At 48.2% G+C, this 70,811-nt stretch overlaps 2 protein-coding genes across 7 annotated transcripts; both read left to right on the forward strand.

Annotated features, from left to right (window-relative positions):
* The first annotated feature begins 12,815 nt into the window (after positions 1–12,815).
* Positions 12,816–45,174, forward strand: FAIM2 (Fas apoptotic inhibitory molecule 2). 6 transcript variants are annotated; one of them, XM_081130875.1, is made up of 13 exons: positions 13,217–13,321; positions 16,465–16,657; positions 19,341–19,444; positions 19,868–19,932; positions 20,337–20,390; positions 26,128–26,178; positions 26,507–26,546; positions 27,277–27,314; positions 28,577–28,664; positions 28,872–28,967; positions 30,615–30,668; positions 41,768–41,798; positions 41,894–45,167. In XM_081130875.1, exons 1-13 carry the CDS (start codon positions 13,307–13,309, stop codon positions 41,989–41,991), a joined length of 927 nt encoding a protein of 308 aa, XP_080987001.1. In that variant the 5' UTR covers positions 13,217–13,306; the 3' UTR covers positions 41,992–45,167. The 6 variants fall into 6 exon arrangements, with proteins under 6 accessions (XP_080987000.1, XP_080987002.1, XP_080987001.1 ...); XM_081130877.1 differs by having other exon boundaries at positions 19,377–19,444; XM_081130874.1 differs by having other exon boundaries at positions 12,816–13,321; positions 41,768–45,174.
* A 13,349-nt stretch (positions 45,175–58,523) lies between these two features.
* Positions 58,524–63,874, forward strand: BCDIN3D (BCDIN3 domain containing RNA methyltransferase). The gene is made up of 2 exons (XM_081128027.1): positions 58,524–58,787; positions 62,429–63,874. The coding sequence occupies exons 1-2, from the start codon at positions 58,554–58,556 to the stop codon at positions 63,065–63,067; spliced, it is 873 nt and encodes a 290-aa protein (XP_080984153.1). The 5' UTR covers positions 58,524–58,553; the 3' UTR covers positions 63,068–63,874.
* Positions 63,875–70,811: the final 6,937 nt, after the last annotated feature.

Genomic DNA, 70,811 nt, shown 5'->3' on the forward strand with positions numbered 1-70,811 from the left:
TTTCTGTGTATGTGTACCCAACTCCACCCCTTGCACCTCATCTCTGGCTGGGATCCCCAGAGAGCAGGGACAGTCTCATTTACCTTGGGAGTCCCAGCCAGAAGCTCAGAAGGGGTGGTCAACAATATGGATTCCAGGGACAGTTATTCATGGGGGTCCTATTCCCCCCCCCCCCCGGATGCTGTACTCTAAGCCACTGCGTCCCTGGCCACCAGCTCTCTAGCTGCTCTCCTCCCCTTCCCTCCAGGCTACCAAGACCTGGAGGCCCTGGAAGGAGTAAGAAAGGAAAGGCCAATACCTGGGAGGAACAGAGGCCTAAGAGGGGTTGGAGACACTTAAGATTAAGGAGGTAAAATACAAAATGTACACCTATACAAATAACACAATTTTGGCATTAGCAGTTCTGGCATTTACTATGATGGGGGAATCCCTAAAATTAAAGTTTAGTTGAGGAGGGATCAGGGCAAGGATGAGTTCAGGATCAAGGTCCTTAGCAGTGCTGAATATGTGTTAGCCTGTTGGAGCAGCAATCTATGGCTGTCCCCTCCCCCCACCCGACCCCCAACTTTTGCCCACTCAGCTATAGTCACACTGGCCACCTCGCATGCACACTTCTATGTCAGGGCCTTTGTTCCAGCTGGTAACTGTTTGGAACATCCTTCCCCCAGATATCCACTCAGCTGCTCCCCCGCATCCTTCAACTCTCCTTCTCAGTGAGGCTGGCCCTTCTCCACTCTATCGAATGCTTTAATTTCTCCCCACACTGACACTCCTCATCGCCCTTGCCCAATGCTACTTTCCTCTTTCCTAGAAACTTTACTTATTTATCTTGTTTTGTTCAATAGTATATCCCTAACCTGCAGAAGAGCACCTGGCATAGTGGGTTGTCAATGAGCACGTGTCGCAGTGAAATTGTTGAGCTGGATTTGGAAGGAATCTTGATCAGCTAGCTGTTCCTAATCAGGTGTGCTTTCAGAGTTGTCTGCAGAGATTGGTAGAATACCCTTCCTGAGTCAGCTTGAGAGGTTCCCCAAGGATCCTGATATATAAAACCCCCCTCTGGTGCAGCCCTCACTTAGCAGGGTTTCCGAAAGCTCCCAGAAGAGCCTGCCTTGCTCAAGGTCATAGCATGGTTAGGGCACCTGAGCCAGCAATCCTGTAGTTTACCCCCTCTGGGGCCCTTTCTAGCTCATCAGGAAGATCTGGGGCACCTCCTAGTGCAACGTAAGGGACCCTCAGTTCAGAATATTAGTTATCAGAGTGCCTGGTGCTATTGTCTGTCTAGTTTTCTCCTAACCCAGTTAACTTAGCGCATAGCTGGAGTCAATGAATGTTTGTTCATATTACTATTATAGTCTTGGTAAGCAGAGATGCCTGGCCTTTGGCCTAGGTGATCTTTTCCCCTCCATTTACATTTGATATACATTATGTTAATTTCAGGTGTACAACATAGTGACTAGACATTTATATACCCTATGAAGTGATCACCCCATAAGTCTAGTACCCATATGACAGCATACATAGTAGGCCCAGCTGATCTTCATCTCACAGTCTCCGACAAGGCTGAATTGAAGCACGGCTGAAGTGGGACTCTGCCTTCCTCTTTATTTCCTTATGCCCTGAGTTTTGGAACAATGTCCTGTGGTGGCTACAGCACTGGGCTTGGGGCCAGTCATTTATTGCTCTGTGGCCCGAGCATGTCTCATAACTATTCTGAGTCTGTTTGCTAATCTGCAAAATGGGCTGGCTCCCAGGATTGACATGAGGTTTCCACCTAATAATGTATGTCTGGGAACTCCAGGTAAACCACAGATCACTATGCAAACCCAAGTTTAGCACTGTATCAACCCTCTTGCTTAACACTTCCTATGGCCACTCAACCCCCCCAAGGGCATGGTTCCAGCTCCTTGGCCTGGAAGCCAGCGTCCTTCTACCTTGCCCCAACACCTCCTTCCCCCACTCCATCTGCTGCCACTCCTCTACACACCCTTCACTCTGGCCATAGAGTTAGTCACCACCCTGAACAGGACATACCCTTTTACGCCTCCACACCTTTGCACAAAGTGTTCTTTCTGCCGGAAATGCCCCCCTCCCTTTGCCACCTGGAGAATTCCAGCATGGCCTGCCTCCTCAGTACCCTGCTTCCTGGTCTTTCTGTACCCCACGTGGAGTCAGGCTGGGTTAGACTCTTGGCTCTGCCACCTGCTGGCTGAGTGACTTTGGGCAAAGTTGCTTAACCTCCCTCAGCCTCAGTTTGCTCATATGCAAAATGGAGACAATAACAGGACCCAGCTCTTTGGGGTATTGTGAGGATGAACTGAGGTGGCACAAAGCATGGCCCCTGCCTGGCACATGGCCGGTGCTCAGGAAATGAAAGCTAAAATCACTGCTGTTAGTGTTCTTATCCCTACTCCCCCTCCGAGCTGCACCCAGGATCTCAGCACTGAGGATATGAACAGAACAAAGCCTACGTATCTCAGGGAGCTTGCCACCTGCTGGGAGGCAGGCATGAACAGGGAAACATGAGGGCGAGGGAGAAAGGCTGCCCCTCGCTCCCCTCGCCCCAGGCCCCCTGTCAAGCATCCCTCCGCATCGCAGCCTAGCCTGGACGCGTCAAGGCCCCTCTCCGTCTGAATCTCCCCTGTAATATCTGCCCCTGGGTTTTCCTTCAGAAGAGCAGGGAGAAGGGAACTGTTCAGTCTAGATCAGCATGGTTCAATAGAAAGAAATATGTGAGGCACAAGTCAGGTCGTGCATAAGTTGAATTGTTTTAATAGCCACATGGAAAAAAGCAGAAAGAACAAGTAGAAGTAACTTTAATAATATATTTTATTTAATCCATTATACCCAAAATATCATCACTTCAACATGCCATCAATATAAAAAATTATGGCTAGCATATTTTGCACTCACTTTTCATCCTATCTTGGAAATCCAGTGTGTGTCCTACACCCACAGTACATCTCAGTTTGGAATACCCACATATCAAGTGCTCAGCAGCTACACGTAGCTGGTGGCTACCACACTGGACAGCACAGATTTAGATGATCAATCTTGGAATCTGGTCCGCTTTACTTAGTTTTGGAGCTGGAAACTCAACTCCATTACTCAGGAAACAGGCTTCATCTCTTTGAGAGACTTTGCCAGGAAAAAGGGCAGCTGCAACTTCATGTCCCTGCCCGAAACCCAGCCCAGGGTGTCAGGCAGGAAAATGGGCTGAAGCTGGGCCAAGGGTGTGGTCCATTAACCAATTAGAGAGCTGGGGGGCTGGGGTCGAGGGGTATCAAGGGCCCAGCCTACCTGTGGGCTCCGAGGACCCCAATGTGGACACATAAAGAGCCCAGATATGCCACATCCTCACTCTGCCATCTCCCTCTTCCTGCACGCCTTTCCACTCCCCCCAGCTGCATCTGCCAAAAGGCTGTCTTCAAAAAGCTTAAGCTACAAAGTTAAGTGAGAAAAGAAAGCAGTGTAACAAAGAAAAGAGACCAGAAGAAAGCACACCTGTGTTTTAACCATATGGTTTTCTTTGGTTTTTAGAACTAGGTAACTATTTTCTATTTTTCTTTTAAAATTTTCTTATTATGAACATATATTAATTACTTAAATAATTGGTAAAAGCAATCTGTATTAATACATGTTTTAAAAAATCCTGCCTGGTTTTCAAATGCCAGTTAAAATGCCAATTCCCCCTGAGGGTTCTCCAGGCCTTCCTTTGTATCACCTTCCTCTGCTGTGATTCCAACTATAGCCAGGCCTGTACTGAGTTTAACTGTGGGCCTGTTTTCTCTTCTCTCCAGAACCTTGAGCGTGGAGCCTGCATCTCAGCATCACCCTAGGGCCTGCTGCAGTGCCTGTCACCTAGGGGTTCTCTACACATTGTGGAATGGAAGATTGAGGCAATCTAGAGCTGAAAGGCTCCAACTAGACAACTGAGACTACATCAAACTAAAAAGCTTTTGTGCAGCAAACAGAACAATTAACAGAGTGAAACAGCAACCTATAGAATGGGAGGAAAATTTGCAAACCATACATCTCATAAGAGATTAATATCCAAAAAATATAAGGAACTCCTACAGTTCAATAGCAAATAAAACCACCCAAAATGATTTGATTAAAGAACAGATAAAGGGCCCAGCAGTCTGGCTCAGTGGTTGAGCATCGACCTATGATCTAGGAGATCGAAGTTCAATTCCTGGTCAGGGCCCATGCCTGGGTTGTGGGCTCCACCCCCAGTGTGGGGCTTGCAGAAAGCAGCCGATCAATGACGCTCTCATCATTGATGTTCCTATCTCTCTCTCCTTCTCCCTTCCTCTCTCTGAAATCAATGAAATTTTTTAAAAAAAATATATCTTTATTGATATCAGAGAGAGGAAAGGAGAGGGAGAGAGAGAGATAGAAACATCAATGATGAGAGAGTCATTGATCAGCTGCAGCCCGCAACCCGGGCATGTGCCCCGACCGGGAATCAAACCCGGATCGCCTGGATCCTAGGTTGACGCTCAACCACTGAGCCATGCCCGGCCGGGCAATGAAAATATTTTTTAAAAATTAGTTTAAAAATAATAAAAAACAAACATAGGATTTGAACAGACATTTCTCCAAAAAAAGACAGACAAATGGCCAACAGGTATAGGCACACCTCAGAGAACTGCAGGTGTGATTCCAGATCGTTGCAATTAAAGCCAGTATCACAATAAAGCAAGTTGTAATCATTGTGCTGGTAGAGAGTCTTGCCTTCAATTTGTAAAAAATGCAACATCTGTGAAGCTCCATAAAGCAAAGCACAATAAAACAAGGTCTGCCTGTATTATGAAAACGTGCTCAATGTTACTAATCACCAGGGAAATGCAAATCCAAACTACGATGAGATACCACATCACATCTGTTAGTTTCGCATGTGAAGAACTCAGAACCCTTGTACACAGTTGCTGGAAATATAAAATGGTTGCCACTGTGAAAAACAGTGTGGCAGTGACAGTTTCTCAAAAAATTAAAACTAGAACTACCCTATGATCCGGCAGACCTACTTCTGGGTATTTATCCAAAAGAATTGAAACCAGGATCTCAAAGAGATATTTAGGCTTCCATGTTCGTTGAAGCATTATTCATAATAGCCGAGATGTGGAAACAACCTAATTGTTCATCAATGGATAATTACATAAAGAAATGTGGTGTATACATCCGGCATATTATTCAGCCTTAAAAAAGAAGGAAATCCTGCCATATATAACCACATGGATGAACTCTGAGCACTTTATGTTAAGCTGCATGATTCTACTCTTACGAGGTAAAAACAGTCAAACTCAGGGAAGCAGAGTCCAATGTTTGTTGCCAGGAACTGGGGGTGGGGGTGGATAGTTGCTATTTAATGGGTATAAAGTTTCAGTTACGCAAGATGAATAAGTTCTAGAGATCTGCTGTACAACACGGTGCCTATAGTTAACAATGCTGTATTGTACACTTAAAAATTTAAGAGGGTAGATCTCATGTTAAATGTTCTTACCACAACAAAACATTAAAAAGAAAGAATTCAAAGTTCTCCAGAGGCACTGACCCCGGTACATTTGCCCTCAATTCTAGCTTCAGTCCCTGCTGTAGGGGTGCAGACTGTTTCTCTTGCTTTCTTTTCTGGGCTCCCTCCAGCCCTTTTGGGACCCCCAGTGTGACAGAGCCCTTGGCACAGCCTGCAAGTCAGGTGTGAGTATGTGGGGTGGAGGAGCCCACAGATGGTTGCTGGGCTTTGGGGGTGGCCTTGTTTGGGAAATTGGACCCTGGGCCAGCTCATGCTCTGGCCTGTCTCCAGAAAGTCTACAGATCTGTCTCATGCCTGTGACTATCAACTGTTCAAGGAAATGATCTTTTTTTCTTCTTCTTAAATGAGGCTAAGCAAACACTAGAAATGGGCCTGAGACGTCCTCCAGACTTCACTTTCAAAGTGTCACAGAGAACAGGCTTCAGGGCCTTGGTCACACACACCACTGAAATATTTACGAGGTTCTTGGCTCATGAAACAGAGCTTTCCGCTCAGGAGAAAGGAAAGGGACATTGCACGTGTAAGGAACCTACAACATATCACACCGCTCAGGGAGTTTTACTTTCATCATCGAAGCCTCAGGCTCAATGAAGGAGCTGATATTAACCCCACGTAAGTGGTTAGAAAATTGAGTGTCTGAGGCAGGACTGCATGGTGGCTGAGCTGGGCTCTGGGGTTGGGCTGCAGACTACCAGCTGTGGAAGATGTTGGACAAGTCACTTAACCTCACTAAGTCTCAGTTTCCTAATCTGTACCATGAAGATCATAAGAGGACCTACCTTTGCTGTCAAGACTAAATGAAACAATCCATGTAGCACACTTAGCTCAGCGTCTAACATATGTTAGCTCAATAAATGTTAGCTTTTACTATTATTGCCCAGTCACATCCCTGCTCTCCACTGTTCCCAGGTCCCTTTCCCCACCACTGCCTCCTTGGCCAAGAACCATCCTCTGGGGATGGCTTGCCCCCCTGCCAACGACCTCCTGGAGGCTGAATGCTTACCCAAGGAAATACATTTCTAATGGTGAATTCTTGAACCTGGTGTGGTGTTGGCCAAGGGTACAGGGCTGGAAAGGGGGTCCCTCAAACTGTACTTCTTGGGCAGTTGTCTCATGTGCCTGCAAATACAGCTCTTGCCTGGATCAGCCCCCACCACACACTGGTCTAGGCCATCTTGGGATAAGCATAAAATTGGTTCCTCATGTTTTCCTTTTGCCATGCCTTTATTTGTGTGCCATTCTGGTTCCCTGAAGGGCCTCCCTTCCTATCTCTAACACTGTCTTTGCTGAATCCTATTTTTTCCTTCCAGATGCAGTTCAAAAGCCACCTTCCCCAGTCCCTTCTGATCTCCCAATCAAATAGGGCCACCCTTTTTTTGAACCTCCCAAAAATCATGTATGACTGATTATCATGCGTTTGCCTGAGGGGCATTGGGGGACAAAGAGCTATATCTCTGCTACACCTGACATTCCAGAATTTTATGGTTCTTTGGAGCCTGCAATACAAGTCAGTGCTGGTTATAAGCTTCTGAACGATGAAGAAGATGGTGTCCATTCAACACACAGTGGGTGCATTAGACTGTTAGTTCCTTGAGGGCGTGGATGGGTGTTCCGCATCTTTGTCTTCCTAGCATTTACCACAGTACTGGCACATAGTAAGTTCTCAGTAAAGGGTTCTGAATGGGTGTTCACAACAATAGCTCTCAGGCCTACCATGTCAGGCACTGTGTCCATATGTGAGCACATCAGGTCTTCACAATCGCTCTCTGAGTCAGGCATGAATATTCCCCACAGGGTTGGGATTTGCGTCTTTGGTGTTTGCTGCTATACATACATCAATGCTTGAGATATAGTAGGCTCTCACTAAATATTGGTTGAATATTGGTTAATAAGTATCCATTTTACAGATGAGGAAACTGAGCTCAGAGAGGTTTAATGACTTGCCTAGGTTACTCATCTAGTAAGTGGCAAGGTCACCTCTTTGCACCCAGATGGACCTGATTCCAAAACCCGTGCTCTTCACCACTGAACTCTAACAGGAGGAGGAGATGGGGTGGGGCTAGAAGGATCGCGATACGCAGTCCTCACTTTAAGGAGCTCTCCATCTGCTGGAGAAGCAGAAGGGCACCTATATATAGCACAGCATGTGACTGTAGCAGAACCTGTGACTGTTTCAGGAATCAGGGCGGGCAGGCCCCAACACCAAGACCCCGAGGAGGGAAATGACTTCTGGAGGGCCGGGATACTGTGGAGGGCAGCAGAGCAGGGGGGGCTGGGCATGAGGAGATCAGAAATCGACTCTACACTTTGCTCCTCTGACCCAGTTCCTAACAAGAGCCCCGGAATGGTGGGCTGGAAGGGGGGAAAGGGAGAGGCAGGAATGTGGCTCCACACCTTAAGCAATCCTGCAGCCGAGAAGAAGGGTGTTGATGCTTGCCAAGGCCTCCTGTCCGTGCCTTGGAGACTGTATCTGGGCAGGCAGTGCGTCATGACGTGAGGAGGGTGGGGAGGCAGGAATGGAAACCTCCAAAAGAGGAGTTGTGCAACGGGGCTGTGGCTGGCCAGCAGGATGTCTGGTTCTTTGCTATAGGGCCGCTGGGGGGAGGGGGAAGTAGGAAAGGCCTGTATGGATAGCAGCGAGAGTCATAGGGGTCTTGGACCTGCACGGCAATGACAGGCTTTGAAATTTGTGGAGTTAGCCATGGCTGAGGCACAGGTACACTCAGCATGGCACGGCGGGTTGGGATGCCAGAGCTCAGCTGGGCCACCACTTCTTGCAGAAACCTGCCTACTGTGAGCAACCTGGGCTCTAGTGCCTGCCTCTGCCCCACCCCATCACTGGCCTCAAAGGGACAGGTTCTCTCTTCACCCTGGGGAGGCAGAGGTGGGGGGCAGAGGCTGGTGCAAGCTGGGCGTGCAGGTCCGTGGTTGGGGGTTATCAGTGAGGATCTGGGAAGAGGTGCCTGGGTAGCTCTGATTCTGCCCACTTAGGACTCCCAGCTCCTCCCCCATGCTCAGTCTAAGTTCCATTGACACACTCTTGGGCTAATGGACTCTTCTTACCTTGGCTTGGCCCCCAAAATGTCATGTAACTTTGGGTATGTCATCATCTTTGGCTTTTTATTTCTATGGCTATAAAATGAGAAGCATTGCCTCTGTCCACACCTTCAGCCCCTCCTCTCCCTGGCACTTGTCCCTAACAGACCTGGCCGGCAACCAGAGCAGAACAGTGGAACAGGATGGGCCCTCATGGCGTAGGCCTGAAAGGAAGAGAGAGGAAACAGCTGGGCCCACACCTCCCAGCCCCCCAGAAGCAGCCCTGAAAACACTCACTTAGGATCTTTTAATCCCTCTACTCACCACAGTCCGGTGGAGGTGATGAAGGGAAGTTCTGGAGGAGGAAAGAACTTCCTCCTGTCTTCCCCAACCCTCAGATGCTGCCTTGGGCCTGCTCTCCCCACTTTTCTCTCCTTAGCGCCATTTACTTGTGGTTACATACTAATGACCAAAGAGTCCCAAACCCCCAAATCCAGTCCAGTCCTCCACAGCCACACTGCTCAACTCCATGAGACCAGGGTTTCGCTGCAGGGTAGGAAGAGAAGTGAAATTCCCCTAAAACACAGTGTGTGGTGCCTAGAGCTGTAGAAGGCCTGCTGGGACCTCTCTCCTGGACATCAGGAGCCTCTATCCGATTGCCTACAGGACATCTCCACCTGGGTGTCTCAAAGGCACCGCAAACTCAGCCTGAGCCCACCAACATGTCAACTCCATCCTTCCTTTTAACAATGGCACCATTCTCCCAGAGACTCAGCCTCTAAACCTCCATCCCTTCTGACTCCTCTTCTTTGTCCCATGTTCAGCCTCTTCCTGAGTCCCGTCAGTCCTGCCCTAAGCTGTCTGCCTCTCCCCATCTTTTCTGCCCCTGGATCATCTGTCTTATTTTTAAACTGTCAAACACATATAGAACACGTGTGTGCCTGGCTCCATTCTAAGTTCTTTAGCAATATGAACTCACCACCTTCATGTTACAGATGAGGGAACTGAGGCACAGATAAGTGCAGCATCTGGAGGGCCAGGAGGGCCAGGATTAGAGCCCAGGCAGCCTGCTCCAAAGTCCGGGCTGCCAGCCTCTGTCCTTGTACAAAATCTGCACACTCGTCCCCGCACCCTCAGTGGTGCCCTTATTCAGTCCCTGCCACGTGCTGCTCACAGGCTGGTCCTTCTTCCCTTCTTGTTTAAGGAAACACTTGAATGGCAAAAATTACTACAGCAGTTCGGTCTTTCTGAAGCATGACTTGGAGCACGTTATTTCCTGCTCAAAACACCTTAAAATTTGCCCTGGCCGGTTTGGTTCAGTGGTTAGAGAATCGGCCTACGGACTGAAGGGTCCCAGGTTCAATTCTGGCCAAGGATACGTACCTCAGCTGCAGGCTCCATCCCCGGCCCTGGTTGGTGCATGAGCCGGAGGGAGCCAATTGATGTGTCTCTCTCACATAGATGTTTCTCTCTCTCTCTCCACCCCCCTTCCACTCTCCACTCTCTCTGAAAAGCAATGGAAAAAATATCCTTCAGTGAGGATTTAAAAAAAAAAAAATTAATACACCTTGAAATTCCCCCCACTGCCCCACCTCGTGCAAACAGAAGAGAGCCCATCCCTAGACTAGAAATTCAAGGGTGTGACCCCAACAAGTTCCCCTGGGGAAGCCCTCACTGTTGCCCTCAGGCACCCCTCCCTCTACCTGTCCTGCATCACCTGCCCCCACCCCAGCACATGGGGTGAGCTCTGAGTGGACCTTTCCTCCTCAAAGAGAGGCCGCAAAGTCTGATTCCTCTTGCAACCACCAAAGCGTCTACCACAGTGGCACACAGAGGGAGGCGCGGCACATGCGATGAATGAATAAGTGAGACTGAGCCGCCCGTGAGGGTGGAGATCAATTATTTCACTAGAGCATTTGCAGAACTCTTACGGCCAATCAAACAGCTCACATTGGCACTATGTGAAGCACTTTACATACATCATCATTTAATCCACTCTACAACCTTAAGAAGTCAGTACTCTCTCTGTCCCTCATTTTACAAATGAGAAAACTGGGGCTCAGAGATGGGAACTAACTTGTCCAGAGTCATGGAGCTTTGAAGTAGAGAGGCTGGGATTCGAACCAAGGCTGCCTGACTCTGAGGCGTGCTATGGACCACACCTTGCTGCCACCAGCGGCCAGAGGAGTGTTACACAAACGTTCCAATATCTAGGCAATGCCCAAAGACCACGTAATGGAGGCCTATCAGTGATGTCAAGGTAACAGAGTCCAACACCTGAGAAACATCATAGCACTGACTATGTCAAAAGGTCTGAGGAATATAAAGATATTGTATAATGTACTTTAGTCATTCAAACATTTATTAAGCGCCTACTACTATTTTAGCCCATGAATGTAGAACAATGACAAATCTCCCCAAAACTCCTCCTCTCATGTAGCTGATATGCTAGTGAGAGATGGGGGGGTGGGGGGATGGACTAAACAAAAAATATATGTCAGAAGTGACAACTGCCATGGAAAAAAATTAAGCTAGGTTAGGAAAAAGGGACTGTCCAATGAGCTGGCGGGGGGAGGTTAAGGGCTACTTGTATAAGATCAGGAAGCCCTTCCCAATAAGGTGATGTCTGAACAGAGACATGAAGTGAGGGACTGAGCCATGCAAAAATCTATAGCTATTCCAGGCAGAAGACACAGCAAGTGCAAAGACCCTGAACTAAGAGTATGCTTGGCCCAGTCAAAGAATAGTCAAGAGGAATGTGTGGCAGGAGCAGAATGAATGTGTGGCAGGAGGAGAAAAGGAGCAGGTGAGATTACACAAACATCTGAAAATGCTGAGGCCTACATAAAGTCAGGCTCTGTGTCTGGGTAATAGTAATAGCTGGGGTTTATTGAGTGTGTTTCACATGCCTGGTACTCAGTACTGTTGACATAATACCTGCTAGAGACAGGCTTCCTTGGAGTCTAATGGGGAGGCAGATAAAGAAGCTCCACAGTGCTATGTGACAGGTGTTATGTCAGGGTGAAACTACAGGAAAAAGCATCTAACCCAGATTAGGGGCCAAGGAGGTTTCCTGAAGGAGGTGGCACTTGATCTATCAAACAGGAGAAGGAAAACATTCCAAAACACAGGTGCGGAGAGGGAGGGGCAGGCCAGAATCTGGAATGGCCAGGCAGAGCTCAAATAGCAGTGCACAGGGGCGGGGGGGGGGGGCTGTGCAGGGACAGCTTGTGGGAGGAAGAGCTCCAGGAGCAGGGCTGGGAGGAGAGAGGGGACAGGGAGGCGGACAGGTTTATAGGGGCTTAGAAAGCCTCTGGAATGGGAGGCCCAGGCTTAAGTGTGTGTGGGGAAGTTGGTGGTTATGGAGTCCGGGACAAAAGGCAAGTAGAGGTGGAATAAAGCCTTCAGTAATTTACCTGCCTACCCAGGGCCCTGCTTTCTCACAGGTCATTAGGTGGTCCAGCTGGTTGTTAACAGGGAAGCAGAAGGTAAGGGGACACCCCCACCTGCACCAGTCCATCCTGTGAGGTTCAGATCCTTCTTTTAGGCAGTTCTCTGAGTCTTCATGCTGGGGCAGCCTCGGACGCTCTGGGAGGAGGCATAAACTGTGTGCCCACCGCCATAACCCGTGTGTCTTATAGTCAATCTAGGATGGACAGAGCTCCGCTGTCGCCCTCCTTTCTATTGGAGATGCTGCAGCTCAGAGAGGTTAAGGCCTTGCCAAAGTCACGCGGCCAGTAGGTATCTAAATTGGGACTTAAGCCCAGCTTTTGAGATCGCAAGCCCCACAGTAACACTGCGGTAGCTGCGGAAAACAGGGCCTGGTGATGGCCGAGCCCCAAGGACAAGCCTGGAAAAGGCAATGGGCAGGCCCTGGGATGGGGGTATGATGGAGATGGGGTGATTGATGCTGACAGTGGAGGCAGAAAAGGAGCAGCACAGGGGGTTGGAGAGCCTTTGAAACAGAATTAGAGGTGTCCCCAGAAGCACCTGGTAAAATGTCCCAGCAGGGGTATAAAGAACAGAAACTGATCTTCCCACACCATGTCTCTGTGACAAGGCATTAAGGGGCCTCTCGCTCCCATTTCACAGATGAGAAAACAGAGGCAAGGAGGGGTGTCCACCTGGCTTGCCTAAAGGTCCATAGGAACTTGGCGCCTTGTTAGAAGCCGGGGAGGGTAGACAAGCCGTCGTCGGAGACTTTTCCCAATCTACCGCGGATGATGAAATAGAGATGATAAGAGGGGAAATGGAGATGGAGGCAGAAATAAGGGCTGCATCCAAAGAGGGCGGGGAAAAGAGGCAGGGGCACGGGCAGAGCCTGTTAGTGGCAGAGATGGTGGAGAAATGAGGCCCCGACACTCAGCTCCAGTTACCCGCAGGCAGCATCAGCCGCCAGGGGTGTCACCGGGTCCCCGCGCCTCCTCCCGCCCGCACGGACCTATCCATTTGGGCTGCTGCGCGGCGCGCGCCCCGGGTCCGGGGGGTGGGGTGAGGGAAGAGGGAAGAGGGGCCTGGAGGAGGGGGCGGTGCACCGCCTCCTCCGCTGGCTCTCGAGTCCGCAGAGGCCTCCTCTGCAGCCTTCGGACCCGCCCCCGTCCCCTCCTCCCCCCGCGCCCGGATGGTACGTTCCGGTCCGCCTGGCCCAGCTGCAGTGGATGTTGCTAGAACCCACGCGGAGAAAGGAAGAGACGCAGGCAGGCTGCCGGGACCCCTTCCCCAAGAGACGGCACCATGACCCAGGGAAAGGTACCGGCATCTCCCCCGCCTGCACCATCCTCCATCCTCGGGCTTCCCGGCTCCCTGTCATCCTCGGCAAGCTCTCTGAACCATTATAAGCATCCTCCCCTGGCCCTGGTGGAAAGGTACTCTGTGGTCCTTGCTGAAGTCAGAGAACCAAAAGACCCATTTCATGGAAAGGGTCCGGGCCTCTTCCTGCCCACCAGGCTCACCTCTCCTCCCCTGTCTCCCTTCCACCCCTTGCTTTCACATCCCAGCGCCCTGCACAGACGCCCAGCCCCCCTTGAAGAGTCAGCCTGGGTGTCCGTGTGTGTATGCGTGTGTGAGTATGTGTGTTCGCCAGGGTGAGCCCTGAGGGGCACTTCTTATCCAGCATCCCCTTCTGGTCCAATTCCAACCCTAATGTTAGCTCATCTTTCGTGCCCTCCACAGAAACACCCCCCACCCAACTCCCTGTTATTATTCCACATCTGGATACATCACCTGGGTTAAGGGGTTACTATGGCAACTCTGCATCAGGATGCTCTAATTTTTGTTTTGGTTTTGGCCAGTCAAGGACTGGATGGGACCAGATAAAATGTCTTCTCTTTTTTTCCGGTTCTAGGCCTAAAATGTAGGGGAAGGGTTGAGGCAGAGAGTTGGCTGGCCTAGTAGGGTTATGTAACATCAACAGCCTGTGGAATTATACAACCACCAGGGCCTGGGGTGAAGGGGGAGGGTCCTCTGGCCTTCTGTTTGGGGGTGCTAAGGATTGAGCTGAGAAAACAGACAGGGACCTCCCTTACACTCCCCTTCTTTTTTCTGAGATGAGCTCAGAGCCAATGGCAGCCTTGCCTGGGCTCTCAGACCCTCCTCTCCCTGTTTTTAAGCTCATCAGGCCTCAAAATGATGTCACTGGGTGATACCACCTCCTGCCATTGGGCAGACCTCACTGGGAATGCCAGGTGTGTGTGTGTGTGTATGGGGGGCAAAGCCCAGGAGACTCTAGGTGACTGAGTGTCAGGGTGGGGGCTGGTGAAGGGACCAGCTTGGACAGGGCTGAAATCAGAAGTGATCATCCTTTTCCCAGGCATGAGCCCTGGGTCTGGGCTCAGAGGACCTTGTTCCGGGGGCTGACCCTTGGTTCTGGGCATTACCCTTGTGGTCTGGGTGATCATGGAGGTTGGGAAGTGGGAAGGAAGCAGATGAGCCAAGGCCCCATTCCCACAAGCCTAAGCTTGGAGGCCCTTCCCCAAGGAGCCTGGAGTGGGGGAGGGAGGTGTTCACCTTTGTGAAAATTAAAGCTCCCCTCTCTCCTGATCCTCCCCGTCCACTCCCTACCTCCACCTCCACCAGGCACTTTGCTGACCCTGCTTCCTGTTCTGGGCTGAATGTATTACCCCTGCCTCCTCTGCCTCTCGCCCCCAGCTTACTCACAGGCTTTCTAGTGATGGAATAGACCCTTCCAGTTCAATAGTCTTCAGGGCTGGATGAGAGCAGAGATCTGGTGCTTGTCCTACTCTGGGCTGCCTCAGCTGGATGCACCCTGCAAAAAGGGCCTCTGCGGCCTTCCTCAGTAGCCCTTCAGGTTTAACACATTCATTTTGGAGTCAGACCTAAGTCCTACTTTCTAAGGCTCAGTCCTTTTGTTACTGTTTCAGTTTTCATACCACCCCTCCACCTCAATCTGCCCTCCTCTGGTAACATCATTCAGGCCCCCAGAGCTCATATCCTTTCTCCAAAGCTAAATACGTACATTGTGGGACAGGGGGCACATCTGAATGTAAATGGACTTGAGTTTTCAACCTGCCACGGTCACGCTTCTCCCTGGACCTATTTCCTCATCTGTAAAATGAAAGAAGGGGCTAAATTAGATGCCTTCCGAGATCCTTCCAGTAGTGACATTCTGTGATTCTCTTCTGATTTAGTCTGAGATTCCAGTAGACAAGGTCAGAACAAAACTCTCAGTGGGGCCTCTTGTCCTTCCTCCGCTCTGCAGTCCCCATTCCCCTTCCTCTTTTCTCCCTGTTCTCCCCCGCCTTCAACTTCCCCGCTTTCCCATCCTCACTGTCCTTGGTTGTCTTCAGCCCAGCCAAAGGAGGCCAGTCCCAGTGGATGGTGCCTGGGCTCTGCAGCCCAGTGGCCACATGTGGCTCTGTGACCTTGGACGGGTCATTCTTCTCTCTGATCCTCAGTTCCCTCATTTTAAAACAGAGGTCAACCTACAACTAGCAAGGTAGCAGGGAGATTAAATGAGAGAACTTTTTCATTCAATAATATTTTTGAGGGCTTACTGTGTGCCAGACCCCTCATTGGACCCCAGAGAAACAGTGGAACCATACAAACCCAATCCCTGCCCTGGGAACAGTCACCACCAATGAGCGGGGTTCCCTAAGAATTTTCTCCTTTCTCAGTTCTCATCCCAGTTCCAGTGTGTGCCTGGCCAGCCCTGGCCCTCCTGGAGCCCAGTTCTCCCATCTATAAAAGAGGGAGATTCCCCCCCCCCCCCCGCTTTATTGGGGTATAAGAGACAAGTAGAGATTGTATATATTTAAGGTTTACAACTTGATGTTTTGATATACATTGTGAAATTATCACCACAATCAAGCTATTTAACATATCCATCACTCCACATAGTTCCCTCTTTTTTTGTGGCAAGAACACTTAGATCTACCCTCAGCAGATTTTAAGTTCACCAGACAGTATTGCTAACTATAGTCACCATGCTGTACATTAGATCCTCAGAACTTCTTCATCCTGCAAAACTGAAACTTTGTACCCCTTGACCAACACCTCCCCATTTCCCCCATCTCCCAACCTCTGGCAACTACTGTTCTCTGTGCTTCTATGAGTTTGACTTTTTAGAGTCCACATGTAGTGAGATCATGCAGTATTTGTCTTTCTGTGACTGGCTTATTTCACTTGGCATAATGTCTTCCAGGTTCATCCATGTGGTCACATCTGGAAGGATTTCCTTCTTTTTTTAAGGTGGAATAATATTTCATTGCATACATAAACCACAAAAATAGGGAGATTCTTGTCTGCACCCCCTCCTTCCTTGTACAGGTGACAAAGTACCTATAAAACTTCCAAAATTGAACAGAAGGCTTGGTGAGGAGGGCTTGGAAGGCACCTTTCCCTAGTAACTGCCTCTCTCTGCCTCTACCCCACAGCTCTCCGTGGCTAACAAGGCCCCTGGGACCGAGGGGCAGCAGCAGGCCAACGATGAGAAGGAGGCTCCAGCAGTGCCCTCAGCCCCGCCTTCCTATGAGGAGGCCACCTCTGGGGAGGGGCTGAAGGCAGGGGCCTTCCCCGAAGCCCCTTCAGCTGTGCCTCTCCACCCCAGCTGGGCCTATGTGGACCCTAGTAAGTCTCTCAGCTCCTGGAGGCTGTGGGATCAAGGGGAGAGGTGGGCTCGCATGGAAAACTGGGTAGAAGGAAGTTGCCCAGAAATAGATGCACTGTATGGTTGTTGTATGAGGCTCTGTTGTCAGAGGTTTGAGATTTGGAGGACTGTTCAGAAGGTAGGTCAAGGAGGACTCCATGAAAAGGGAGAAACACAATGTCTGCAGAGTGCTTTTGGATGGGGACCAGGGGACTTTTTCAACTCACCATGCTAGGGCAGAGGGGACAGATCCAGGGAGGAAAACCAGGGGCTAGTCTAGAAAGACTCTCCTAGAAGAAAGGGGTGCAGAAAAGGAATGAGGGGGAGGACAGAGTGGATGCAGGAAGGGGTGCTGTTGTGCTGCAGCTGGCCAGGCTCCGCGTGAGTGGGGTGCAGTGTGTTTACTTGATTTGAAACCTCAGTGGGGACACATCACCATGGAGGCCCCAGGAGTGTTGGGGGCCAGAGGCCTGAGGATCCACTGCACCCATCACTTTCCTGTCTCTCTTCCCTTCCCCAGGCCCTTGTTGGGGGCATGATGTGGGAAGGCATGGGGGTGCTAGCTTCAGTGTCCTTCACAACTAGGCATCATTCATAGGCAGACTCACCCAGGCTGATGCCAGTCCCTTGCAGACCCAGAAATGTAGCTAGTAGGAGCCCCTGTGTTAAGTTGAGCAGCTTGTGGGAGCTTTGCCTCAGGGCTTGGAACATATAGCTCCCCACAAGCTGTACAGAAGGGCCCCCTCTCAAATCTTCCTCAGCCCCTTCAGCTTCCTCAGCAGCCCCTCAAGGCCCCTCCCCCACATTGTCAACCTCCACCCCCACCCACAGCAGAATTCTAGAAGGGATCCCAGGGACAATGCCTTAGCCAGACTCTACCCACAAGGAGTAGTCACCATGGTCAACACTACTCACCACAAAACCTCTCGTCCTAGACCTAAGCCGAACTATGCCACCGTGAACAACTGGAGGGCCAATGAAGGTCTGGTATTTGTGGGAGCCCGTCTCGTTGCCTCAGATGCCCACAGGACTGGTTTCTCTCTTTTCTCCCCCTCCATGGCCTGGCCGTTCAGACCTTGGTGGGGGGATGCAGACAGAAAGAACATGAACAAGAAGTGAAGGATAAGAGAGTGAGGGTGTCCAGGGCCCAGGTTTACAATAGGTCCTCCTCTCTCCCCTCCCTCTTTGCCCATATCCTGGTTGCCAGAACTGGCTGCCTTAAAGAATGTTTTCCGAGGAACTGTCAGGACAAGAAGTCAGGTCATTTCGGTCAACATGTGGCAAACATTTACTAAGTGTGTCCCAGGCACTGTGTTTGGCACTGAGCTCATTTCTGAGGATGCATCTATTTGCAAGACCTGCCCTCACAGAGCTGACTGTATAGACAAGTAAACAGACAACTTCCATACAGTGAAACAGATGTAGTGATAAAGGCCTGGGCAACTTACCTAACCTGCCTGACAGTCAGGGAAGACTTCCTGGAGGAAAGGGTATCTGCCTTGAGTCCTGAAGGATGGCATGAGTTATCCCGGTAAAGAGGTAGGGAAATGAGTGTTCAAGGCTGAAATAATGCACTGTACAAAGGCCCAGTATTAAGAGAACACGTGGCCGAGAAAAATGGCTGAAGAAAGTAGGAAGGGATAATGGGAAGTGACGCTGGAGGGCTCATGAGAGGCTGTGGAGGCTTTCTTAAAGAACTTGAACTTGAGTGAAAAGCAGTGGGGAGCTATGGAAGAGCCTGAAGCAGGGCAGTGTCGTGGTCAGCTTTGAAAGACCAAGACTGAGGCTATTACTGTGGAGGGAAGAAGTACATGGAAAACTGATGGAGACAGTGAAGGAGAGCAGAGTGGACACATGTGAGGCCTCAGGAATGGCCCAGACAAGGGGCACAAGGGGGAGGGCACATAGTCACTGTCGGGCACAGAGAACCACAGGCTTTCACTTTTATCTCGTTTCATCCCCAGGAGGTGGGTTCACTGACCCATTTCATAGACAGGACTCCGAGAGGGCTGGTCATTTGTTCACATTCACACAGTTGGTCTCAGAGGAGGAGGCAAATATGGGTCTGTTTGACTCTGGAGCCCATGCTCTTCTGAAAGCCTGAGCTCTGGGACCAACCCCTAAAACTTCATTCCCACCCACAACCCACTTCTTGCCCTGCCCTGGCTTTATTTCCCCTCCAGTTTCCCCCTGCCCTGGTTCCCAGCTAGAGCACCAGCAGGTCCACCCATCCAACTCGTCCCAGTTTCCATCCCAAGGGCCTTAGAGCAAGCTGGGATCAGGACCTTTGACCCTGGGATGTGCTAGGTTGTCCTGGAATTACATCTGTCCCTCTCTGATTCTTTGCCACAAGGAAGACCAAATGTGCAAGGAGGCGGTGGGGGACACAGAAGGGAAGGGTCGCATTTGTGTGTCAGAGCGTAGTCCCCAGGGAGCCCCAGCTAGGGTGGAGGGAAGAGGAAGGGGGATGGCGGTTCACTCTCAGGACTCAGAACAGGCAAGATGAGCAGCACTGCGGGGAGAGATCTAGAGATGGAGTGTGGGGCTGAGAATGGGGCTGAAGGGAAAGGCTTCGGCTGGTGCAGAGAGCCAGCTTGACAAAGGCAGCTCTGAGCAGCGTTTACAGGTGTTGCAGCTCTAACGGCCTTCCCCATACCCACCCAGGCAGCAGCTCCAGTTATGAGAGTGGTTTCTCCACAGGACACCATGAGCTCTTCACCACCTTCAGTTGGGATGACCAGAAAGTTCGCCGAGTCTTCATCAGAAAGGTAACTGCCTCTCCCCAACTCTCTAGAACTGAGGAGCTGGGTGTGGGGAGCCCCTTGAAAAGCCCCTGGCCCAGCCCTCTGCTGCAGAGGCCACAGTTTCGCCTTCTCTCGTGATTCCAGCTGACGGCACCTGCGGGGAAGTACCTCCTTAGGTTCCACCACCGCCCCTGCAACTCCTAAATACACCATCTCCCCTCCAGATCTGGGGGGCCCCTTCACCTATGGGTGTGGGCTCTGGGCCGTCTTTACTCCCCTTTTACTTTGTCCTGGATCTGTTCCACTGACCCTCAGGAAGGAGGGTGGAGGGCATAGGATGTGGGTCTGGAGAGGAGATTGAGTCATAGGGAAGCTGGGGCCTCCCTGAGCTTCGCTGGGGACCTGCTCTTCCCTGACCTCAAACAAGGAACCCCCTCCCACCCCCAGGTGTATACTATCCTGCTGATCCAGCTGCTGGTGACTTTGGCTGTTGTGGCTCTCTTTACCTTCTGGTGAGTTGGCATTGTAGACCAGCACCTTCGGGGGCTGGCTGTGGCCAGGCCTGGGGCGGGGGTCCCAGAACCAGACTTCTCTTGGAACATTTGCCTGAAGAGATTTGTGTGGGGCAGTGGGCCTCCTCGTGCCTGGGGAGAACCTTAGACAGTGCACACATAGGAGTCCTGCAACCAGTGTAGGGTGGACCTGCTGCCTCTGGGTCTCTCTCAGATCCTCCAGCCCCACACCCAGCATTTTGAGGTGTAGCCTGGGACTGTGGCTGGGCTTCCTAAGCCCCCAGGGGTGCACCCCTTCTTTCTTTCTCTCAAGTCCTATGAACTGGGGTGGGGGGAGGTGCAGATGTTGAACCAGAAATAGAAACAGAGGATAAATTTTTGTTTTCTCCCTCCCTTCTCTGCAGTGACCCTGTTAAGGACTATATCCAGGCTAACCCAGGCTGGTACTGGGCATCCTAGTGAGTATATCCCAGGCCCCCAGGCCCCTTCCCAGAGAACCCTCAGCCACACAGGGTGGGAAATCTCTGTTGAAAGAATACAAGCCCATGGCCTCTCCCCACTCAACAGGAACTGTTCTCACAAGTGTGAGACCAGAAGGGCCCTTCTGAGGTGTTTAGGTCTTAGGAAGGGAGGAAGTGGGCGTAGGTTCTGGTGCCTGCATAAGGAGGGAAGGGTGGGGCTGGGGCCATGGCTGGAGAGACTCAGACCTTGGCCCTGAAGAGAAGGGGAAGTGGGAGACACAGTGGCTCACACTAATAATAATGTTGCTACTCTTATTAACATTGTTATTAATGCTTACTAATTGAATTATTAATTACAGAGTGCCTAATAAGGGCTGGGCATTGTTCTATGTGCTTGATGTATGGTACTGAATTCATTTCTCAAATCTACAGGGTATGATTACTACCAGAGAGGTTAAGTAATTTGCCCAAGGTCACTCAGCTAGTTAGTGGTGGGAGCTGGGATTCAAACCCAGAATTCAGGTTGAGGCTTGTGCTCTTAATCCCTCTGCCTGTCAGACTCCCTTCCTCTCAACCCACTCAGCTCCTGGTTGTTCTATACTCTTTAAGGAATGTGGCAGGTAACTGGAAAGAAGAGGTTTGATGGTGTAGGTGATTCTGACCCTCCTATCTGGGCAATGAAAGGGTCATCCTGGACAATTCTGCTCTCACCAGAGTCTCCTTCAGCACCTACTGTGAGCCCAGCTCTGTACTGGGGCTGCTGGGGAGGAGACCTCTGCAGGGGAGGGTCATGAGTGCATAAAGCAGCATGTGAAAGACTGGGGTTCAAAGGAGGAGACGAGGGAAGGTTCGTGAGCCTGCTACACCAAGCCCTCAGTCCACACTGGGGCTGCACCTCAAAGGATGGAGACTGGAGTGGCTTAAGCAACAGCATGGCAACCAGACTGCATTGGTACATTTAGTAAATTAAGACTAGATTGTCAGAGGGCCAGAGGCTCCATGCAGGGAATCCAGGATATCTCAGAGAACATGGGGATTTATGGGGTAGAGACTTTGAATGCCTGGCCAAGGAGCTTGCACACTGGGGCTGTCCCAGGCCTGTTCACAGAAAAGGATCAGGTGAGAACGTGGGTTCACCTCAAAGCCTGCTGGACCACCCAGTCCCAGAACAATCCTAGAGTGGCCTAGAGTTCACACAAGCCAGCCAAAGGCTGATGGGAAGGAGACTCCTTCTGCCTCTGGGGCTCCTCAGAGAAACAGGGAAGTGAAGGGATGTCTTGGTCAAGTTGGGGGTCTCAAGGGAGGAGATGTCACACCCAGAGCCTTTCTTAGGGCACAAGAGACAGGGCTTGTCTGCAGACAAGGCAGGAGGCATGCGTCTTGGGGAACTGGGAGGCACTGTGTGGTAAAGCTAATGAGGCCCCAGGGACTGCCACCCAGGCCAGCTCACGCAGCAGGTTGGCATGGCTCCCAGCACGTCAGCACTGCTTGGCAGCCTCATGTGTCTTGAGAACTCGGGAATGGAGTCCCCAGGCCCTTCGCCAGGCCCTTCTATGGGAGGGTCTGCAGGACACCATGTCCCGAGCAGATGGTGGCAGGGGGACAGCCCAGATATGAGCAAGCTTGGAAGTGGAGGCAGAGTCCACCCCACTGAGAGTGGGCAAGAGTATCTGGCCTCTGAATGGTGAGCTTTATCAATGCCTCCTCTACATCTCAAGGCAGAAAACAGGGATGCCCTCCCTGGCTCAGGGGTGGGAGGGGCGGAGAGAAGTAGGAAGCGGTCACGGACCACGTGCTTTTCATGGGGTGTCACAAAGCCTTCAAGATGCTTGAGAATCCCACCACCACGATGCTGCCCTTTTATCCAGAAAAGCAGCCTGTGGCTCTGCCTGTCCTGCCCCTCCTCACCCTCAACACCATTCACCCTGCCCCCTGAATCTGCCTCCTGGTCTGAGGCCTCTAGTAGTCTCACGTCCTCCAACATATTAAGCCCTTAAGAGAAATAAGAGTAAAACATCTCTTTTTTTTTTTTTTAATGTGTGAGGCATTGTGCTAAGTGCTTTACAGATATTTTCATTTGATTCTTACACCAACCCTACCAAGGCAAACAGTATCATTACCTACATTTTACAGATGAGGAAATCGAGGCTCAGAGAGAAGTTATTGCTTCTGAAGCCACATAGCCATGTTTTTCTGATGGCAAAACTCTAGCGCTTGCCCTTGGTGCTCTGCTGCCACCCCCGTGGCAGGCAGGGAGGACACTGGCATTAGACGCGGGCCTCCACCTGAGCCGCACTCCTCTGTCCTGACACTCTATAAACAGACCATGGCTCCAGTCCAGGCCCTGGGGCCCGGCTCTGCCACACAAGTCAGTCTTCTCTCACTTCTGCTGTGACTCATTTTCTGCCCCCTGGGAGGGCAGCCTTCTAGCCCCCCCCCGCCCCCCCCCCCCCCCCCCCCCCCGCTCAGCTTTCTCAAGGCCCTAGTCATCCCCCTCGGTGAGCTCTTGCCTTATTGTCTGATTGCTCCCTCTGAGCCACGGCAGTGGGAACTGTGGGCTTCCCTGCAGTGGGAATAAATAAGAGCTGTGGGGTGGGGATGGGGGTGGGGTGGGGGAACCAGGCAGAGGAGGAAAAGGCAGAGACCAGAGCTTGGGTTGGCAGAGACTCAGAGCCTCTCCAGGAAGCTGTCAGTCTTACCACAATAATAACAACTCCCACCCTCAAGCCCTTACTCGTGCCAGGCCCAGTGCTAAATGCTTGATGTGCATTCTCTCATTCGATCCTTCTCGCAGCCCAGTGAGTTGGTACCAATATTCCTGTTTCCAAAGGAGGAAACTGGGGCTCTGCAATGAAGTAATTTGTTCAAGGGTGCGTGATAGTAGCGGCAGAGCTGGGATGTGACTATGTCAGGCTCCAGAGCTGCGCCATAACCCCAGGTTGTTGGTCCCTCCGTCTTTCTTCCTGACTACTTGTCTTGAGGGCTGAGGAGCTATGGACCAGAGAGAAAAGGAGACTGGACCCTTGACCTCAGGAGGCTTCCATTCTGGTCAGGGGGACAGGACCCACACCCAGGACACATGAAGACAAGGCATTATTGTTGATGAAGCAACTGACTAATGACTGAAGCGAGTCCCAAAGAGAGCAGATGCTGGGCGGTTTCTCAACCAGGGCAGGAGATTCTACTGTCCCGCATGGAGCAGCATGTGCAGCAGCCCTGGCCCTGGTGCTAAGAGCCCCCAGTCACTGTGACAAGTTCCACATCATTTGAGAGCCACTGAAGAATAGGAAAGGGTGGTAATGGAGGGCTCCTGTTCACCAAACCAAATAGGCTTGTTTCAACTCTACAATCCCTGTCCTTCATTTCATCCAGAAGTATTTAAAGATCCCCTAAGCAGTACCCGGCCCTGGGTTAGAAGTTAGGAATACACAATGAGCAGGTCTGTGCGATGTGGGGGTGCAGGCTTCAGTTGAGGTATACCCATGGCGCACGCACAGAGGAGGCCCCTCCAACCCAGACCTCGGGCATCCTTGCCAGTCGGTCCTTTCTGGTAGGAGCAGAGTGTGAGGTGCAGAGGGCAATGAGAAGGGAAAAGGGAGGGGTGGAGTGTGGTGAAGGATGGGCTGGGGTGGATCATGCAGGGCATCACCAGGTCTTTGAGAATTTTAAACGGGAGTCCCATGATCGGATCCGCCAGCAGCTTGGAGGGTGGAAAGTAGGGCAGGGGGCAGGAGGACCAGAGGGAGAGAGGTGGCCCACCAAAAGGGATGGTAGTGGGAATGGAGAAGAGGGGACGGATTTGAGAGCTGCCTGGGTAGGAGGGTCGACAGGTCTAGGTGATTAGTCAGGCATGGCAGTGAGAGTCAGGGATGATGCCGAGGCCTCTGGTTGGGTAACTTGAAGGGTGCATGTCTTCTGCAATAGGGATGCAAGAGAATTGCAGAGAAGAGTACAAATTTGGGTCTAACCTGTTGAGTCTGGCGCATTTCTGAGCAGCCATGTCTGCCTGGTAAGCAGTTGGATATTCAGGTCTTAGGTTGAGAGGGAAAATCTAGATCAGAAATACAGGTGTGTAAGTCATGAGCATTTGCCTAATAAAGGCAGTCCTGTGAATGAGTGAGCCCACCCAGGGAGAGCATGAAGGTAGACTTGCCCCACAGGACCCTATGCATGGAAGGAAGGAGGCATATTTAGAGATGCTCTGAAGGAGACTGAGGAGTGGTCAGGGAGGTAGGAGGGGAACAAGCATGGATCATTATGGAACCAGGGAGACGATGAAGAGAGCAGATGTTGAGGAGAAGTCAGGTAAGATGTAGACTGACAGATGTCAGTTGGACTCAACAAGGTCACACAGACACAGCAAAGCCAGCTCTCATTAAGTGAAGCTAGGGTCAGGTTGTTGGGTTGGGAGTAGTTGGGGAGATGGAGAAGCCAGTGAGTGGAGGTAACTTTTTCAAGAAGCTTGGCTGTGAGCTGGCCAAGATGGCAGTAGCTAAAACCAGGGAAGATGTTGATTAAAGATGGAAAACAGCTAAGGAGGTTTGTGTGGGTGGAGAGGTAGCAGTTGAGGGTGTGGGGCACAGACCCCAGGCCAGGGGTATTGGCCTGGCATGGGAGGAGGGACAGGAGGAAGGACACGTAGATGCATGACATGATGGTTGCAGGTGGCAGGCAGGGAGCCAAGGGAGCCCTACCCCATCTCAGATCTTTCTGGGACACATCAGGCCAGACCATGCAGGAGAGTGAGGGAGTCTGGGAGGTTTGGGGATGGGGAGGATGGTTGGAATTGCTGCTGTGGTGTATGAGTGAGAGAACAGAGGAGGGAGATTGGGAAGGATGGCAGGTGCCATGTTGAGAGCCTTCTGGGTGCTGGAGACCATGCACCGGTGTGAGCATGCTCTACCCTTGGGTCCTCAGCCCCCTTCTTCTACCTCCTGGACTGGCCTCCACTTCCACTGCTCTTCAGAAAATCCTCAATCCTCAATCCCTATCTCTGAGTTGCACCTGAGCTCCCCGCCAGTCTCCCACTGGACATAGCCACCTGTTCCAGAAATCCATGCCACAGGTACTTCCTGCTTGTGCCAGGCACTGGCAGGACAGACAAGAGCCCTGCCCCTGCCCCTGCCCCTGCCCCTGCCCGTAAGGTAGACCAACAATAAAGTACCTAACAAGATCGTTGTGGGGAAGTTCCAGGCTGGGAAGGGCCTGAAGGAGGCAGTGTGGGGCTGGGACTCTGGAGCCAGAGTGCCTGGGTTTTAATTCCGCCTTTGCCACGTGGTAGCTGCATGACCTTGGACAAGTCATCTGACCTCACTGTGCCTCAGCTGTTAAGTGAAAAACATGCTTCATAGAGAAGATACGAGGATTACATTAGTTAATATCCATAAAGCACTGAGCACTCTGCCTGGCACATAAAAAACAATGTATATGAGCTTTTTCTTTGAAGCAATAAGATGGTATCCAGGGAGGCCACTGTGGATTGATTAGGTGGGATGGTCAGCTGTCCTATGGCACCCAAGTATTTCTAGAAGTAGGTTCATTCTATTCCCTTTCCTCTCTTTTAGAATTGGACCACCACCCTGCCCATTGCTAAGTTCTAGAATGACTGTAGCCTTACCCCAGTCTCTGTCACTTTGTCTGGTGCCCTGTGGGGGTGGAGAGTGGGGTGAGCAGGGGACTGGGTGGAGAGGCCTTGGGGGATAATAATTAACTCACTGTTCATCCGTCTTTACAGTGTTGTATTCTTTGTGACCTACCTGACCCTGGCCTGCTGTTCTGGACCTAGGTATGAGGAGCAACTTGGGGGAACATGAGCAGGATCTTGGACATCCTCACCCTGGTCCTGCCTGCCACCAGTGTGCTGTGCACCCCTAAGAGGGCCCCATCCCTCTGTGGGCTCCATCATGTAGGCCTGCCCCTCCTTCCTTTACTTAATACCTCTGAGGTAGGAGGAGGTGAACAGACAGATGGGGCACATGAAACATGACTAAAAAAAGAGCTTACAAAAAGTGGAGAAGGGGTTGGGCAGAGACCCCTTCTCCCTGCAGGGGTGACCCAGCCTGCAGCTGCTGGCACCCCCCACACTCTTCTGAACACAGTGACTTGCCTTACAGGAGACATTTCCCCTGGAACCTGATTCTCCTGACCATCTTTGTAAGTGATCTGGGAAGACTGAGGACAGATGCTGAGTGGGATGGAGGGAGGGAGGAAAGGGGGTGGACTTCAAGGGCTAGGAAGTCTAGGTTGGGATGTCTAATGTGAGGTCACTGGGGGAGAGGGGTACTTTCAGCCCACTTCTTGCACAAAGACATCCCACCCTTTTTCATTCATTCTTTCTTTCTTTTTTTAAATATATCTTTATTGATTTCAGAGAGAGGAAGGGAGAGGGGGAGAGAGAGAGAGAAACATCAATGATGAGAGAGTCATTGATCGACTGCCTCCTGCACTCCCCCCGACTAGGGGTTGAGCCTGCAACCTGGGCATGTGCCCTGACCGGGAATCAAACAGCGATCTCCTGGATCCTAGGTCCATGCTCAACAGTTGAGCCACGCCCAGCTGGGCTTTCCCACCCTCTTTCCAAATGGGCTTAGTCCCCCCCACCCCCAATCCACTGCCTTTTTTCATTGTGATTTTGTTTTTAAGAGGTTTGCATGGGGCATCCAAGAATTATAGATAATGAAGGGTGGAAGGTCTTAGAAAGGGGGCAGAGCAGGGCTGCAAATGAAAGACAGGCACAGCAGGCATGAGGCCTGTTGGGATGCAACTTCACCAAGCCCGACTGCTAGAAATGTGTGTGAGTGAAGCCGATTGTGTGTGAGCTGGACCTGGAAGGTGTCTGGGCCCCAGAGTCTGAGTCCTGGAGCATTTCTCCTTTTCCTTTCAGACCCTGTCCATGGCCTACCTCACTGGGATGTTGTCCAGGTAAAGGGGGCAGGTGGTTAGGGAGGGGTTTTAGGGGGCCATAGGCCAGGCATAGAGCCAGGGACAGCCGCACCGTGGGCGGAACTTCCCCCCAAACTCCATCCTCCTGGGAGCATTTGTGGGTTTTTGGTTTTGTTCTGTTTTGTTCTTTTAATTTTTATTTTTATTTAAAATATTACAAATGTCGCTTTATCTCCCCAATGACCCGTTCCACCCCGTCCCACCCCCCTCCCCAGTCCCTCTCCCCACCATTGTCCATGTCCTTGGGTTGTGCATATATGCATATAAATTCTTTGGTTACTCTCTCCTCCTCTACTCACCCACCCTCCTCCCTCCCTCTGACATTCGTCAGTCTCATCTATGCTTCCATGTCATTGAATCTATTCTGTTCATCAGTTTATTAAGTTCTTTAGATTCCACATGTAAGTGAGATCATGTGATGTTTGTCTTTCTCTGCCTGGCTTATTTCACTCAGCATAATATTCTCCAGGTCCATCCATACTGTCCCAAAGGGTAGAAGAACTTTCTTCTTTACGGCTGTGTAGTATTCCATGGTGTAAATGTCCCACAGCTTTTTTATCCACTCATCTCCTGATGGGCACTTGGGCTGTTTCCAGATCTTGGCTATTGTAAACTGCACTGCTATGAACATAGGGCTGCATATATTCTTTCTGATTAGTGTTTCAAGATTCTTAGGATGTATTCCTAGAAGTGGAATCACTGCGTCAAAAGGCAGCTCTATTTTTAATTTTTTGAGGAACCTCCATACTGTTTTCCATAGTGGTTGCACCAGTCTGCATTCCTGGGAGCATTTGAGTAGGTGAGGGGATTCAGGCAGGCAGGAAACTTTGGCCTAGGACCCTCTCCCCACACACTCTGCTGGACAGCACCCCTAGGACCTGGCTAGGTTGATGGGGCAGGGTGGGGGAGTCCAAGGTGGCCCCTGTCAGACTGCAACTAAAAGGCCCCAGACTTGAAATTATGGAAGTTTCCACCTCTAGGCAACAGCACAAACCCCTCCACACCCCCATTCCCACCTCTCCAAGATCCTTCTAACAGTATACCAGTCTAACATATTGGGGAGGTCAGGGCCCAGGAGAAAGGCCAGGGAAGCAGGAAGAGGGAAGACCCTGGGAAAGGGGAGAGGGTGGCAACGAGAGGTCATGAGATCTGGTCGGGGCAGAGGAGGGTGGGCCTGGGAAGAGGGCACTGGGAGACCAGAAGCCCCGCTGGCCGCTGAGCCGTGGCCTGCACTCCTGCAGTTACTACAACACCAAGTCGGTGCTGCTGTGCCTGAGCATCACGGCCCTCGTCTGCCTCTCCGTCACCATCTTCAGCTTCCAGACCAAGGTCAGCTCCTGGGTCTGTGGGCAGGGAAATGGGTGGGGGCCTCCAAGCTTAGATCCCCAACTGATGAGAGGTAAAGGGGGTGAGCGGGGCCTGGGGACGCCACCTGGGAGAAGTGGTGGGGAAGGAATGCTGGGTTCTGGGCGAGCACTAGGTGATGGCCTGCTGTACAGCCTCAGCCCAGGTGCTGACCCCGCCCTGTCCTTGCAGTTTGACTTCACCTCCTGCCAGGGTGTGCTCTTCGTGCTGCTCATGACTCTCTTCTTCAGTGGACTCATCCTGGCCGTCCTCCTGCCCTTTCAATATGTGAGTCTCGGGGAATCTCAGGGAGCCCCATGGGGAAGGAGGAGGGCCTGCTGGCCAGAGGGTGCTATTTCCTCCCACACCCTCCAAGGAAGGCCTAGAGCCAAAGGCTCACAGCCTGCCATCCTGTCCAGCCCCTCCTGGCACCTGCCTTGGGCTTATTGGCAGTGTAAGCAAACCAACAAGGAGGCCTTTCTCAGCAGGCCTGGACACCTGCCTGCCCCACGGGCCACATCCGGCTTCACCTTTCCCATCCTCCCATTAGTGGGGAGGGGAGTGTGCCACGGAGCATTTAAACCCTTGGCACAAGGGAGCTCTGGAGCTCCATGGGGCCACCAGGCTCAGAGAGGTCCTGAGGAAGGACCTCCTGGGGCTCTTGGGGAATCAGCCAAGTCCAGAGGGGCAGACTCTAGGCAGCCAGGCAGGTAGGGGTAGGACAGTAGGCCCTGATCTTACCCCCACCCCATTGGATCATCCATAGGACCAGCCAAGTCTCAACTCTTTCACAAGTGTCCAGCCTGCCCTGGGAAACCCAACTAGGATTTCCCAGGACTCAGTGACCCACTTTAGGTACTAAGGCCTCTGCAGACGGAAAAGGTAGCATATTGAGGGCATCACAGGTGGGTTTGAGGTTCCGATGCTGGGAACCCAAGAGATGAAGCTGAATTATTGGACCCCTGCTGGAGGCTCAGTGCTTATATCTGCCCCTGCTCCTCTTGGTACTTGGTCACCCCCCACCCCTTTTCTTCCAGGTTGGGAGCAGCATTCTTCACCCCCTTCCCATCCCACTCAGCCCCCGCCTCCAGGGCATTGCTCCCAGTCCAGGACAGCAGGATTGGTTCTGGCATTTCCTTGGCTCTTCCCAGGATCCGGTTGACGAAGGGAGGGGCCGGAGCTGGTCTGGGGCCCTCTGTGTATCTAAGATGGGGGTACAGGGAGGGGCCCCAGAGAGTCAAAGAACCCTTTATTGACCGTGGGAAGCCAGGTCAAGTTGCTGGGATGCCTTTGTTTCCAGAAATCTTCTGTGGGAAGATCCCACAGTGGGCACAGTGAGGTGGTACCTCTCATAAGGTTTCCACACACAGCTGGGTGCCCCTGCAACCTTGGGGGGCTGAGACTGAAGGAGTGCTGTTCCAGCCTCTGTAGGGAATCTCACTGTGCACAGCTGGCAGGAATTCCAGATGGACCCCACCTCATCCCTGAGTTCAAGTCTTTGTTCCCTTCCACCTGAGCCCCTTACTAGGACAGGCAGAACCTGGGAACTTACCACAGAGGGACAGACAGGACAAGGAGGAGGGAGCAGCCTCAGGCCAGCCCAGGCTGGGAAAATGACAGGAACCCGACAGGAAGAGCCACTCTGGTGCTGCCTGAGCCTGGGGCTGTGTGAGGAACCAGTGCCAGTCAGGTTGGGGCTCCCTGCCAAGCCCTCCATGATCACTGTTATCCTGGGGTTCCCCCACCCTGAACACACAGAGAATCAGGGATCTGGAGTTTCTTAGGGACTTCTGGAGAGGATTGGGGGCAGTGAGGAAGGGTGCCACTGGGAAGGTTTGTCCCACATCCTCCATTCTCTGGACTGAGCCCTCCTCCCTGCCCCTCTGCCCCACCCCCATCTACTATCCCTAAGCCCATTTGCTGTCTGCCCCATAGGTGCCCTGGCTCCACACGGTGTATGCAGTGCTGGGAGCAGGCGTGTTTACATTGGTAAGTGTGGCTCCCTAGGGTTCTGCCTTCTCAGCTCTGATCATTTCCCCAGGCCCTTCACCATCTTTGCCTTCCTCATAGGCCTCCTCCCTGAACCCGTGGGAAGCATCTGGGGCAGGGCAGGGCTGGTGCTAAGGTCAAGGAATTCTCTCTGGTCTCTAAGACAGACCAGTTGATCTGCGCAAAGGGGGAAGGAAAGTTGCAACAGCAGGATTAAAGCATTAGACAGAACTGGGAGGAGGTACCCCTCACTCCTGGGAAGAGCCAGGGCTGCTTGTGTGGGTGGGAGAGTGAAGGTGTCCAAGCCACATGGACTAAGTTGGTTGTTGCTCTCCTAGGGGTAACCTGGGAAGGCTTCTTGGAGCAAAGGAGATTCTAAGCACCCTATGAGAGAGATGCACTTACACCGAGCTTGTTCTTGACTGTTCCAACAAACAGAGTGTTGATGACAATGATTGTTGATAACAGTAACAGCTAAAATTGATTGAGCACTTGCTCTCCTCTCCTCTGAAAGCTCTCCGTGAGCACTTTGTCCTCACCATAACTCTGTGAAATAAGTTCTATTGTTATCAAATTAAGGTGAGGAGCCTGAAGCTCAGAGATGTTAAATAACTTGTCCAAGATCTTCCAGCATTCAAGGAAGTGGTAGAGCCAGATTGGGAGCTGGATGGTCTGGCTCCAGAGCCCCATCGCTAGCTGGGGAAGGGAGCAGGTGGGTGGCTGGAAGCAGATGCCCAGGGGGTAGAAAGTGACCAGGGGCAGACATCCACCTGGAGCAACCCAACACAGACCCTTTGCTCAGATGGGCTCCAAGCATGAATGTGATGGTGCTCTAGGATCTACCAGGGGTATAAACTCATTTTGGTGACAGCTCCTGGGCAGGCTGGGGCAGGGGGAGATCCAAGGTAAACACCCACTGCCAGCAGAAGCAGTCACCAGACTGTCCTCTCCCTCATTGGAGTGTTCAGTTCAACTCAATCTGGCCAGAGTTCTGGGCTTAGTCACAGGCTCCAGAGGCTTGTGGGTGATAGATTGGGGAAGCAGAAATGGGGGGAGTTAAGGGGTCGAACCTATGAGCAGAGGTTTTGAATTGGGATCAAGCCAGGAATGAGGGTGTGGTCAGTTCTTTCATTCATTCCCACAGGTCTTCATTTCATTGAGCACACTATGTGTGATGTGCTGTGCTGTGTGCCCAGGATGCCATAGTCAATGGGAAGAGCACAGTGTGTGGCACACAGCAGCACTCAGTAAATATCTGTGGAATAAGTAAATGACCTCTAGGCTCAGAACTTGAGGGTTGGAAGAGACTAAAAAGGGATCTAATGAAACTCCAAGCCCCTCTTTTTACAGATGAGAAAACTGAACCCTAAAGAAGTTAAGTGATTTGTCCCAAGTTTCCTGGCAAGATGATGGCATGTCAACTAAGTGTGGTTTTGATCAAGACTAAGGTGACCAACTTATCCCAGTTTACCAAGAACTTTCTCAGTTTTAGCACTGAAAGTCACACTTCTTGGGGGACCTCATAAATCATGGGCAAACCAGGATGGTTGGTCACCCTACGACACTAACTTCTGTTGGCTCCCAGACCAGGGCTCTCTCCTTCAGGCAGTACATTCTAAAGACAAGTTTGGACTAGGAAAATGGGGTGGGGAATCTGCAAAGAGGAGAGAAAGAGGGAGAGTCACACTGGGAGGAGTGAGCCTGCTCAGGCCTCAGCGGGTAGCCAGGGTTTGCCAGAGACAAATGGAAGAAGGGGGGGATCAGTGCAGGGCAGAGTGGGGGGAGGGCGAGAATAATGGGTAGAGGGTTGGGGAGTTCACTTGGCTTCTTGCGGATCAGGTCACAACAAGTGTGTCAGCTACGTGGGGAGGGAGGCTATACAAGTAAGGTTGGGTGAACAGTAATCTGTTAAATTTGTTTAATAATCCCTTGTGTTATTAGAATAATCAAAATAATCCCAACCATCAGTTCCGCCCTTTACCTTTTAACAAAGCACTTTCACACCTATTACCTCATTGGCTTTTCACCTCAACCCAGGGAGAGAGGCAGTGCTGATGTTATAAGACCTGATTTCCACATCTGGAGCCTGGGTGTTAAAGGGCTGGCACAGAGTCCCACTGGCAGAAATAAGCAGATTTAGGACAGGACCCAGGTGTCCTGCCTGGTGCCATTTGCAGCATTCTGTGGTCCTCCTCAGAGGACAACTCCTATTGTCTAGGAGTTGGGGGAGGCTGGGAGGTCTCTCTGGTAACTGCCCCCCACCTTGCCTCATCAGTGGTATTGTTCTCTTTACTGGATTATTCCCATCAGCATAGAAACAGGTTCTCCTCTCTCTCCTTCCCCCCCACCCCACACTGTCCCCTACTCCTCACTCTGCTTTATTTCTCTCCGTAGCACTTCTCATCCTCTGACAGAGTCAATGTTTTTATGATTTGTTTGTTTCTCATTTGTCTCCTTCCAGCAGAATGTAAATTCCTCGTTGGCAGGGACTTGTGTCTGGCTTATGGCTGTATCCCGAGTGCCTAGAACAGTACCTGGCACACAGTAGGCACCCCTTGATGTTGAGGAATGAAGGGGTGCCTGAGAGGCATGGTTGAGGTGCTGTCAGTGGGGCACAGGAAGCGGCTGCACAGTTGACTTAAGTGCTGCTCAGTCTCCTGTGAGTCACAGGGGAGGAGGAACCGAAGCACCTAATTAATTAGCTGTTAATGTCTCCTTGAGAGACCAACTCACCAAAAGGCCCTAATTGGGCTCATCCTTCAGGCTATGTAAACAATGGTCAGGAACAGGGTGATGTGAGTGCCCCCCCCCTGTCCTGCCCTTAGTTCACGTGGGTCAAAGGAGGGAGGACATACAGCAGGTCCCCTGGGTTCCATGGGGTAGGGGAGAGTTGAGGGGGGGGCCACTGGACTCATTCCCCTCCTTCCCCTCAGTTTCAGGTGGACAGAGGCCCTCAGAAGCCTAGCCCCACAAGAACAAAGGTCCCTGGGCCTTTCCATTAACCCCTAACTCAGAAAGTCCTTGACCTCAATCTGACCCTCTGTCCAGCTTCAGTTCTGTCCTGTGGAATCTGTGGTTGCCTAGCTCCAACCCATCCCCAGAACCAGTGCCCAGCACCCCTGCTCTCTCCAGCTGCCCATCCTGGCATCCTCTACCCTAGTGTGGGGAGTTCTCAGCACCATGAGGGACTCTCCCTGCACCGCAGCTAGAAACATTACAAAGTAGCTCTTATCATGTTCCTGCCCTGCTCACTGCCTCCAGGAGGGTGTTGAGGAAGGGGTGAAGTGTCAGAGGAGGTCCAGACCCCTGGTGAGAACCAACCCCCCCCCCCCACCACCACCACCACTACCACCAGCTTGAGCCTTGGAAGAGCTTTGAGAATCAAAGGATTGATTCTCTCTCCTAGAGACCGAAGCCCCTCCCCTGAAAGACACTGCTATTTCTGAGGGCAGGGCCACCAGCTGGACTAGGCTGAGACTGGGGGGTTGGGAGCCCAGGTTTTAGGGTCCTGGTCCAGCTTTGAGGAACAGGTCCTTCCAAGGCCTCACCCCGTCTAGCTTTGGTGCATTCTCAAGAGGCCTTGGGTTTTCTGCCTCACCCCACCCCACACCCACTGGGCGCAGACCCAAATGCCAGTAGAAATGGGTGAGTCAGCCAAACGAACTGACCTCAGGGTGGCCCCATCCTCCTCTCCCCTTTAGTGCCCTCTCAGGTGCTTTTTCATAGAAGCTCATGGAAAATCAGGCAGGGCAGCTTGAGGGCTGGGCTGAGCTGATGGGGCAAGGTGGAGGGGCTAAGAAAGCAGAAGAGCTAGACAGGAAGAGAGACCAGGTGGGGCTGAGGGCCTGGCCAACAGGTTTCCAGCGTGGCCGAGCCTCCATGGCCACATGACTTTGGGCAGGTTGTTCTACCTCAGAATTAGTTCTTCTTTGGGGACTCCCAAAAGCTATTTAGGGTCTCTAACCACCTAAATTGGAAGCCAAGCCTGGAGGCCTAAGGAAGAAACTCAGCATAGGATTTTAGAAATTCAGTGATGGACCCAATGGGACTAGAACTCTGTCCAGCTGCCCAGCCTGGCCAGTTTGAGGCCCTGGGGAAACGTCCCAGCCTCCATGCTTTAAGGAAGATTAAGGGAAAGTTGCACAGATAGGCCAGAGGCTGGGAGACCGGCTAGGACACTGCAGTGTCCTAAAGTCAAGGACAAGCGGCAGGGAGAAGGTGTGGTTAGCATTAGATGCCTCAGACCCCAATGGTGTTTGGATGAGTGGAGCTTAGATAGGAAGATGATTTGTTTGTAAAGGTGCTGAGCCTCCAGTGCTGGGTGTTCACCCTAACCATTGGGGACTCGCAAAGTCACCGTGGCCCTCAGTCCCTGGAAGAAAAAGAGGTTCCAAGGCTGAGCCCTCAGAGCTGGCAGAAGACTCCCTGCACTGAGGCCCAGGGAGAGCACGCCCAGACACACACACGCTACACACATGCCAGACACACACATCACACAAATACCACATACCATAAACACATACTACATCACATACCACACACACACACACACACACACATATGCAGAGTTAACTGCCAAGTGGGACGCAAGCCCCATTTTTCTGACTCTCAGCCCAGCGTTCTTTCCACAATTACCTTGCTGCTCATTTCACAGATGGGATAATAGGGCCCAGAGTCGTTATCCAGATTGACTTCCTCTACAACAGGAGGACCCAGAGAGGCCTTGTCCCGCCGAGGCTAGGCTTTTACAGTTACTTCCATCCAGGCCCACAGGGACTCTGCCCCCCAGACCTGACAGCACCTGAGGGATCGGGAAGGAGGCTTCGGTCTGCCCCCACCCCACCCCCTTACCTTGCTTTTCTAGTGGGGACCGTGATATATGTCCTATCTTCAAATTAGAGAAATACTGAAAAGTAAAAATGGCTACACAGACCCACGGCAGGGTGTGATTTTATTTTAGACTTACCTGTTTCATTGGGCCCTTTTGCCTCAGTGGTTTACATGAGCCTGAAAGATCCAGTGAGAACCTTCTCTGTTCTGTCAGCCACCCTCTGCTACTAAAGCAGCCCTCATGCCTCACCCGAATCCTCTGGAAGTGCAATAGATTCCTCCAGGGTAGCAGGGAGGGTGGATTCACTGGTAATTATTCCTTTGTTCCTTTGGGGGAAAGTAAGGTCAAAGGTGCCCCCTTCACAGGCCTCACCTCACTCTTGCTTCCTGAAGTGCTCATTCTCAGGAACCAACCTGCTGTTCAAACCAAGCCTTTATGCCGCCCAGACCCAGAGCCCCCCTCCCCATCCCTGGGGTTAGGGACTGAGGGAGATGGTGATTCAGAGGCCCAGTTGGGAACAGAGCAGAGGAGTATGTGCAATGGCAGGGGCAGAGCAGGGAGGGAGGGGTCACTGCTCTCATAAGCGGGGTGGGGGTTCTCCAGAGCAGAGCCAGGAAGAGGCACTGTCAGAAGGGCACAGGGAGCATGTAGAGTGGGAGGAAGCTCTCCAGGCGGCCGCATACATCCTACCCAAACCACATGCAAGGCTAGCTCATCTTACCATGGTTACCTTGGGTGAGTTACTTGACCTCTCTGCCTCAGTTGCCTCATCTTTAAAACAGGGCTAATAAGCGCTCTCTCACAAGGCCGGGTAGTGATTACATGGGATAATATGCACAAAGGAAAAAGAAGACGGTCTAGCACTCGAGCATGGTAGTTTCTCAACTACTATGGTAGCTGTAACCCTACCGTAAATGTTAACCGTGTCATTCAGAGCACCAGACTTTGGAGCCAGGGTACCTGGGCTCAGATCCATTCTCTCCCACATTTTAGCTGTGCAGACTGATCCAATCATGTAACCTCTCTATGCTTCCTTTTTTTTTAATCTGTAAAATGCAGATGATAATAGTACCCACCTCGTAGGTCCTTGTAACTTTAAAACGAATTAATACGTGCAAAGCACTTAGAAAGTGCCCAGCACATCATCAATGATCAATAAGTATTACCTATTAGTAGGAGTCAGTTGCCTGAGGTCAGAGGCAATACTTGAACCCAGGTCTGTGTAACTCCCTGTCCGTGTGCTTGAGCACCGTATTACACTCACGCTCGTCCTCACAGGACCACCCACGGGCTCTCTCACATACTTCGTACACTGCTCCCTTTTATCCTGGGCCAGGCTTTCTGGCTCAGATGCCTGCCAGACCCCGTTCCTGCAGTGGCCCGTCTGGAGACGCATACCAGGACCCAGGGCTACGTGTAGTTGTCCATGTTGTTTAAATTTTTGACTCTCAGGGCAGTGAAGACAAGAGAAATATGTTCCATTGGCCCCAGGCAACTAATGGACTCCAAGTCTCCACTCGGCACCTCCCCTTCCTCACCCTGACCTGCGTCTCAATCCAGGCCCCAAGGCCCAAGGCTGGTCATTTCTTTCTAAAGAATCCCCAAAGCCCAGGTCCACTCTCTAGCCCAGAAGGTGGTGGCAGGGTCAGCTGTGCTGAGCTCCCTGCACCCCCCAGGAAGCCTGCAGTGCTCTTGGCCATGAGCTCTGTTTGCACATTTCTTCCCACCTCTTCTATCCTTACACACCTTACACACACACACATACCACATCCTGAAGCAGTGTCACATAGTAGAAAGAGAGTGGAATTTGGGGTCAGAAGACTTGAGCCGCCCTCTTGGCTTTGTGAAGTGGGCACATCATTTATGCTCCCTGTGCCTCAGTCTCCTCGGCTACACGACAGACATGATCACTCAACACCTGCCACATGGGCTTATGCTGAGAGGTCACCAACTCTTCTTTTGCGTAACTTTAACCTTTCTTTTAAAATTTTCTAACTACATAACATATGAATACATTATTGATATATTTCCATTTTTTTAATCTTAAATAATGCAGATGATGCCAACATTGTATTTTTTAGTTTTTTTTAAAAAATGTCTTTGTTGATTTCAGAGAGAGGAAGGCAGAGGGAGAGAGAGTGATAGAAGCATCAATGATGAGAGAGTCACTGATCAGCTGCCTCCTGAATGCCCCTACCGAGGGATCAAGCCCACAACCTGGGCATGTGCCCTGACCGGGAGTCGAACAGCGATCTCCTGGATCCTAGGTCGATGTTCAGCCACTGAGCACTGTTTTGACCATGTCCCTCACTGACTTCCCCAGTGATAACCGCTGTGGTCATTATCCTTCCAGACCTTTCTATCTACGTTTTATAGATATTTGCTAGATACTAGGCTCCTATGAGGTTTTTCTGTTAACATAAAAGGGGATCATCTGATATGGATTTTTCTGAAACTTGCTTTTTTCTTGTGATAGCCTATGTTAGAGAGGTTTCTGCCCACAGTTCCTTTCACCCGGCCCCCACTGATGGAGTTGGGGCAGTTTTCAGTGTTTCACCGCTAGAACCAGTGCTGCTTTGCGCGCTCCTGCTGGCATCGCCGTAGGATAGGCAGGGTCCATGTGTTACTGTTAATGCTGATTCAACGCGTTGCAACCCCAGCTTTTTGTATTCAGTGCCTGTTTGTTGGTGGCTTTGAGCTGGCCTTTCCCTGGCACGCTCTCTCATAGCCTCATCTCTGGGGGAACAACAGGCCTAAGCCTAAGCCCTGGGCACAGCAGGGTCAGCCCCAGTGTGTAGCCAGGGGCCCTGGCCAGATCCAACACCAGCCTGTAGGGTGAACCAGGAAAATTGCTTTGGCTCCCCTGCCTCTGTGCATGTCCCCTCCCTCTCTGCAAGCCCCCTCTTCCCCGTCTCCATCAGAATGAGGCAAGTCATCTGGCTCTAGCATTAGATATCGATCAGTCACCTGCTCTGACACTCCTTTCCGCATATGAAAAATAGTGTGACAACACCAACTTCCTAGGACAAATTGGGTGAGTGAGATGAGATTAAAAAAAAAGCGTGTAAAAGGACTATTCGGACACCAGTTTATAGCATCTAGTCCCACTCCTGCCTCTTGCTCCTATCCCACATGTTCCTCCAACAGGGTCTTGTCTTCAGCTGGCTACCAACTCAAGTACATGCTGTCCTTTTGGGTGTTAGTGGTTAACCCAGTTTTTAGCTCTCAACTGAGATCTTAGCTGCCAACTAAGATATTAACTATAACCGAGATCTGCTCTCAACCAAGACGTTAGTTAGCAATGCTTACCGTCACCCAGGGAGATTATTAGTAGGTAACTTTCCCCTGTAATGAATGCTTGCCCATAATATAATCTCTGGTGATGTCTTTTGCTCCCATTAGACTGTTCGTTCTCTGAAGGCAATTTCCCTAGAACATGATAGATGCTCAATAAATATTGCTGGGAATAAATGAAAAGCCTTCAGTTGATTCACAGGCATGAGGTTGCATAATGGGTGGACCAGGCAGTGGGATTGAATTTGGGGCAGGCTATCCCAGAGAGCACCACATAGATAAGTATCCATGGCCATAGGCCAAGGGCAGGTGCAGAAGCCATTTCATTCCTGTTTTCTCCAAGAGAAGAGCCAGCTGGCTGCTCTAAGAGGCCTCCGGGGTGAGTGCTTCTTGGAGGGCCACCCCCAAACCTGGTCAGGTCCCAGCCTTCTAAGTTGAGAGATTTATTTTTATTAGCTCACCCAGGGGTGACCAGGCTCTGGGCAATCAACCAAGCAAACTACTGATTGATAAGCCAGATCAGCAATTTATTAACTTCTGCCAGCAGCTGTGACTGTTAAGCAGCCTGGAGCATTGGAGTTGGCCCCTCTCCTTGCCTGCTCTCCCTACAGAAGGAAAATGTATTTTGGAATCCAAGTCAAATTCAGAAGGAGCATAGAATGGAGTGAGACGATGCTAAGAAATAATAATAGTTGATGCCACATACACTGCCATATAGTCACCCTCAAAACCACACTGTGGTGGGGTCATTGCTACTGTCCCATTTTGAAGATGAGGACACTGGGGTCAATTGGATGATGGCTACTGAAGGATGGAACCAGCACTCAAACCCAGGTGTTCCAGCTCCAGCCCTGCGCTCTCATATGCCCTTTTCTCAGTGCCCCTGAGCTCAGAGAGGCTGGCATACCCCGCACAGGGCCTTCACAGCCCTGGCCATGGCTCCCCATTGCCCTTCTGTTAAGGCCACACAACTTCCCTAGTAACATTTCTGTCTCCTCGATGAGCCACGGGAGACACTGGAGGCTCAGCAGCAGCGGACACATGTTCTCAAGAAGGCATTTCTCCTTCTGCAGATAACAATAAAACCGCATTAAGTGCTACCATTTATTAAGCGCTTAATGCGTGTCAGGCACTGTGTCAGGTGCTTTGCACGCATTATCTCCCTGTCACAACCACCTCAGAAAAGTACTCATCTCCCTTTTACCAACATGGACTCACAGACTCAAAGACTAAATGCCTTGCCCATCGCTAGTGAGTAGCGGAGCTAAGACTAGAATCCAGTCAGGCTGACTTTCAAGCCCGCGTTCATAATCAACTCCTACTCTTCACCTTTGAGGGTTATGTGCCTCCATGTCCCACTTGCTGGAGCTGCCCCCTGTGCACCGGGGGCATTGGCACCAAGGCAGGGATCTATACAGGCTTCCATGGGGCTGCACCTAAAGCAACTCCAAGAAGCCTGGGTCCTGGAGTTCAGGGAGTTGGTGTCTAGGGTGAAGGAAAGGGAGCTGGACCCCAGCTTCCAGGGTAAAGTGCAAGGTTCAGGGGCAGGCCCCAGGCCTCTCTCTCCACTCCTTCCTCCTTGCTCCTGCCACACTAAATTCCTCATTCATCACACCATGCCTTCTCAGTCTAGCAAACTCCTATGCATCCTTCAAAGCCCAGGTTAAGTGTCACCTCTCCTGGAACACTTTTCTCCTACCCAGTCAGCCCTAATTATGGCATTCACTGGGTTTTATTGTACTCATCTCAGAGTCCCTATTAAGCGGTGAGCCCCCCAAAGGTGGGCATTTGCGTTCCCCATTGTCTGCAGCTCTCGGCCAGTTGCTGGCACCAGCCCTTGCCCCATACATATTTATAATATAATGAATATTCCAGAGGGCCCAAGGAATACAGGGCCACGCACAATGACGGAAGAGCCGGGCACAGCCCAGTTAACAGGAATGTGAGTCAATTTAAAGAATTCCAATCCAATGTGGATCAGTGGTTCATAACCTTGAAGACATTGGTGGAACTTTTTGGCTTCTTTCTCCCAGAAAAGCACAGCATGCCTGTCAAGTTTCATATGCTGCTTCTTGAGGGGTTCTGTTCTTTGTGCTGGGACCCCAGAGAAAAGCTATTTGGAGGAGGTGCTGTAGACAGTGGGAAGGCCTGATAGGTGGCAGCAGGGTGGAAGAGAGGAGCCTTCTCTAAGGGAATAACTGTTCATAGTCCAGGAGGCCAAGGTGTCCTGGGGAGAGCTGAGAACCTGTTTCCTGGCAGGAGGCACAAGCCCCTGGTGCTGTCTGTAAGCAGCAGAGCAGAATGGTTATCATGGGGGCTCTGGAGGAGGCCTGCTCAGGTTCAAATCCTGGCTTTGCCATTTCCCAGTTGTGTAACCTTAGGTATGTACTTAACATCTCCGTTTTCTCTAAGACTACTAGAATCTCTACTCAGTAAGGAGATTATCAGGACTAAGCAGGCTAATGTCTGTAAAGCATTAATGGGTGCCCATTCCCTGCTCGCCATTGCTTGAAGCATTCGTTTATCTTCTAAGAGCAGGGCCCTGAGGGAATGGCAAGAAGACTAGGACTCAGCTTGAAGGTCCCTTAAGGTCCCCTCCTCCAGGAAGCCTTCCCTAACTCCCTGCCACACTCACACAGGGTCAGGTTCCTTGTGATCAGCACCCTGTGTTTTGGTTACATTCATACTAACAATTACTTCCCGCTAGACTTGAAGCTCTATGAGGTAAGGGATCTTGTCTTTTTTTGTTCTTTGCTGTATCCCTGTGCGTGGCACATAGTAGGTGTTCAGTTAAGACAGAAGGTGTTGGGGAAGTTCCAGATTCTGGGCTGTCACAGGAGGGTCACCGAGCAGTCGGGTAGCATGTGATAGTAACAAAATCAGGAGTGGACCTGGGTGGGAACACTGGGTCCCCTTGATCAGTGTCACAGTGACTGAACCTTCCGATTTCTCCTTTCTCTTCCCCTTCCCTCAGTTCCTGGCATTTGACACTCAGTTGCTGATGGGTAACCGACGCCACACGCTGAGCCCCGAGGAGTATATTTTTGGAGCCCTCAACATTTACCTAGACATCATCTACATCTTCACCTTTTTCCTGCAGCTTTTTGGCACCAGCCGGGATTGAGGAGCCCTTCCCGCCACCCCTTCCATCAGAGAATGCTCCCCTGCTGTCCTCTGACCCTCCCTGTGCTCCTCTAAGCCCACACATAAACTAGCTGCCAGCCCAGCCCGTGGCCAGCCTGCTCACTCCCTCAGCCTATCCCTCATTCTCACTCCCTGTAGCTTGTACTTGTGCCATGAGGGGCCCTGCGGGGCTGAGGTCACACCATGACCTGTGCCACCCTTTCCCCCAAGTTACATCTCCCAAACTGGGACAGTCCAGGCTGGAGGGTCCTCTGGGTCTGAGGACCCAAGGGGCAAGTGAGAGGAGATCAACAGGATTTCAGATATAGGAAAGAGACCCCAGGAAGCCTGGCTGAGCCCTGCACCCCCACCAAGATCCCCCCTAAAGCTGTCACAGCCGTGTGACCTTGGGCCACACTATCTTGTGTCCAATACATCCTCTGTTCTTTCCTTCCAGGTCAGGCTTTGTAAGGAAGGGGCTTGGGATGACTGGGAGATGAGGCAAGGGTGGTCTATAGGGTGCTGGAGGGGGAGATGGGTAGACAGTATGGCTGTCCCATTTCTAGGGACTGGAGCCCTGAGGCCAAGAGCACCCAGAGAGGCATAGGAAGGGAGAGCCCTCTACCCTCCTGGGTCATGACAGAGCACTGTTGGGGCAGGAGGCGGGAGCAGGAGGCCCTGCTCCTAAGTGGGGGCCTGTCCTGGGGCTCCAAGGGAGGTGGGTGCAGGGCAGCGAACTGGGAGGTCTGGGCTCTGCAGTCCCACGAGGTCACCCGACCTGCATCCACCCAGGAAGCTTGTGGGGTTGGCGGGACTGAGACCTATTCCTCTCACCCTCTTGTCTCAGCCTCACCCTGCCCCCAGCCCTTCCACAGGCGGTTTTCCGCACATTTATTTCTTAAACCCTCCCCCATCTAATGCCATTTGCTGGCTTATCCCTAGTCAGGCCTCCTGAGGCCTCAGTTGGCTGTGCCTGTGTCCCTTTCCCTAGCTTCTCCTGCCACTCAGCACAGAGTCCCTGAGCCCCCTCCGCTCCTTATCGCCTCATCTCTGTAATTTGGAAGCTATCCAGCCAGGGCCGGTCCCTCCAGCTGGCCCCATGTGATGAGGCCAGGCCTCCTTATCAGCCTCTAGGCGGCTGAGATCTCAAGCAGGGAGTGCGTCAGCCACCCAGCCCCCCGCAGGCCCTGGGGGGGGCCGGGGGCCACGCCTGGGGGAAGCCGTGCAGTCAGTGCGGCCAGCACGTGTGTGCGAGCAGCCGGCTCCAGGCCAGTGGAAAGTTACTGGGTGGGGTCAGAGAGGTTCAGAGTGGATTCCTGTCCCTCCAGATACCTCTCTTACCCCTATGCTGAGGAACCTGTTTGCCCCTGGGGAGAGTGACTAGGCGTACTATCTGTGTTCCCAAACCCTCCCTTCCCACCCTTCCTATTTTCAGCTTTCAAGAAATATTGCAGAAGCATCTGCAGTTTTGTTACATCTTGGGTATTTGGGGGGACAGGGAACCAAGACGTGATGGCGGTGGTTGTTTGTGAGATAAAGGCAATTGCGAGCATGGGTGAGATGCCTACTGTGTATTGTCCTAAATTAATCCATTTCAGCCATCCTGCAAAGGTGGGACTCTGCATATCCCCATGGCAAAGGAGACCGAGGGGCTTGGTAATGAGCCCAGGATTGTAGAACAGACTGGGTGGGGCTGCAATGAGGCTGCATGGTGGTCAGGCTCTGGCATCACTAGAGATTTGTTGTCCTTGGTGACAGCACTGGCCTTCCATCTCCCCTCCCACTACCACCACGTTTTTCACTCCCTGGTTTCCACCTTCAGGACACAAGCTAGGCGGCCAGGTTCTGGTGTCTGATTCCCAGCCTCGCTGCCTCACGGTATTAAGCAAACGTTTCTTGCTGTCTGTAGTTCACTTCTGCTATCAGCGAGAAGGAAGACCATGACCAAGTGGCACAAGAGAGGCACCAGAACACTTATTTCCACAAACACTCTTATCCAGTTGTCCCTTCGTTCATCTCCTAATCTCTTGCCTCGGTTCTGAGGGATCAGAACTCTCCCTTTGCCCTGCTATTCAGCCAGGCCTTGGCCTCACTTCTCCGAATCCACTCCCCCAAGTTCTCCTCTTCACAGGACAGTTTATGGCAGAAACCAGGACTTGAGACGCTGAGCTCCAAAAGCTGAGGCAGAAGGGGGTGGGCGGGGGTCAAGCCCTTGGCAATAAACAATGTGAAGAACAGTTCAGGGCCATGGCAAAGCAGATTATGCGGCAGTCTCCTCCTCTGGGTCTTGAGAGAGTCCAGGGGGCACTAAGCTGGCAGCAGAGCCAGCGCTGAGACCTAGCATTCCACCTGCATCCAAGCCCCAAGGAGCCCCAGGAACACCTGGATGGGTCTTGGAAGGAGGAAGGGCAGGGGAACAGGAATGCAGGATTATGAGAAACCTGAGAAACCTAAAATGGGCAGGTGTCACAAGCTGCAGAGGAGGAGGGGACCTGCTTGTCCCTCACATTTTTGGCAGGGGTGGGAGTGGGCCCAGGAAGAGACAGGTTGGGTTTCATAAAGCTAGAGGCAGCCAGGAATCTGACCATCTGTGATGTGAAGTCAGAGGTCTCCTGCTGAGGGGAAGACAGACCAAGAGATCCTCTCCCGGAGATTGCAGATTGGGGACCCCAGAGGCACATGCAAGTTCCTTGACTTCCACCCCGATTCCAAGGTGCACGCTTGCCTCCTCCTGTATCGCCTGGGGAAGCCCCAGGAATCTTGGTTCTTCCATCCTCTGCTCTTCCTACCAGGGGAGTCAGGATCAGACAGACACCCTTACTCGGAAAGGCTCCGCCCCTGGTCCCTCGGCCCACCTGGCACAGGCCCCAAGGCTGTCAGCTCTCTGCTGGGCTGGGATTTCACACAAGCACTTTGCTGCCCCTCGGTGGCTGCCTGAGGAAAAGCAGGGCCTGGTTCTGCAGGGGAGACAGAGGGCCCAAGGGCAGGAGTTGTTGTGGGCAGGCTTCCATTCCTGGCTCTCCTCCCACCTCCCCAGGCCTCTGGTCAGCCTCCAGCTTTCCCTTTAGTCCAACCATCGTCCCATCTCTCGGACATTGTTTACCTTTCTGCTGTAAACCATTGTGCGCATCCCACCCTGGAGCTTCCTCCCAGTGTCTGAGGACGCACACCCTCAGTCGCAAGTGCTACCCTGCCCCGGCCTCACCTTCCCTGTCCGTGACTGACAGAAGATAAGAATAAAAGTAATTATGATACCTGAGCTCTTTGTCTGCCTTTTGCTTGTCGCCTCAGATGGCTCGGGGAGTCTGTGCGTGAGGTTCAACTGGATTTGGGGTGAAAGGTTCACACCAGAGCTGCTTCTCCCAGTGTATGTAAGTGTGAATTAACTCTCCACATTTATGTGGAAGAAAGACACTGCTCCCCTTTGCGGAGACTCTTGCGATCCTAGCGTTGGAAGGAATCCCAGAGAGCTGGCACCTGTCACAGTCCTGCTAGAGGCTCCTTTGTGCACAGTTCCTTAGAAGGTTATTATTTTGACCCAAAATTTGTTCCTCTAGAAAGAAAGCCTTGTTGTACTTGGAAGGATCCCCAAGAACAGCAGCTTTAAGTCAACTCTCCTGTGTAGCTTTTCTCAGCCCTTCCCCCAGGTGTCCTGGCCACTCCCACCTGGGAGGCCCCCTGCCCTGTGCCACTCTAGCTGGGTTTTAACCACTCCTGCCTCCTTCGATAAAACTTGAACTCCTTGAAGGCATGAACTGTGTCTTGTTCACCCTTGAATTCACAGGGCTTGTGGCACTCTCTTAATAAACACATTGTGAATGAATGGAGGAATGAATGAATGAATCCACAGCAACCCTTTTATTGAACCTAAAAGGGTACTAAGGAGTGGAAGATACAGTGACTTATCCAAGTTTATACACAAGTTAGTGACTGGGAGTAGGTTTAGAAGACACATGGAGTGATTAGATTACCAAGTTCCTTTGAAGGACTTGTTTCTGAGGGTGGGGTGTGGGAAGGGAACACATCACAGTGGAGCAATGGGAGACATTATCCTAGCTTCTGGCAGGTTTTGGTATAAATTAACCTGGAACAGGGAAAGGTGCGGGGCAACAGTTAGGGGACTTTGAAGAGAGAATAAGTAACATTTATTAAGCGCCCACTGTGTGCAAAGCACTTCCAAAGACAGCAAGAGATAGGAGAGGGAGAAAAAACACTAACTGTATTGAAAGAGAGAAAACATACACAATGGCTTGAGATCACTCCGCTGAGTCCCAAGTAAATGCTCTTTAAAGTCACCCCGGCAGGGAAGAACGGGCTGAGGAGATGTGGATCAGGGCCTGAAGGGTATGAAAGGCTGAGGGGCATGAACTGGTAGGAGAGATGGGGTGGCAGTCCAGTCAGCAGTGGGGTGGGCAGGACTGGTAACGCTGGCTCCCTCACCTCCCCTGTCTCCGACCAGTCTTTCGGCCTCACTATATCTATCACGTATCCATTTTGTCTTCATTAGTTTCCTAGGGCTGCTGTAACAAAGTACTACAAGCTGGATGGCCCATAAAAGCAATTTATTCTCCCACAGCTGTGGAAGCAAGAAGCCTGAAATGGAGGAGTCAGTAAGATTGGTTCCTCCTAGGCTAGAAGGGAGAATGGCCCTATGCCTCCCTCCTGGCTTGTGGCAGCTGGCAGCCCTTAGTGTTCCTTGGCCCGCGGCTGCCCTCTAACCTCTGCCTCTGTCTTCACATGACCTTTTCCTCTGAGTCTCTCTGTCTTGAATCTCCCTCTCCTTTCTCCTATCAGGACACCTGTCATTGGACTTAGGGTCCACCATAAATCCAGGATGATGATCTCTTCTTGAGATCCTTCATTACAGCTGTAAAGACCTTATTTCCTAAAAAGGTCACATTCACAGATACCAGGGCTTAGAATTTGAACATCTTTTGGGGGGACCACTATTCAACCCACTACACCATCCACTCCCTACTGGTAGCTACTATTTCGAGTGGCGATCCCTGTGCACATTTCCCTCCCTGCCCCCCTGGGGTGGTCTTCACACCAAGTCTCTTCATTCTCATTCTCAGGCTCCCAAGTGAGGCTGGAGAAATTCCAGAGCTGAGCTGACCTGATCCAGCTCACAGATGTCTTATGCCTCACTCCAGTCTGGCTAGTGGACCTGACACACAGGTGCATGAGGAACATTCTTCTTGGCCTACTGTCCCTAACCCCTTTCCAAGGTCTCTGCTTTCTTTCCTAAGAAAACCCTACCAAAAGGAGTGAGCCCCATCCTGTCCCTCAATAGCTCTATGCTCCTTTGTTAGCTCCTTTTTCTCCATGCTAGGGAGGCTATGTGTAGGTGCTCTAGCCACGAGACTCAGCTCAGTGCAGTCTTCCAGCCATGCCCATCAAGTGGCATTCATACACAGGAACAAGCCATTTTGGAAGTAGATTCTCAGGCTTCGCCTATTCCATACTCCAGCCATTTGAGTCTTCCCAGTTGAGGCCCAAGACATCATGAAGCATAGAAAGACCATCCCTTATGTGCCCTGTCCAAGTTCTTAATCCACAGAATCTGTGAGCATAATAAAATGGTTGCTGTTTTATGCCACTAAGTTTGAAGTAGTTTGTTATGCAGCCACAGATAAGTGGAACAGAATTTGGTACCTGGCAGCAAGACATTGCCATCTGCCATATGAAACTGTGGCATTGGTCTTGGGACCAGGTGGTAGGAGATCCCAGAAAGGCCTCGATGATACTGTTAAGGAAAGCTGGAAGGTCCTTGAAAAGACTGCAGGTGAAGGTTCAAAGGAAAGTTGAGGAAAATGTAATTGGAAATTGGAGGAATAGAAATTCTTGTTACATGATAGGAGAAAGTTTAGCAAAACTCCTATCTACACTAATGTGAAAAATAGCAAAACTACCTAATGAAGTGATGGAGCTAGCTAAGAAGATTTCCGGCAGAATGTTGAAAATGTCAACTGGTTTATTTTGGTTTGGTATCATAAAAAATAGAGAGTGAGAGAAGAGTTAAAGATGGAATCATTTTGTTTTTAGGCAGAATTTGGAGGAGATGTAAAAATCCCAAGGCAATCTTTCAGGCAGCAAAGAATTTTCAAAATAATAAAGACCTCAGGGCAAAGATCAAATCAAGGGTGCTGTCAGGGGAAAATGGTCTTCTGGTAAAGATGACAGCAAAGGTGTGATTGTAAAACCCTTTGTTCAGACCTCAGGAAGGTCAAAGATTAATCTAAGATTTCAGACAGACAGAGTACTCCTAAGGCTCTAGAAGGCAATTGTTGCAGAGCCATCCTGTTCAACAAGAGGGCTGCTATAAAGATACTACCCCTCAGCAGCTTCACTGGGGGTCCCGATAGAGAAGTCCTTGTCTTAAAGAGATTCATATGTGTGACTTTTGTCTGATGGAGTGCTCCCCAATAAGTCATAGAAAACCCACAGAGTTTTCTAGACAGTTGTATTGGTAGAAGCACCACCACCTCGAACAAAAAGGGGCAGAAACAGAGACAGTGCAAAATGAAGAGGTCTTTGGACTCCTTGACTTCTATGAGTGTACACAGGCTGAGAAAACTACTCAGAGGCAAGATGGGCTATTTCCTATGGGAAAAAAGATGACTCAGGCAAAACCAAGAGGCCAGAGAGTGGAGTTAAAAGCCACAGAATCATTGCCAGGGAGCAATATTGGGCCCTAGTCAAGGAACTGTCAACATGTGGCCAGCTGGAGTTCAGAAGTGCTCTAACCAGTGTCTGCTGTGGGCCTCTCATTTCCTCCCTTTTGAACCAGAACCTCTATTGTAGTTGTCCTATGCCTGTCCCACCACTGTGTACCGTGTGTGTGTGTGTATGTGTGTGCGCGCGTGCGTGCATGTGCGTGTGCAGGGGAGTGGGAGTAAATAACTTGTCTTTCTAGTTCTGAAGTCTTTAGATTGAGAACAGCCAAAGAACCAAACCTGAAGAGTCTCAAATGCCCAGACTTGGTTTAGATGTAATTCTGGACATCAAGCTGAGCCTGATGTTATAATGGGATGAGACTTTTGGGGGCTTTGGGAAGAGGCTGAATATATTTTTCATGAGGCCAGAGGGTAGAATGAAGCAGTTTAATATAATGGCCACAAGTTCTGTGACCAATGGAATGTGATGAAAGTGCTGTTGTGTAAGTTCTAAGAGTTCTCTGGCTCAGCAATTCCAGGAGAATTACTGGTTGACCCTGATTGGTCCTCCTTGGTTCAGAAGCTCTCCGCTGGACCAATCATGATGGTTTTGGAGTGGGATGCATTGACCGACTGGACTTAGGTAATATATTCACCCTGGAGCCACATTCATTGACAAGGATGAGGGAGGTGAGGGAGGTTTCTCCAAAGGAAAAATCAGAGTATGGTTCCTAAAAGAAAGTTGAATGTCAAGCAGACAAAAACAACACCTGTCTATTACCATAAGACAGAGACCCTGTCCTTAAGGAACTCAGCGTAGTAGTATGGAGATGACAGGGAAGTAAGTAACTGTAATGTGGTAAGTGCCATGCTAATATAGGTATATGGGGAGTTAGAAAAGGCTTCCCAGAGGCCTTTGAGCTGGGTCTTTAAAGGATGAGCACAGTTCAGTCACACAGACAAGAGAGAAGAGGGTCTTTCAGACAAAGGAAACAGCCCGAACAAAGGTCTGGTGGCATGGGATGTCATATTTGTTAAGAGAAGGCAAGTTGTCTGGTGTAGCTGGAGTATAGGGAGATGGGAGTAGAGAGAGAAGATGTTGAAATGTAGAGAGAAGTCAAGTTATGAGGGACCAAGTAATGCCCTGCCAAGGAAATGGAACTAGATTCCATAGGCAGTGAGGGCACTGAAGATGATTAAGGAGAGAGGTGACAAGATTAGATCTGTTTTTGGGAAACAACTGTGGAAGACAAGTTGGGAAAAGTACCAAGTGACCTAGAAGTAGAGGCCCTTTGGCCCAGAATAGATACTAGATACTTATCCTAAATAAATAATTGGACAAATGCCAAAAGAACACAAGCATATCCGTTGACATAAACATAAATATTAAACAATAAGGGACTGTTTAAAAAATTGTGATATGTTTATTCTATGACATGCTAACTGGCCATTAAAAATGGTGATATGGGTAAATATTTACATAGAGCCAAGATATTGCATAAGTTACATCAAAAAGCAAATTATAAAGTATTATGTAGAGTACAATCATATTTTAAATTTTTTTAATGTATTTTATGGCTCTTCCTTAAGTAAAATGCCCAACTAATAAATATAGAAACAATGAAAGAATTAGAAAATTAAAATTTTGCTATAACCAAAATAATAATTGATTCAGGCAAGAATCAATGGATGCCAAACTTTCAGGTGAAAGTTTGATAAGGAGCGAAATATTTATGTAGTTCCACCTTATCACCACACACATTACTTCCTCTTTTCTTTTAAACAGTTTTATTGGAATGTAATTCACACATTTCAAGTACACAATTCAATGGTTTTTTTAGTATATTCCAAGAGTTGTACAACCATCATCACAATCTGTTTGTAGAACATTTTTGCCCCTTCCCTCCATTAGCAGTCAGTCCCCATTCCTTCCTTCCCCAGACCCCTTGACAGCCACTAATCTACTTTCTATCTCTAGAAATGTGCCTATTCTGGACATTTCATATAAATAGAATAATACAAATATGTAGGTTTTTTGTGACTTCTTTCACTTAGTATAATGTTTTCAAGGGACATCATGATGAAGCATGCATCAGTACTTTGTTTGTTTGTTATATTTTGTTTTGTTAATCCTCACCGAGGATATTTTTCCCATTGACTTTTAGAGAGAGTGGAAGGGAGGGAGGAAGGGGGAGAGAGAGAAACATCAATATGAGAGAGACACATCAATTGGTTGCCTCCCACACATGCCCAGTCCAGGGCTGGGGATGAACCTATTACCCAGGTACGTGCCCTTAACCAGAAATCGAACCCAATACCCTTTGGTGCTAAGGCTGACCCTCTAACTACTGAGCCACACTGGCCAGGGCAGCACTTCACTCATTTTTATGTACCCTTATGACCTCAAAAAGGTTTAACCTTTTGAGAACTGTTTTCTGGAGGAGCTGCACTGTTTTACATTTTTACCAGCAATGTATGAAGCTTCAAATTTCTCTACATTGTCACCAATACTTGTTATTGTCTGTTTTTTATATTTTAGCCATCCTCGTGGGTGTGAAGTAGTATCTCATTGTGGTTTTGATTTGTATTTCACTAATGGTTAATAATATTTAGTATCTTTTCATATGCACAGATTTTTTTTCACAGACTACTTTTTTATTGATTTTTAGAGAGAGAGGGAGAGAAAGAGAAACATTGACCTGAGAGCGAAACATTGATCAGCTGCTTCCTGCACACAGCCCACTAGGGATGGAGCCCGAAACCCAGGCATGTGCCCTGACTGGAACCTTTCGGTGCACTCTGGAAAGACACCCAACCAACTGAGCCACACTGACCACAACACAGATTACTTTTTAATTCCAAAGGGTAATATAGTAACTTTACAGCAGATTCCACCTTAACCTTGAATCAGTTTACATCACAAATAATTGGCACTATGTGCCATCTGATGTGATGCACTGACAAGGACACACTCTACTTATATAATTTCTACCAAAAAATGCAAAGCTTGAGTCTAATCATAAGAAAAAATTAGATAAAAACAGATTAAAAGATATTCTACAAATTAATTGGCCTGTGTTCCTCAAAAATGTTCTGAAATGTATGCTTTTGGATCTATCACCAAAGTAAGTTATACTCACCAGTTGGGTTTGTGTGAGTAGTATTTAAAACATTAATTTGTTTAATGATAATTAAGTATATAGATACATACATAAAATTTTTGTATACTTAGAAAAAATCTAGATGGATATACATTAAATTGTTAATTATAGTTATCTCCAGGTGGTAAAACGTTAGGTCTTTTCTTGGGGTTTATCTAGATTTACTAATTGTTCACAACTGAAAAAAATACATAACCCATGTAATAAGACAGACTGTAAAGGAAATTCAAAAAATAAATAAGTAGAGAAAAAAGGAAGGAGAAAGGGGAGGAGGAGGGAAAGGAAGCTGGCAGTAGTGGCAGTTTCCGGGCATCACCTACCTGGCACATCAAGTACCCTTTCCTGAGTCTTAATTTCATTGCTTTGTCCTCCATGTAAAACTACAAATTGCTGAGCACTACCCCTTCTGTATAAAACAAGCACTCATTCATATAGGAGGCATTTATTCAGCTGCCGGCGCTGTGCCAGATGCTGGGGATACAAAGATGAGAAATGGTTACTTCCTTCAACGAGTTCATAGTAAAACTGCAATATTGTATGATAAAGGGAGTAAATGACACCCATCTAGGTAGCAAGAGGGAAATATTCACTCTTTCTGAAGGACGGTGGGTGGTGACGTCTTCACAAAAGAGGACACACATGAGCTGGGTTTCAGGAGAGCAGCTGTGGGCGCGGGGAGGGCAGGTAGATTCGAGGCCCAGGGAACGGCATGTGCAAGGATATGGAGCTCCCACCAGGCTTATTCGGGGGACTTGAGTGGCTCAGCATGACTGAAATAGAGACATTGGAATGGGATGGAGAGTGGGCAGAGGGGGTGAAGCTGAAGAAACAGACCAGCAGTCAGTTTTAAAGGACTTCATGGGTCACCTTGGACCCTTAAGGCATGGTCTGTGGGCAGCAGCCTTGGCGCCTCCTGAGCGCTTGTCAGAAATGCTGACTCCGGGCTCATCCCAGAGCTCCTGAATCAGAATCTGCATTTTAAGAAGAGGTTTGGGTGATTCATTTGCGTTCAAGAAGCTCTGATTTAAGGACTTTGGACTTTATTCCGTAGGCTCAAGGGAGCCTGATACAGATTCATCCTCCCTTGGCATCCTTAGCAGGAAAAGGTTCTTCAACTCCTCCTCCCAGTCCCCTCCTTCCCGGTTTCATCACCAACAACTGCCTCCCAGGAACGCAAAGCACTCCAGGTCCCCGCCCACTGCTTCCCTTCGCAGACCTTGCCTCAGCCACATTGTCCTAAACACTTGACAAAATTCTTGAATTCAGGAAGACCCTTGGGTTTGAAAGATGGTAAGTGAAAATGTGAGATTCTATGATTCTATGAAAGAAAACTGTACAGAAAGGTGACGCTGTGGAACTCATTATGCCTAACCAGTGGTACGTGCTGAAAATGGAAGTCGGCCCAAATAACATTTAGAAAAATTCACGGGTGCTCAGTCCGTGGTGAATTAAGAGAAGCCGAAGATGCCTGCAGACATGGCTCCTGACCTTTTCTTTATAATAACATGAGTGGGGATTTTTTTCTGACTATAAAACTAATACATGTACTTTATTGAAAGTTTGGGAAATACATTAGTTTGAAAAAGAAAATAAAAGGGCAGTCAGAGAAAAAAATCAGAAAGGATTAAAAACAAAATGGGACAGAGATGGAAATCAAGTGTATGTGTGTGCTCGCGCACACACACACACACATTCCTCTTCCTCCCAACCCCTGGGTCCTTCTGATTCGGTTAATCCATAATTGCAGATTGATCAATATTCAATGTTTACATAATTAAGACTACAAACCCTACTGCATTAAGCTATGTAATATACAATGGTTACTTTTCCTTTCTTACACGTTTTGCTCTTCTGGAGGTTAATCATCTTTGTTGTTGTCTGTTCATTACCTTAATTTTCTATGTTTTTACTAATAACTGTTTTTCTTAACCCTCCTCTCGATATATTCCAATGCATTAGACGGTCTATCAATTTCTTCATGTTGACGCCGTCTTCCCAGAATCTCCTGACTTCTCTCACCTGTGTTCACTCTAAAGCTCTGCTAGAACCTCTTGTCCAGGAATCTTCCTTCATCTCCACCCTGGGATTCCCTCACCACTCTCCTCTGTCGTAAAGCTGCATTCTGGATTCCATGAACTTCCCTTTTTTTTTTTTGGTTTTCTACCTCATTTTAGTGGGAAATACTTTCCAGAAAGAGTTCATGGAAGATAATGTTTTTGGCTTCTTGCATGTCTGAAAATGTCTTCATTCTGTCTTTACACTTAATCATTTGGCTGTGTATAGAATGAAAGATTGGAAACAACTTTCCTTCAGAATTTTCAAGGCATTGTCTCCTTGCCTTCTAGCTGCCAGTGTGGCTGCTGTGCACAATTCAGTGCTATTATGGTTCTTGATCTTCTGTATGCAATATTTTGTTTTGAATCTTTCTGGAAACATGTCGGATTTCCTCTTTATCCTCAATGTTCTGAAATTTTACCATGCAATGTCTTGCTCTGGAACTATTTTAATAAATCCATTATACCTGAAACTTGATAGACCCTTCAGTTCTGTGAAATTTTTGTGAATTATTTCTTTGAAAGTTCTTTAATAATTTGATAGTTCCCTGTGCTTTCTCTTTATGGAAGTCCTATTATTTGGATATCAGATCTTCTAAGCTGGACCCTATTTTCTGTCTTCTCTTTTCCATCTCTGCCTTTTTGCTCCTTTTCTGTTTGTCAACTAGAGTATTGTCAACCAAGAACCCTGACTGATATAATAAAAGTTTATTTCAGCCCGGCCGGGCGTGACTCAGTGGTTAAGCGTCAACCTAGGATCCAGGCGATCGGGGTTCCATTCCCGGTCAGGGCACATGCCCGGGTTGCAGGCTGCAGCCGATCAGTGACTCTCTCATCATTGATGTTTCTATCTCTCTCTCTCCCTCTCCTTTCCTCTCTCTGAAATCAATAAAGATATATTTTTAAAAATAAATAAATAAAAGTTTATTTCAGAGGGGAAAAGAGGAGATTCTGAAAATAAATGAAGGAATTAGCCGTTAATAATCTGCAGGTCCTATGGGATTTCAAAAAGGACAAGAAAATAGTTTAGGTTGTGGAGGGTGAGCTAGAGAGTCTTCCAAACGGTCTTCATATACATTCTCCATCTCATCAGTAGTTAGTGAAGGTAGATTGTTGGCTTTATGCATCCGTTGGAGTCTAAAATGTGTCTTAAGGGAGAGATGGAAGATGAAAAATATCCTTGTTTCCATTTTACCTTCCACTTGGGATTGAGACAAAAAAAAAACACCAACATGTGAACAAGGAGAATCTGAAGCCTATGTCAGATTTAATGAATTAATGTACAAAAATCCAGCTCCAATCTTCAGGCCAATATTCTACAAATATTCACTCTCTTCCTCATCTCCCTCTCTTCCTGGACAGAGACTAGTTTTCTTCCAAATCCATGTTTTGTTCTTCCTGGACACATGGCTAGGCTATATTCCCCATCCCTCTAGTATCCAGGTGGGGGCCATGGAACTGAATCCTGGCCAATGAAACGTGTGTGAAAGTAAGGAATGCCTCTTCTGGACCTGGCCCCAAAATCATCACTTGAGATTCTCCAGGCTCTCTCCTCCCTCTTCTGAGCCAGATATAGAAGACTACTTGAGGACTTCAGGGCCCCTGGGAAAGGCAGAACTTCTAGATGAGTCCATGAAGTCTCTGAGAAGCAGAGGATCCTTCCCTTCTCCCCCACTGACCCACACTGAACTGTGACATAAGGGAGAAATAAACCTTTATTGAGATTTGGAGGTTGGTTGTTATAGCACTTAGTCTACCCTGCCTAATTCTACTCCACCTTTGGAGAAAGCGCCTTTACTTCCTGGGTCTGTTTCCTCATCTGAAAATGAAGGGTTTAGAATGGTACTCTCTTGGTTGCCTTTCAGCTATAACACTCCATTTATAAATTGTATGGTTATTATTCCAAGTGATTTCAAACTCTACAGGGACTAATTGCAGAATTTTTCAATTATATTAAAGAGTAAATTCTCCATTTATAGATGGGCTGTGTTCTGAAAGTCCAGGTATGAGTCCCTTGTTGGAACACTGCTTATGTCAGAAAATACATTCAATATTTTAAAGTATACAGTTTATCCTCAGTGCTTAATCCTCAGTTCCAAGGCCCCCTGAGCCCCAACTGTAGGCAATGAGGGAGGCGGGAGGTCAGAAACTGAGCAGAATCTCTGAGGCATGATTAGAGAGGGACAGAATGGGAGAGTAGGATGGGGTGGACCATGGGCCAGGATGTCAGTCGCACAAGCCTCCTTGCAAGGTCATAGGAGCCACTATACATGTGAATTATTTCTATCTTGGATATTTTCAATTCCACTTCTTAACAGTGCTTGGGTACATGCTGTGTGCAAAACAGAGATGGATTTACTGTGGAGCTAATGAAGTCCAAGCTTCAGGGTCCTCACTTACACACAAGACCCTTCCAAGGCCCTAGAATTATGTTCACAAGGTTTTTATAAAGTTTGAAAAAGTAAGATATTTTAACTGTAGTTGGTTAAGACTGCTGTCTATTTCCACTTCAACTTGCCCTCCTTCACATTCCCCTTTGTGTTAGATGGCACTGGAATAGCCACAGGCATTTTTGGAATCCAGCTAAGGGGAAGTTTAGTTGGGATACATTCCATTTGGGATTTATTCACCTGGTTTACAATTACTTGCACGCATAGTTGAGCTATGACCCACCGCCCAGATGGAGGGATAGCTCCAGGAGCCTTATCTACCTACTTATTTGCTAACTCACCTGGAATTGTGACTTGTAGGTGCAAGGCCAAAGTTCAAATCAAGATCTAAACATTTCCTACAGCACCTGGCACCAGAAGTGTAAGGTACTGGAGGAAAATCAAATTTGAAAATGTATAAAGCCAGAAGCTAATCTGAAGAAAATTCTTCCCATCATCAGCTGTACAAAAATATAAGCAGAAGTCTCTGTCCTTATTGACATCCAATCCAAAGAAGTTTTGTCTTGTTGGCAATATACTCAGTAACACAGTGTGTATCATTTTAAATGTATCATTCATTTTTTTCTTTTTTGATGAGAACTGTTCAGAATACAATTTATCAGAATTCCAATCTTTTTTACATTTTTGATGATATACATTACTGATATTGACACAGATAATTAAAAAGTCATAATACATTACTTATAATGAGGTTTTCAAAGACAAATTGGCTAGTAGATGTAATCAATTCAGAGAGTACATCTAAGATTAGTCCCTGCACAAGAAAATTTGAAATGCTCTGGAATCTTACAGCTCATAGATGAAAGAAATTTTGATCAAGGTCTTTCCCCATTTTGATAACGAAACTAAATATTTACACGATATTGCCAATAACAAATTGTGAACATGAAACTTTTCTAAACAATCAAAAAATAAAATAAATTTGGTCTGCCATGCTAAGAAAAGACTAAATTCTTAGTCATCCTCTCTGTAAAGGAGTACTATCAAATTACTGTCATATGAAGATAGAATCAAAGAGTAAATAGCCAAAAATGTAAGAAAAAAAGTAATATTCAGCCCTGGCCAGGTGGCTCAGTTGATTGGAGCATCATCCTTTACACCAAGAAGGTTCTCCTGTTACTTCTTCTCTGTACCTTCCTTGTTTCGCCATCTCATGTATATTTTTGCTGCCATCATGGACCCAATACCCTTTGACTCAGTGCTGTGTAACCCTTCCCTTTGGACATCCCCATCCCCCACCCCATCCCCTTTCCTTACATAAATTCCATTTTTATTTATCCACAATCTGAGAGGCTATTTAGCCTGCCCTCAAACCACCCACCTTAACCTTTCAATAAGGGTCTACGTTCATTCTTTTGCATATGAATAACCAGTTTTCCCAGTAGCATTTGTTGACATTGAGTTTTCATTCAACAAATATTTATTGAGCATCTTTGGCCCAAGCATTATGATAGTAGGCATAGGAGATTCAAGATTTGAATAACATGTTTGCATGCACACCCTCTAGAGCGAAACCGCCTAGGTTCAAATCCCGGTACTACCATTTCTAATTGTGTTACCTTGGGCTAGTGACTAACTTCCTTGTGCCCCAAAGTCCTTATCTACATAAAAGGGACAGTATTTATCCCTGACAGTTGGTGTGAAGATTAAGTTTAATACATATAAAGAGCTTAGAAAAGTGTCTGACACCTGGTAAGCACTCTTAAGTGCTGGCTCTTAAGGCTTAGTCCTTACCTCTCGAGAGGGTCACAGTCTGCACTTGCTCTGTCCACCTGTCCCACCTGGCAGGCAGGGCCACTTGGGTCTTTTGACACCTCAAGTGACACATGGCTCCTGGCCACCCTTTCCTGACAACACGGGATAAACCGAATGCTGATTCCTGTGTCATAGTTTCACTGTGTGACCCTGGACACGTAATTTCTACTCTCTGGGTCTCACTTTATACATTTGTAAAGGAAGGAAGTTAGACCAAAATCGATTTACAAGATCCCAACGAACTCCTCGTTCCAGACAGTCCAAGTTGATGCTCGCTTCGGCAGCACATATACAGATAATCCAAGTTGAAACTATGTCCGCTTGGGGAAGTCACAACCACTCTGCTCGTTTCCTCACCTGTAAAATGGGGTAATACTACTAACCACCTCCCAGGTTAGGCGAGGCCTCTGTAACTTAAACCAAACGCCCCGTCAGCGCTCGCTCAGTGGGCGCCGCCCTCATACCCACGCGCCTTTGCCATTCAGCGCAGGCGCACTGGCGCCGCGGCCGCAGGTTCCCGACTTCCGGTTCCGCCGGGACAGAGACGCCGGACTGAGGCTAATGGCGGCGTCCACCGAACAGAACACCGGAGGCGTAGAGGAGGCCGCGGTGAAAGAGGGACCGCGAGTTCTGGAACCCGGCGCCGCCCCGTTCGGAAATTTCCCTCATTATTCCCGCTTCCACTCTCCAGAGGAACGGCTCCGCCTCCTGCCTCCGGAGCTGCTTAGCCGGCTCTTCCCTCAGGGTCCCGAGACGAAGCCGATTCTGGGGCTAGACGTGGGGTGTAACTCCGGGGTGAGTGAGAGGGGAGGGATCGGAGGTCAGGGAGTCCAGCGGTTGGCTGCCTCCATGTCCACTGGGGCTCTGGCCTGGGCGTAGCATCACACCTTTCCCAAAATTCGTTTAAAGGCGTAGCGTTGATGGACTCCGTGCTGCTACTATAGCTGCCCTTCAGGGTCCCGGCACCGTCTGTCTTAGGACTCTTGTGACGGAATTTTACTCAACTACGTGCGGAATTCCCGAGTCCCCGCCTCCGCGTTAGCCACCCCTAGGCCAAACCTCGGGTGGGAAGGGCCACCGTATCTGGGCTTCTGGCGCTTGCCTCATGTCCAGCGTGGCTGGCGACATGGCCGGGAGAGGGGGGGGTGGGGGCGTGGGGTTGGGATTGGTTTACTGGAAGAGATGAGCCAGGGAACAGAATCGTGCCTGGAATTAAGATTCGTGTGCCATTCGGTGCAGGACGGGCCCAGGAGTCAGGTTGATATTTCAGCAATGAGTTTACTGAGTACGCTGTAGAGGATTGAGAAGCAGAAACACAGCATCCTACTGGAGGAAGGCATTGCCACGTTTTATTATCGAAAAGTATAATGGTTATAGTTAAACCACATGCAAAATAGCGAAATGTCTCTCTGACACCAAATGCTTCAAAAGTTAATGCCCTCGCTCTACCTCCAGGAGCAGGAGAGGGTGGGGAGAATTTTATTGTGTTGCTGGGCATCCTCAGAAGAGATTTTGGTGGAGGGTTGAAGGCTATAGAGACACAGCTGATAAAGGGGAGGGGGCACTTGAATATAGACTCAAAGGTAGAATGAGCAAATGGGTGGGTGTCAGGGAGCCCCCTGCAAACATTTCTGCACTATAATGATGTAGGAAGTCAGATAGGAAAAGCAATGGAAAAGAGACTAGGTTTAAGGCTTAGGAAACCACAGATTTTAAAGTTGGCAGGGGTGTATATATACACAGTAGAGGCAGTTAACAAGGGCAGTAGTTCCCAACCTGGTTGTACATTTAGGGAGCAAGTCTTTACTCACCCTAAATCATCCTTTTCCTCTCTGCACAGTGGCAACTACTATTTATAATTTCTTGGGTATGCATACTATGTGTATACAAGCATTTATGTATGTATAAATATCTTCCCTCTTTTAGTTTTACAAATAGTAGACACTATTTTGCACCTTGCTTTTTTTGCCTTTTTATTGAATTTATTGGGGTGACATTGGTTAATCAGGTTTTATAGGATTCAGGTGTACAGTTCTATAATACATCATCTGTATATTGTATTGCACCTGGCTTTTCATTTAATAATTTGAAGGTCATTTATGTCACATCATTCTTTTAAGTAGCTTCATAATATTTTATTGTACAGATGTGCCATAATTTATGGGGTGCTTTGTTTAAATTTTAAAAATTCCTAGGCCCCATTCTAGACCTACTGAATTAGGATCTTGGGATATTAAGCCCTGAGTCTGTATTTTCTTTTTTAAACTTCCAAGGGACTCTAGGGCTGAGGAATTGAGGATGGAGAGGATGAAGAGATGTGGTGGAGGAGGGACTGGTGTGACAAAATGGCTGGTCAAACATGGGGCACACCCAAGATCAGATAGGAGGAGGGAGACAGCAAAGAAGTAAATAGATAGTAAGGAAATTAAGCGGCATAGTGTACAACCTTCCTACTCAAAGTGTGGTCCTCGATCTACAGCATTGGCATGACTTGGAAGCTTATTAGAAATAATCTCAGCCCCCACCCCAGTTTGCTAAATCAGCCTTTATTTTAACAAGATCTCTAGGTGATATGTATGCCCATTGAAGAGTGAGTAGCCTGGTGTAGAAGAAAGAACTGAACGTAGCCTAACTCTTGCTGTGTACTAACCATGTGACATTGGACAAGTAGTCTCTAGCCTCTAAGCCATAGTTTTTAAAATACAGTTGTTTTGGTGAACTATACCACACATAGCGAAAAGTGCATAAAACATAAATCTACACTTATGAATTATTATAAAGCAGATGATTTTATGACTACTTTCTAGATCAGGAATAAAACATTTTCAGTAGCCCACAAGTCCCCTATATGCCTTTTCCTGTTCATAAACCGCGCCCCCCTCCACCAAGAAGTAAGAACTAGCCTGACTTTTATTATTGTTTCTTTATAGCTCACTATTTTGATATCCCTAAACAATGAAGTTTAATCTTATCCATTTTTGAACTTCATATAAATGGAAGCTTATATATTTTCTTTTATGTCTTGCTCTTTTACTCAGCATTATAAATTTGTGAAAGTCATTCATACTGCTGCACTTCGCTGAATTCCTTCATTTTTAGCTGCTATTTAGTACTCCATCTTAATTACTACATCACATTTATTTATCCATGCCACTATTATAGAACATCTGGGTTGTTTCCAGCCACATTTCTTCACCTGCACAAAAGGCATAAATATTTCCTTACAGGATTGTTGAAAAGAGCAAATGAAGTAGTGAATAGGACAATGCCTTGGGAAAGATGTATAGAAGAACACAAGTTTGAGTTAGTAATAGTGGTTACAGAAGTCAAAGTTAGAGAAAGAGATAGTGACTTAAGAGTCAAAAAGTGCTAAGATGGTGAGAATCAGATCATTGAAGAAGGAGGTCAGCAGTGACTTGGGAGTGATGGGTGCAGAAGCAGAATAAGTCTCAGAGGGGGTGGTGAGGCATAGGATAGGTAGTAAAATTGAAGCTGTAGAATGAAGGCTGGGTGAGGACTTTTTGGAATGTATTTTCATAACCACCTGTCTGAGAAGCAGGTTTTTATAAGATGGTGCTTGCTCTATTCCTCACCTTCCTGGTAAGAACACTGGTGATGCCTCTGGAACCCTTCCCTCCTTACTGGAGCCTGAGATACCCAAAGAAAAAAACAAAAAGATAGCGAGTTTACCAGCATATTAAGCTGGAAAATACTGTTCTAGTTCCTTTCCTGCATCTCTTGGGCTGTAACTTTCAACCATACAACCCAATCTGCCATCAGAATCAGGAGAGCAAAGCTAGAAATGTTTCATTACAGCCTGTTACCCCTGGAGGGCGCTGAGAGCCTGCTTTGTGGAAAACTGTCCACCTTCCTTAGGTTATAGTTTTGGAGTCTCACATCCTCTAAAGCCAGGAGTAGGTGGCAGTGTAAGATAACAGGCTAAAATAAAAATAAGAAAGAACTTTCGGCCTGGCAAGGTGTGGCTCAGCAGTTGAGCATTGACCTAGGATCCAGGAGATCGCTGTTCGATTCCTGGTCAGGGCACATGCCCGGGTTGCAGGCTCGATCCCCAGTGGGGGGCTTGCAGGAGGCAGCCGATTAATGACTCTCTCATCATTGATGTTTCTATCTCTCTCTCCCTCTCCCTTCCTCTCTCTGAAATCAATAAGGATATATTAAAAACAAACAAACAAACAAAAAACTCTTGGACACGGACAAGTATGGTGATTGTAGGGGTTGGGGAGGTGGAGGTGGAAGAAGGTATGTATACGGGGGATAAATGGTGATGGGGAAAAAATAAAGATAAAATAAAAAAGATAAGGGGATAGACATCTGTAATACTGTAAACAAATTTTTAAAAAGAGGATAAGAGATAAGCTTCTCTTCTATTCACTGGTTGAAAGCTGCAGTGACAAAGCTCTTTTGGATTCCTCTAGGATCTAAGTGTGGCTCTGTACAAACACTTCCTTTCCCTACGTGATGGGGAGACCTACTCAGATGCCTCAAGAGAACTCCGTCTCCTCTGCTGTGACATAGATCCAGTCCTGGTGGAGCGAGCTGAAAAAGAATGCCCATTTCCTGATGCCTTGACTTTTATTACCCTGGACTTCATGAATCAAAGGAGCCGGAAAGTTCTCTTGAGCTCTTTCTTAAGCCAATTCGGACGCTCAGTTTTTGACATTGGCTTCTGCATGTCAATAACCATGTGGATTCATCTGAACCATGGGGACCAGGGCCTGTGGGAGTTCCTGGCTCACCTCTCCTCCCTCTGCCACTACCTCCTTGTGGAGCCACAGCCCTGGAAATGTTACCGGGCAGCTGCAAGGCGTCTTCGAAAGCTGGGCCTCCATGATTTTGACCACTTCCACTCCCTTGCCATCCGAGGTGATATGGCCAATCAGATTGTGCAGATCTTGACCCAGGACCATGGCATGGAATTAGTATGCTGCTTTGGTAACACCAGCTGGGACCGTAGCCTTCTGCTCTTCAGGGCAAAACAAACCACAGAGACTCATCCAATCCCTGAATCACTGATAGAAGGAAAAGAAAGGAACAAGTTAAGATTCGGGAGATAGTGAGATGAGAGGGGGAGAAGACCAGGAAAGAGATATTGAAAGGGTTCTCTTCTGAGAATTAAGTTCATTCTCCTTAATTCCTTAACAGTCCACTTCAAAACCTGGCAGAAGCTTTTGGCAAAATGTCCCAGATGCAACTGAAAAAAAAATCAATATCCGTTCCCCATTGTTTGGGATGATCCTGAAGGAGAATGCATCTGTGGAGCAATGACCTGAGCTGTCTGGATTGAGATGGCCTAGAGAAAGTGATCCTGTTTCTGGGATATGGAAGGAGCTGCTTTTGGTGGTTATTTAGAAAAGACCAGGCTAGCCTTAGGATGTGTCATTTCCCTGGGCCCCTTGAATCTGATTTAATTCATCATGCCTTTGGGCAAAACCTCACTATACTGTCTGAAAAAAGAATCACTGGCCTGGCTGAAGGTGAGGGTTAGTAGGAAAAACATCTTATCTTTCCAGGGCAAATCAAGTCTCTAACATGACCAGGCTCAGCACAGCAGTTACAGATACTAGGCAAGATGCATTGGCTGACATTTAAAAGATTTAAATTATTGGGGGGGTGGGGGAGTAAACAGAAGGAGACTTGACTTTGGGTGGTAAACATACAATATGTAGATGATGTATTACAGAATTGTACACCTGAAACCTAAATAATTAACCAATGTCACCCCAATAAATTCAATAATAAATACATAAATAAAAGATTTAAATTATGGACCCAAAATCCAACTGGTATAAATGAAATGAATGAAGTGGGATTATATATAATGTATATAATTGTATATAATAAAAGTGACGAGTATGGTTGAGAATGCCCTGTGAATCTGGGGTAGATAAGAAACTTCTGCTTTTACCCACTCTATCCAGGAAGGCTTCAGCTCAAGAAAAAAACCTCACCTAAGCTCAGAACAGAAAACAAGCCAGTGAATAAATTAATTCAGGACTTTTTGTTCAGCATTCTCTGCCAAAGCTCACCAGTATGGAGATGGGAGACACACACTAGTATGGGGGTGGGAATGTATGTGGAGAAGCATACATAAAACGTAGTCTATAATTGGATGAGTGCTGTGGGATAGTGTTGCTGATGCCTGTTAGGTTTTGATTTTTTTTTTTTTTTAATATATCGATTACAGAGGAAAAGAGAGGGAGAGAGAGAGATAGAAACATCAATGATGAGAGTCATTGATTTGCTGCCTCCTGCACGCCCCCAGCTGGGGATCGAGCCCGCAACCCGGGCATGTGCCCTGACCGGAAATCAAACCCTGATCACCTGGATCCTAGGTTGACGCTCAACCTCTGAGCCACGCCCAGCTGGGCAGGTTTTGATTTTTAAAACACCAATCAGTTGAATCCAAGGGAAAGTGGAAGATGGAGAAAGATGTTTGGTGAAGAGAAGATGGAAAAACAAAACATACCTAGGTAAGAAGGGAGATTGAGTTGATGAGCTTCAAAATCCCTAAGATCCTATTATTTTCTGAATTTAAGTTATAGAAGAAGGAGCAGGGAACAAGAGTCTGGACCATCAATTTCATGTTGCACCTCTTAACGGAGAAGTTACATTAAAGCTCCTGCTGAGGAATTTGAACTGTATGCATGGGAGAGCAGAAACCACTGCTGCCCTGCACAAAAGAGGGTGGGACTAAAACCTTCATTTAGAAAAAACAATTTTTCTATTTTGTGGTGGTTAATTGTGTTGGTTGGTGCCATTTCAAATCTCAATTAGATTCCAGTACTATTTTTCAGTCTTTATATTGCTGCTCCTGATCACTTTTATGCTAGTGACTCAGACTTTTACACTTCTACCCTTCTACCGGCTCTTGACTCTGCCCTGCTCCATTAATCTAAGCAAGTATCTTAACTACCAACTAATGTCATTCTTATTTGCTGTTGACAGGAAGTCTTTTCTTGCCCTCAGTCTTGAACTTCATCTTGCCTCCTTTTCACTTCTAAACCTACCCAGTGATCACCAAGTAATCTCTTCCTAAGTTCTTGATCCCAGCCTCTACTACTTCTCCCAAATTTTGCTTTATGGAGGATCCCTTTGGTGTCTCCTTGGCTTCATAAACTCCTTCCTGTGCACCTACCAGCATGTTCAATTCTCTCTCATCTTCAAAACCACTGATTTTTCCTGTGTCCTATCTTTTCCTCAAGCTTATGCAGTCTTTCCTTCCATATCTCCACCACCAAATGTGAGCAAATTCTTTGAAACAGTAGACCCCACAGCCTCTGCTCCCCAACTTCCCATTCATTAGTAACCTCCTGAATACCAAATCTGTGCCTCTTTTCAATCTTCCTCCTGGGCAGTGGCACCAGTCAACACTATTGACCCTTCTTGAACCTTTTGCTCTCCCTTGGTTTCTCCACCATACTTTCTTCCCTTTATTCTCTTCCTAGCTCTTAGTTTCTCACTACCCCATAAGCATTGGTTCAACTTTTAATTTGCATAAGTTACCTGGTAACTCCTGGATTCATCTCCAAAAACAGTGATGGGACTTAGGAATGTTTGTTTTTTTGTATTTTATTGTGGTACAATATACATAACATTTTAACCTTTATATATATTTTTTTATATATTTTAGATTATACATATTATATGTAATATATCAATTATATATTAATTGATTTTTAGAGAGGATGAAAGAGAGAAAGAGAGACAAACATTGATGTGAGAGCAGAACATCAATTGGCTGCCACCTGCACACCCCCTCTGGGAACCCAGGCATGTGCCCTGACTGGCAGTCAAACCAGCAACCTCTCGGTGTGCAGGGTGATGCCCAGTCAACTAAGCCACACCTGCCAGGGCTCATTTCAACCATACTTAAGTGCACAATTCCATGGCATTAAATATATTCACAATGAGGAATATATATATATATATATTTTAGTAAGCATCCCAGATGATTCTGATGTAAGCAGACATAGACCACACTTAGGGTTTCATTCAGTCCTCTTCTACATGTTTTTCCTGGGGTGAGTTCCTCCACTCCCATGCCTTTAACAACCACCTATATACTAATATCCCCTAAATATATTGGTAGCCCCACCTCCACAGTTCCAGATGAATGTCCTGTTTTGTAGTCATATCCCTCAGATATTAGACATTGCAAATTCAACATCCCAGATACAAACTCATTACCCTCATTCTAAACCTACTCATATCTCAATGGTGACATCCTCCCATTGCTCAAGCTACAAACCTCAGTTGACTATCTTCGCTTAATACTCCCCACATTGAAATAGTCACGAAGTGCAACAAATTCTGCCAATAATGTAAGCCCCATTTATTGCATCCAGGTGGCTGGCACCTAGCATGGGTTCCTGTCATCTACCTTCCAATCCATTCTCTGTCCTGCTGCTAGTGTTCTCTTTCTCTTAAAAACCTTCAGTGACCTAGAGTCTTGTCCTTTTTCAGTGCCTAAACCTATGTTGTTTAATACAGTAGGTGCTTGCTATTTAAGTACAATGAAATAAAATTTAAAATTCAGTTCCTCAGTCAAGTAGCCACATTTCAGGTGTTCAGTAGCCACATGTGACTAGTGATTACCCTATTAGCACAAATATAGAACATTCCCATTGTTGCAGAAAGTTTTGTTGGACAGTGCTGGTCTTCAAGGCCTTAATTATTTATGGTTTACAAGATCAAAACTGAATATAAAAATCTGGAAGTAATTCATATAGAATGATTAAGATTTAATGAGTAGTGCCCAGCTGACATGGCTCAGCAGTTGAGCATTGATCTATGATCCAGGAGATCAAGGTTCGATCCCCAGTCAGTGCACATGCCCAGGTTGGGAGCTCAATCACCCAGTAGGGGGCATGCAGGAGGCAGCTGATCAATGACTCGTTATGATGTTTCTGTCCCTCTCCCTTCCTCTCTCTGAAATCAATAGAGATATTAAAAATAATAAGTATTTTATCAGATTCCTTCTTTATACCCAGCATGCTTTTAGCTGCTGAGGGGGTAGGGAAAAATAGATTAATCAAGCCTAGACTTCCAAAGGTTAGATTTGATTCAGCAAATATATTAACGTTGTGGAGAAAGGAAGAGGCTCATCCAAGATAGCATATGATCATGTGAGCTTCAGAGAAGGAGAATTTTCTGTGGGCTACAATAAGCATGGAAGACTTTCTGAAGGATATGAGATTTGAGCTGTCCCTGAAAGGAATATAGCTTGTTGCGTGACAGAGAAGAGGGGAAGCAGCATGCCCTGTTGCCTGGAGAAAGGACCCTCTTGGCGAGGGTACACAGGAACGGGTGTTTTGTACTTGAAAAATAGACAGGACTGAGTGGTCTAGAATGGAGATGTCATTCTGGGCAGACATGAGAAATACTAGTGGTCTTGGACATTTAAGTAGATCCTGGATGGAATATTTAAAAGTAAAAAGAAAACCATAAACAACTAGAGAAAAAAGGTAATTTTTTAAAATTGGAGTACTTTCTAAGCATAACAAAGAACCCAAAATATCAATAAATTTGACCACATAAGGCAATGAAAAAAATCTAATAAAGTCACAGAAAGAATGTGGGGGAAATAGGTATTCTAGTGTCCTGTTAGTAGGAATGTAAATTAGGATGACCATTTTGGAAGGTAATTTGTCAATATTTATCAAAATGTGTACTGCATACCCAGGAATCCCATTGCTAGGAATTTGTCTTGTGAATATACTCACATAAGTATGCAAGGATGTGTATACAACATTATCCATTACAGTCAGTGGACAAAAATGAAAAGCTAGAAGCAACCTAAACGCCCATCAGTAGGAAACAAAAAGTATGGTACAACCATTAATGGATTACTATGCAATCATTTAAAAGAACAAAATAGACCTATATATGCTAATATAGAAAGGTCTCCAAGATATTTCAAGAGCAAGAAGTAAGGTGCAGAACAGTGTGAGTGGTAAGATACCACTTTTGTACCTATTAAAAAGAATATACACATAGATGATAAAGTAAATTTGAAAGCAAAAAATCAAAGAATAGCAGATAAGCATATTTAGTCATATCAAAACATCAGCCAAAAGGTTAAAAAGTGGCTCATTGCTGGGAGTGGGAAATGAAGCAAATAAGTGCTTCTGTATTATTTGATATTTTTTAGCCTTATGCACACAATGCTTTTTAAAAGTAACATTTAAAATAATTTTTAAAATTAAGCAGTATCTTTCTAAAATAATTCTCACTCCCCCTCCCATTACCCTACCTACCTGTCTAACCTTTACCTCACAGCATAGCCTAAATTATTGAAAGACTTTTAAATACTTCTTGTGTCCATTCCTTATATATCTTTCTCAACCCTTCAAAATCTGGTTTTGCTAATAACCAGTGACATGTGGCTGAAGTCAGTGGGTACATCTCAGTCCTGATCCAGCTTGACATCAGCAATATCAGGGAACTATTTGATTCTTTTTTCTTCTTTTTTAATCTCTTGGGCTCTGGTGGCAACACTCAGACAGTTTTCTTCCTTTGTCTGTGGAGATCCCTCTCCAATGTTGCTGTTCCTTGGGGTTCTGTTCCAATCCCTCTTCTCTCTTTGCATGATCTCCTCTACTCCATGGCTTCAGTTACCACCTATGTTCTGATGACCCACAAACCTCTTACCTGTAGTCCAGATCTCCCCTGAGCTGCAGAATTATTTATCCAACAGCATTATACATCAGTGCTTCCCAACCCTTCCACATCATAGCAGCCCAGCATAACTGAGACTACTGTCAGAGGGAGCCTATGCTGCCCTCAGAGTTGAGAAGATCAATATGCAACACATCTGTAACCTCTTCCTGAGGCACAACAGTTGGGAAGCTCTCACCTCTTGGATAGACATTTCCACTTGGATGTCCCAGGCATTTCAATGTCAGCATGTTTGAAAGTGAGTATATCATCTCCCAAACCTGCTCTTCCTCTCAGGTTATAGTTTTTTAAGAGTTTAGCATTTACAATCAATGAATGCACAAATAAGGGGAACAGCTGATTGATGTTTCACTATCTCCACCCCCCTACCTTCCTCTCTCTCTCTAAAATCAATCAATAAAAAAAAGTTTAGCATTTATTATAATCCTATTCCTCGATGAAACCTCTGGTGTTTTTTATTTCAGTGAGTGGCCCTACCATCTGCAAGTTACCCAGTGTTGGCTTAGCTCTCTGTTTCCCTCCACTTCCAATCCCAAGACCTTCTCACTTCTCTACTGTTTATTATTATTTTATTATTTTATTAGCAATTTTAATTTATTATGCTTTAAAAGAGGAAGGGATGTCAGCTCAATAATAAAAACTGTGAGCAATATTCTAGAGGAGTCACAGGAAGTCAAAATGATGAGTTGCAAACAAGGCACCACAAACTTAAAGAGAAAGTGTTTTTAAGTAGGGATAGAATGAAGATATGGTTTAGCCAATTTTAACTTACGAAGTAAAGTCCCTGTAGTATTAGAAGGTGGTTCAAATAATCTAGAAATCACTGAAAGAATCATTTGAACTATGAGAATAATAAATGTCAAGGTTTTGAGGAAAAGATACCTTTAGGAACTTTTTACAATGTTTTATTCCAATAGGAATTAGCTTCTTTCTTTTTTAAAATACGTCTTTATTGATTTCAGAGAGAGGAAGGGAGAGGGAGAGAGAGAAATAGAAACATCAATGATGAGAGAGTCATCAATCACCTGCCTCCTGCACACCCCCTACTGGGGATCAAGCCTGCAGCCCATGACTGGGAATCAAACCGCAGTCTCCTGGATTATAGGTCGATGCTCAACCACTGAGCCATGCCGGCCTGGCAGGAATTAACTTCTTTTCATCTTGATGAAGTTCCTCCAACCTCTCTCTGGGTTTCTCCTGTAATGGGAACTCTGGGTCTTTTTTTCCAGTGTCCAGTTATGTTCCTCATTTCCACCTGAGGTCTCATCATAATTGGCCTTTATGTCCAAATATTTCCATCAACATTCTGTTCAGAATGACTTGGGTATTCTCTAAGATTAAGGCTTTCTCTATAGCTCCCCTATTTTCTTTCTGAGCTCTCACCAGAACCGCCCTTAACTGTCCATTCATGGCAATGTAGACTTCTTCTAGCATGAAATTCAGAAATTTTCCAGCTTCTACCCATTATCCAGTTCCAAAGCCACTCCCACATTTTTAGACATTTGTTAAAGCAGCACTCCACTTCTTAGTACCAGTTTCTGTCTGAGTCCACTCAGCCTGCTATAATAAAGTACAATGTACTGGGTGGCTTACAAGTATTTCTCACAGTTCTGGAGGCTGAGAAGGCCAAGATCAAGACACCAGCATGGTTGCATTCTAGAGAGAGCCCTCTTCGTGGTTCACAGCCAGCATGTTCTTGCTGTGTCCTCACATGGTGAAAGAGCTGCTTTCTTTCTTTTTTTGTTTTGTTAATCCTCACCCAAGGATATTTTTCCCATTGATTTTTAGAGAGAGTAGGCGGGAGGGAGAGGAGGAGAGAGCGAGAAACTTCAATTAGTTGCCTCCTTCACACACCCTGACCAGGGCCAGGGATTAAAACTGCAACCAGGTATGTGCCCTTGACCAGGAATCAAACCGGAGACCCTTTGGTGCACGGGCTGACGCTCTAACCACTGGAGTTTTTTCCTGTTTATCACTACTATCACTTTCCTAGTCCAGAGCATATTTCTCCTTTTCCCCCTCAATTACCATAAAAACATTCTGTCTGGCCTCCCTGACTTCAATCTTACTCTCTCTATTCTCCGCACTGCAACCACAGTGATTTTCCTAAAATGGAATTCT

This window comes from Miniopterus schreibersii, assembly GCF_964146895.1.
Source record: "Miniopterus schreibersii genome assembly, chromosome: 2".
Classification (NCBI taxonomy): domain Eukaryota; kingdom Metazoa; phylum Chordata; class Mammalia; order Chiroptera; family Miniopteridae; genus Miniopterus; species Miniopterus schreibersii.

What these genes read in the sequence shown, in the direction of transcription:
- FAIM2 (XM_081130874.1), top strand. An exon ending in CTGGGCCTATGTGGACCCTA is followed by an intron (nt 16,658 to 19,340) that starts GTAAGTCTCTCA and finishes ATACCCACCCAG; the next exon opens with GCAGCAGCTCCAGTTATGAG. An exon ending in TGATTCTCCTGACCATCTTT is followed by an intron (nt 26,547 to 27,276) that starts GTAAGTGATCTG and finishes TTTTCCTTTCAG; the next exon opens with ACCCTGTCCATGGCCTACCT.
- BCDIN3D (XM_081128027.1), top strand. Translation starts at nt 58,554, where the DNA reads ATGGCGGCGTCCACCGAACAGAACACCGGAGGCGTAGAGGAGGCCGCG. An exon ending in ACGTGGGGTGTAACTCCGGG is followed by an intron (nt 58,788 to 62,428) that starts GTGAGTGAGAGG and finishes GGATTCCTCTAG; the next exon opens with GATCTAAGTGTGGCTCTGTA.